Source organism: Pipistrellus hanaki, assembly GCF_964339955.1.
Source record: "Pipistrellus hanaki genome assembly, chromosome: 6".
NCBI lineage: Eukaryota > Metazoa > Chordata > Mammalia > Chiroptera > Vespertilionidae > Pipistrellus > Pipistrellus hanaki.
In genome coordinates, this window is record NC_140508.1 from 15,010,261 (window position 1) to 15,081,814 (window position 71,554).

Below are 71,554 nucleotides of genomic sequence, written 5' to 3' on the forward strand. Positions count from 1 at the left end.
CACACCCCACTGAAGAGCCCGTCTTCTTTCAGGACGTCTTTCTGGTTAGAAACCTGAAAACGGGGTTCCTATCACTTTTACCTGTGTCTGAACTTCCCTCTGGAGCAACACAGGTAAGGCCACGGTCTGACAATCCTTAGAATATTGAAGACAGCTGTTGGACTCCCACCCACCGCAAACCTCTTTCCAGCTCAGCGATACTGTGACTTACAAGGATGAGCAGCCCCAGTTCTTCAAACATTCTATAAATGGACCAAATCAATTTTCACTTTCACCTTCATGCATCTTTAATTCCTTGCCTCTGGCTCTTCAATTCAAATTGTCAGATTATTGTGGAAGGAAGGGGCTAGGGAGAGTCAAGGCAGGCGTGGTGAGGTGCAGGGGAGAGGCCATTTCCGTGTCCAAAGCGTTAGTCCTAATGTGGCTTTTCAGTAATGGAAGCATCTCTCCTGCGTTGTCCTCTCCTGCTTGTGTCACGCACAGAGCTCCACGCCTTTGCCCCGGAGGTTACATCTTGGGAAACCGGTGGGCAGAGAGCTGGCTCGTTTTGTCAATGGTTTGTGTCCAGGAGGTCCCCTGGAGTTGGGGTAGTAATGATCACCCCACTCAGACCAGAGCGGATGCTCAGAAAAGATGGGCACCTCCCCGTCTGAGCGTCCTGCAGGCCCAGCGCTTCTCAGTCAGCCAAGCCTCGCCTCTGGACCCTCTCCTGTCTCTGCCCACTGGGAATTTAAGGTTCTGGGAGGCGAGGAGCAAAATTACCGTGTTTCCCGCAGAGGCCTCTACCGCGTGGGACTACGCAGCGGGCGCGCCTGCTCTGGCCCTGCTGCAGCCCTGGGAAGGCCAGGGGCCAGACCCCATGCTTCCTTCTGTCAGGTCCGTGAGGTGAGAGGGCTCTGAGTGTAATGTGCTAGATCACTTGGAAACCCGATGGGCTGAGCCCCTGAATGGCGCCAGCTCCCAGAGATGGGGAGTCGGAGACTTTAAAGGACTCTAGGTGGGCTTTTTTGGCAGGGAATTCTCTGGGTGGGTCCAGATCCTGGGCAAGTCCAGAGGGAAAAGTTACTGGTCTTAGCAAGTGGAAAGTGGTCTAAGCGAAAGGGAATGTAGGTTGCGAAATGATCCCAGGGGAGCGAGGGGGTATCGATTCGATTATTTGATCAGAGCTAACAGTGAGCACCTACGATCAGGGTGGAGTCCACCCCGTCTTTGCCTGACATTGGCCTCCTTTCCAAATGACCCCCATGAAAGCCAGGGCCTCTCTGGACACCCTGCCACCTGGAGTTCCGCACACACTCAAGACCCCCGTGCTGCGTGGGGGGTGTGTGTGAGGACTTACCTGGCACATGCTGCGGTGACAGCCCCAGGGTGGCCCTCTGTTCTGACCGACCCCGGGGAGGAGAGGGGCTCCCTGGCCAGACCCTAGAACAGCCTGGGCCTCCCCCGGGCTGGTCACCAACAGGGGATGGCAGAGGGCCCGGGGAGGGCTCTGCGTGTCCTGCTGTGGTCTCCTCACAAGGTAAACTGACAGCACTCAATTGTGCCCCCGCCCACCACCCAACCTGGGCAGTGTTTTGTTTAAACTCGAGTAAACAGAGACCTCAGGTCCTTCCTGCAGGTGCTGGGTGGACGGACGTGGCTGATCCTCACTGCGGGGAAGCACAGAGGAGCAGGAACTTCCGGTAACTGGTAAACCTTTATTCTGAGTGGAACACATGAGGTCAGCTTCTGCTGTGTACTATACATTCACGGGGACGACTGTAAACCTGGGGCCGCGCTGTGCCTCACACAGCCCGTGTCTCCCCTAGACAGAGCTGGCACCCAGACCCTGGGGGGCGGAGCCAGTGGAGCCGGAGGGGGAGGAGCCACAAGAGGGCAGTTTCCAGAGGGAGCTCCCGTGTCCTGACCCTGCGGGGCTGCACCCTGCTCACAGCAGCGGTGTGTCCACTGGGGCTCAGAACACAGGGGCCACACAAGCACTCGGCACTGCTTGGCAGAGGCGTCACTCACTCAGCACAACCACACGTATTTCACAGCAGTTCACGCTCACGTTCCGCCTTTCTCGAAGAGCCGGGGCACAGGGGGGCCACGAAGAGGTATTTCCCTCCCAGCCCCTCCCCCTATTCACAGTGTCAACTCCATGGGTTAACCCTGAGCCATCCAGAGACTGAGGGACAGGCCTCTGTATGGCTTCACGCATCCACACCCAAGGAGGAACAAATACATTCAAGTCCAGAGTTCACAAGGCCCTGCCCGGCCCACTGTCCCAGAGGGCATGGGGGTTCCCACCTGGCTCACCCCAAGCAGCAGGGCAGCCTGCAAAACCTTGCCCTGGTTCTGGGGAGAAGGTGGAGGTCTGCCTTGGGGAAGTGGGGGTAGACGGGGGCAGGGCACAAAACAAGACTCCGGGCACAGGCATGGATGTCACAGCTGCCCCACCCTCCAGATGGGGAGCGTGGGGACGGACAGTGGGACCGTATCACCGGGCCCGGCAGGTGCTCCTTCCCCATCTGGTTTGCTGTCCGCCTGGAGCTGAGGCAGGGAGGAGGAGTGCTGGGCCTGGGCTGAGCGCCAGTCCTCGGCCCGTCCAGGGGCAGGGCTGCAGGAGGAGGGTCTCGGCCCAAGCTGTGGCCTCCTCCCAACAGGTCCAGAGTTTCCAAAGGGCTTCCTGTTCTTGCAGAGACGGAGCCACCACCTTGAGGACACCAGGCAGCTCAGCCACTACGAGGCCCTACTCTTCTGTCCATTCAGGGAGTCGATGTAATGAAAAATGGCCCCCAGGGCCCAGCTGGTCTCAACGTTGTTGATTTTCCGAGTCAGCTGGAGAAGACAAAGGGAGGGCAGAGGGGCCCATGCACACGGTTGGAGGGATGGCTTGGGTGGGAGGCAGGAGGCAGCGTCCCGGTCCCGCGGGCTGTGAGGGGCACAGGGCACCAGGAGGCAAGTCCTTACCTTCAGCACTTTGTTTCCAGGGAAGCCGAATTCTCTGAGCAGCAAGCTGATGTAGGTGAGGTCCATGCACAGGAACGGGTTGCTCTGTGGGCGGGTCTCCGCCGTCCGGCACACTGGGGACGAGAGAGAGAGCCGTTCCCGGTTAGGTTCCCGTGGGGGTGGGGGTAGGTGTATGCAGACCCCACTCCGCTCACGCCAGGTGCCCACTCTGCGCCAGGCTCCGTGTGGACCCCCGGTCCTCCTGCTGGTTTAAACAAGCCTGCAGCTCCGAGCAGGACAGCGACCCGCCAAGAGCGCCAAGAGGCAGGGCTGAGGCCAGCCACTCGCCAGGGCTGGGCCGCCCGTCCCGAGGTCATGGGTGGGAGGCCACATCTCTGCCCCCATGACACGGACACCTCTCCCAGGCGCAGACCTGGGCTGAGGAATGAAAACACCAGCAAAACTCGCTCCGAACAACCTACTCTTATTCTCCAGGGCGATGGACAAACCCACCCACAGCCTTCCCAGCATTCTGCCGGGCACCTTTTCCTCCTGAAGAGTCACGGACACCCAGTGTCCACAAGACAAACCCGGAAATGACAAGAAAGCGTAGAAGCCATTTTGGGGAGTGAGGAAGGACTCTCTATGGAGAAACAGAGAAAGGTGAACTCTTCTGAGATGCAATCGGGAATGGCGACGGAAGAGCAGAACGTTTACAAGCCTTCGCTTCACATCCTTTTCGGCGGGGGCGTGAGATGGCGGGGAAAGGGATGGCTCAGGGCTGCAGGGCCAACACCTGTGACACCCCAAGGACACAGGACCAAGCGTCCAGTTTGTGCCGGCACCACAGGAGCCTCAAGGCCACTGAGGCCTGAGGCTGGCGCCTGGGTCCGGGGGAGGCAGGTGCAGTGCGTGCCCAAGGGCTGGGCCTGCTCTTCAGCCCTCACGAGCCAGGCTCTGCTGTGCTGGGGGCCCTGGCTTCTTTTTCAAGATTTGGGGACGATTCTGAATTTACTGGGACACTTTCAGGGGAAATCACTCTTAGGGTTAACCTGAATCACAGCGAGAGGCGCCAGGAAGAGTAAAACCAAGGGAGTCCGTTCCTCACAAGGACTTTTTACGGCTGGGGACACGGGCGGCCCCCTCCCCCACCGCCTGGGGCCACACGGGATGTGGTGAACCGCTGGTCTGGGCCCAGCACGGTGACCCAAGCATACTCTCAGCTCCGCACTCACCCCTCTGAACACCCCTCTGGTTGCCAGTGTCAGGAGCCCACCCCAGGAGTGCTGGTGCCACTGCCTGTCGCAAGCACCGCAGCCCGCGTCTCAGACGGGACGGAGTCCCTGCCTCCAGCTCCAGCCCTTCCCACCCGGGGAAGTGCAGCCACCACTCACCGTACTTGGCCGCGATCTCAAAGTCTCCGACCACGAGGCTGCCTCCCTTCTCTGCATCTGCGGGACAAGACCAAGCGTCCAGTTGGTGCCGGCACCCCAGGAGTCCCGAGGCCACTGAGGCCCGAGGCCGGCACCTGGGGGTCCTGGGGAGGCAGGTGCAGGGCGTGCAGAAGGGCTGGCTGCCAGCCTGGCTGTAAGCAGGGCAGTGGCCCCACGACACTGGCCATGGCTTCTGAGGGGCGTGCGGACAGGCCTGGGGTGGGCAGATGTTCCATGCAGGACCACATGGGGGCGGTCAGCACACCAGGGGTCTTTCAGGGGCCGCCCGAGGAAGCCCACCAGCCCCCACTTTTGAACTTCAAGAAAAGTGAACTGGAAATGTTCCCCAAAGCTATGGCCCTGAGCTCGGCAATGGCACTCTGGCATCCGTTTCCTAGGTGTGAGAAAATTCTGTATAGAGAAAGTGAGGGGCGGGCTGTCAGGCCTTAGAACAAATGGGCAGCCCCAGGCCTCTGGCCACTGCCGGGGACAGAGGCACCTCACTCGTGTCTGGCGTGAGGCAGCTACTCGGTGTGTGGAAAGGAAGTCTCCTGACTTCGTGGGCATCGGCTAAGTCAGCCAACGTCAACACTGAGGGTGCGTCCCCAGGGGTTCTTTCAGAGCCACGTGTGAGCACACGAGGAAGTCAGAAGAGCTTTTCCGAACACCCAGCAGCTCCTGGGTCACCGGGGCAGATGTCGGAACGCCAGGGCAAGGGCAGCCTTCGGTCACAGCGAGGAGTCCCAGACTGACACGGTGATGCTAGTGTGTGTGTGTGTGCGTGTGTGTGTGTGTGTGTGGAGGGAGTGCCCAGCAGGCTGCCAGGGTGGACCCCAGGCACTGCAATGCCCGCAGCTGGCAGCACAGTTAGGAAGTGGGCACCACGTGCCCTTGCTCCAGCTACACGGAGCCCACAGGGTCCCTAAGGCCCTGGTTGGCTATAGGGGGCAGCCCAGGGACCCTTATTCTGTGCCAGAGAGAGGGACCTGGGTCTGAGAGAAGGGTGAGAGAGAAGACCGCCCCCCCCCCCCCCCCCCCGGCTGCCTTCCACAGGGGCCTGACAGTGGGTGGCTGAGTGAGCGTGAAGACTCGGCTGGAGGCCTCAGGATCCCGGGAACCAGACCCTGACATCATTGGTGTCTTCGAAGCTTTTCATTTGCATTAATGCTCTTCTCTTTATCACAGGCCATGCATTCTGAATTTCTCAATTATTTCACTAACAAAATTTCTGGTCACCACCCCATGAAGTGACTTCAAACTCTCCGGAGTTTCCACCCTCAGTCTAAGCACCACCCCTTGGCAAACTCCACATGTCATGGCTGTCCTGACTGCACTCTGGGGTGTGGAGTAGTCGGAGAGACACTAACAGCTCCTTAGGGTCACCAGTGGCGAAGGCTGACCTCTCCCCAGCGCAGCCTGGGGGCTGGCCAGGGACAGACGGCTGCTTCGCTGAGTCACAAAGGGCTCCATCAGCCAGAGACTCAGGAACCAGGCAGGAGGGTGGGTCTGAGTTCGGTGAGCCAGTCCTGCCTCAGAGCAGAAGTGACTGCTCCTGCCCGAAAACAGACCTACTAAGTGGCTGACATAAAGGAGTTATTTATTTAAAAGGGGGCTTATTACCTCTTTTTCGATGACAAGACCCCTGCCCTCCCGTCAGTCCACTTCTTGTGCCCCAAGGTGATTGACAGCACAGCTGCTCCCCGACAGACTCTCTCTGCTCAGGGTCTAACCTTACCAATGAGCTCGTGGTCCAGCCCGCGCACCCCCTCCCCTTACCTATGAGGCCAACATTTGCTGCAAGGTCATAATAGTAGGAAAACGCATAAAAATCCACATCCTTCACTTCTTCTGTCCTGTGCACTTTATTCTGAAGGACTTCGGACACTCTGCGGGCACACAGCTGGTAGAGGTTCACTGCTGGGCAAAGCAAAAAGCAGGGCCAGCAGTCAGTGGGCTCCCAGTACCAAGCACAGTCCCTGAGGCCCTTTCCCAGCGACCTGAGTCTGACCGGGATGGGGAGGTGGGACCAGAAGCCTGCAGACACCACCCCAAGTTGGCACGCACTAGCACCATACCGTCAATAGATAGCACCTCTCGGGGCCACGGCTCTGAGTAAGGGAGGGGAACCGGACTGCAGGACAGGAGCCTCTGCTGGGCCCCATGTGCAGCCACCCTCACAGCCCAAAGGGCCCAAGGGTTTACCCTCCACTCGCCCTCTGCCAGCCCGTGCTGAGTTCTGAACATGCACCGTCTTCCTCCGTCTCACCAGCCACCGTGGAGGTGAGGCCTGCACTCTCCATGTGTCACAGATGAGGAAACTGAGGCCTAACAGGCAGCTTGCCAAGCTCACAGGCTGGCCGTCAACTCCTTGCTTGGAAGAACACAGGCTCTGGAGTTAAGGGATTAAATGCCTACAGCCCATGCCTGGACCCGTTTCCCATCTTCCTTTTCCAAAACCTGTCCCACCACCCAAGGGCAGCCCATTCAGTCCTTTCTGAGGCCCACAGGACACCCCTGGCCCTTCAGACCGGACCAGTCACACTGCTTCCTCCTTGTTCTGTAAACACAGCAGCTGCCTCAGGGCCCCTGCTTTAGATCTGATGGCTCACTCCCAATCTCTTCCTCTTCCGATCTGCTTATCTAAAACTGCAATCTCTCCTCCTATTTTATTTTTCTTCAAAGCACTTTCCCATGTGTTTTACTGCCTGACCCCTCCCACTCCTCCCACTCCTCCAGCCTTGGCTGCCCTGTGCACTAACTGTGTGCCAGTAGCTGCAGCAGGGCCAACAAATGACATGTGCACAGTGGCCGAGTCACAGTGACACGCATACTGAAGTATGGTAACAACCATACTTTGGTAAAAACTGCTGTTTGAATTTTAATCCTGCTATTCTGGCTTTGGCACTCCCTTACTTGCTTAAACAATAGGGTAGTTGCCTCATCTTCCAGATTGAGACCTGGAGGCTAAGGCAGTGTTCCTGTGCCTGTGGACCAGGACCACAGGAGACTGACTCCCACTGACTCAGTAGCTTCAGGAGTAGAAACTGTAGATAACCTGTAGAGCCGAGCTCTGCTCCTGTACTATCTGCTTTCGCAAGATAGGGCCACATTCCAATGCCCAGCAGGATGTGGACATCCGGCGGGCTGTTCCCAGTATTTAGAATTTAGAATTCAGAACAAAGGAAAATTTTTGTGGTTTAGACTTTTAAAGGGACTGCCTACACCTGAACGGTGCGGTCGTGAGTGTGGACTCCACCTGTGTGTGGCGCTCTCATGGCTGTCCTGGCCAGTTCAATAAATCCTTGCCTGCTTTTTTTAATCAATTAGCACCCTCCGCTGGTCTTATTCTGAATCCAGGGTTCAACCCCACAACAATACCCACTGGACATTAAGAAGTGTATCTGGTCTTGTTCCTGGTTTCAGATACAGAGCTCCTAAGCCCCTTTTAAGACTATGAGTGATGGGGGTGGGGGTGAGGAGGGATATCTGCTATTCACAATAAGCTCCTTTTCCCAGGCTACAGGGTGGGGGGTGATTGTCAGAGGATCCTACCGCGTGATAGGAGGTTTGGAACTTCCTAACCCCAACATCCGGGGAGGGTCGAGGGTCTAGGGACTGACTTATCGCCAAAGGCCAATGATATAATCAATTGTTTGGAGGATTGATTGGTGTAGAAAACCCACACATTTGGTGTCAGAAGAGTAGCCACAACTCTGTCACCAAAGGCAGACAAGCCTCCGGATCACAGTCCAGCCTGGGAACAACTTTTCACTGCTTCTTTCAGGTGACACTGCAGTGCACAGAGCGACAGAGACCATGTGGGGGGAGTGGCCAGGCTGGCAAGACCCTGTGGCAGGCCTTCGGGGATGCTGCAGCCTGAGCAAACCTCAGTCCTGGAGGAGGAAGGGGAGAATTCATCGTTCCTTTAGCTCAGAAATGGGCTTGCTGACTGCCCTGGGGATTCACAGGCCTTTCTCCCTGGAGCTTGTTGGGAAACCTGGCCCTTTGGAAGAAAGCATCTGGCAACAGACAAGGAAGCCTTGGGCAGAGACCTTGCATGTAGAGGGACCCCTGGGAGGGCACAAGGACATTTCTTTAAATTGTCAGCTGAGCCCGAGACACTGGCAGAGTTGTGTGCCCCCCACCCCCACCCCAAGAAGGCAGGGGTGAGGGGGGTGTCATTCAGTTCTGACTTCTTATCTTTGTCCAGGTGTCAGCAGGGGCAGGTCTAGATATATAAATCCAGTAATGCTAGGGCCTACTTAAGAATGCAAATAAGCTCCTCTGATCCTAAGTTTTGGTGTTACTTCCTGGGTTTTTGGGATATAAAATAAACCTGCTGTATAGCTCAGGGTGCTCGTTGCCTCTCCATCAGAGAGAATGGCACCCACCTAGCTCCCAGCTTTATAAGTCTATTTCTGCGTCTTCTTTCTTTATTTCTATTATTTCTCAATCCCTGGCCGCCTCCACTTAGAACAGGTTCGTTCATCTCTCTTTCGGTGCAGGACGTGGAAAAGGGAGATCCCCGTCGCATCAGGCCCCCACACTTGCGGAGTTGGTGGATCCCAGTGGGCTGGCAAGGGCCTCCCAGAGTCCTGATGAGGCTCAAAGGGCGCTTCCATTTGAAGGACAAGTACAAGCTTGTCTGTAAAGGAGGTGTGGAGAGTCTCAGAGGTCCTTGGAAGGGGTGGGCTGCATCGTTAACCCTTATCGCCCACGATGAAGGGCAAGTCCACAGTACCTGCCTTCTGTCCTGAAAGTCTGTATGTGACTTCAGCATGTTCCCACTCTCCTTTGAAAGTGGGAGCCAGACACGGACTGACCAACTCCTTTCCATCCTCCACTGAAATAAAGAGAGAGAAGAAAAGCACATTGTCACTGCAAGACCAGGGCACTGCATGGAGCTGAGACATGACTCCACTGAGGGGAGGCCCACGGGACAGAATATTTTAGGCCAGGACCACAGGCACCGAGGGGAGGGGGGGGACAAGAGAGACCTGACTCAGAGGAGTCCAGAGCCTTTATCAGAGAGGCCGGAGCAGAGCCTCCTCTGCCCTGGAGACTAGGCCACTTCCAGCTCACACTCCCCGAGGGACTTCGGGGTTCCAGGCAATAGGACTAGTGCTGCCCAGTGGATTGGCACAGGCCCCTAAGAGAAGGGGAGCAGTTGTTACCCAATTTATGGGTGACCGAAGCAGGGCCAGGATGCTGCTACCCTGCCACAGGTCTGTGCTGCTCCCCCAAAGCTGGGCCCCATAATTAGCCAAGGAAATGTGGTGGCTGGCCTCCAAGGCTGGCCCCGCAATACCACCCCTCGAGGATGTGCGTGCTGGTTTCCCACTGAGAAGTGGGTCCCTGTCCCTGCTACTTTCACCAATAGCAGGTACAGGACACAACAGGACACAATGTCCGGTGACTCAGGCAGTCTTCTTTCCTCTGAGCCACCAGGGAGGCACACAAGCTGCTCTGCTGGGACAGAGGCCACATGGAGGAGTGCCGGGGGGCAGACATGCAGCCCAACCATCCTAAATGCCACCACGTGGGACCCCAGGGACCCCAGGTGTCACCCAGTCGAAGCCTATGGATTCATGAGATATAATAAAATGTATTGAGTGCAACCACTCAGTTTGATGGGTAACCTCCTGTGCAGCAATGGATAACGCAACAGGGAGACTTGTCCACTGAAGTACAACCTACTTGGTGGGTGTCACGCCCCCACTTGTGTGGCCTGTCAAGACCAGTGGCCTCCCAGCTGCTCTACATCAGACATGGATGGCAAACTGGTGCTTGCCTTCTTCTTGTTGGCCAGTGTTTTCCGGCCCCAGAGTGAAGGTCACAGGTGTGTCTGAGACGTGGATGTACTTTTGGTTTGCAACAAAGGGGATTATCATCACAAGGTTTTCACCAGAATTTGAAAGAAATTAATGGAAACGGGATGTTTCAAAAGAAAAATTTTCAGTTGAATATTCCCGTCGTGTCAGACAACCAGGTCCTTAAAGAGGGTAGGAGAACTGGCCTGGGGTTGGGGCTGGGTGAGACGTGGGACCCAGACAGGCAGGGCCAAGGGAGGGGGTGTGGCTGAGAGCATGAGTGGGCTCACACGCACACGTGGGGACTTGAGGCCTGGTCGAGGCCTTTGGGACTCCAGGGTGGACAGGGAGATGCTGGTCCGAGAGCTGTGTCCTGTTCCCAAATCAGGACATAGTGATCCCTAAGATCTCAGAGAATTCACATGTACAGCCGGCCAATGACAGGCTTCTCCTCTGCCAGACCCATCAGGCAGGAAAGCTGGGCGTAAATGTGACTTTAATAACCTGACCAGACAGACTTCGTCTCTAGTCCACCATGACATTGGGAAGAAGAGCCAAGACCATGCTTTATGATGAAGCAAGAGGAGACAGAGGGACGTTCTCACAGGCGAGAAGCACTGTGGATGAGGACAAGTCCCCTAGCCCCATTGCTACAGCCCAGATCACTCCTCCTTGGGGCCCCTCCCATACGGTCCTGAAGAATAAGGTTCTCTTCAAATCCTTGAAACAAGCAGTCGCCAAATTTAAGTGACGACTGTTATTTGGATCCTAAAATCCCACAGCTCAGCATTTTGGAGATGACTTTACTAGCATTTCTTTCTTTGGAAAAATAACTTGGAACGTACACAGGTAAAACACACTAGCTTGAGTCCCATCTGAGTGCCACTGACAAGATCTGAGGCACATCTTTCTACACACGTCCCTTCTGGGCTCGGAGTCCTACCAGCAGGGAGGACAGATGGGAAGCCAGGCCAGGGTGCCAGAAACTGATCATTGTCTCACTAATTGAAAGTTGTGGAAGGCTGGTCGACCTTTAAGGTCTGAAAGGTCAGAGTCAACCACTCTCTAACTAATTGAGACAATGGTAACTGGGGCAACCTCCTCACCAAATAATCATGTAAATCTTTACTGATAAGATAATCTGTCTGTTACTGGAATTACCTAAGGGCAATGAGTGTATCCCAAACCTGAATAACGGGGATAGCAAGGCCAAGCAAGGCGGTAGTCCTCCCACTAGAGGTGGGCTCCCGCCTGGCCCCCAATATTCCCAAATTAATACTTTTCTAGTCTTTTTTCATTTGTGTGCGGCCTTCTCCAAAACCTGAACCCTGAACCTGAACCCTGAACCACATGAAAGGGGTTCCCACATCAGGGGTCAGTGGAGGCACGGGGAGGAGAGGGGGCTCCACTCCCAAAGGACTCCCCATGCCTGCTGAGCCAGGAGGGCTCTCAAGATTCCACTTACCAGGCTTCCCCTCTGTGCCGCCCAGAATCGCCAGCCGAGCCGACATCAATCCGAGCCCCAGGTAGCTGTGGAAAGAAAATCCTGGGTGAGGACTGGCCTGCCATCTTCTACTGGGATCCTAATACATTCACCTGGCCTGGATCGGAAACAAGTGGGAAAGGGAGGAAACTGTGGCTTTTCTGCTTCTTCTAGAAGTCTGCTTCTTCTAGAGTTCAGAGCATCTGACCGGCTAATTAGTTCAACAAATGAAGGTGAGAGGGCAGGGCGGAGTTCTGTAATTGAACCCTAGCCCTCACCCAACCAATCAGGGTTAGCCGAGGCAGTGACATCACCACCAACCGGAGTAAAACCCCTGGACTGGGCGAAATTCGATCTCTCTTCCGCCATGCTGCCGGCGTGAGTGGGACAGAGCCCATGCTAGCATGGAAAAGGCTCTTTTGTTTATTGCACCGGACTCGGCTCCCTGGTGGTCCTTGGGGATCAATCACGAAGTCTGGGCGTAAGAAAGGCCAATTACTTGAGAGGAGCTAGTCTGGGATCAGTGAACGCAACAGCCCTGATCTTTATCATGTACGTGTGTGTTACAGAAAGAACCTACTGAGGGCGCCAACTGCACAAGATGGTCCAGAAAATTCCTGCACAATCCATGGGCCCGTCCCCACCTCTTCAAAGCCTCCTCCAAAGCAGAACAGAATAAGAACGAAAGAAGAAATGCCATTTTACTGCAGGAAAACTGAAAAACGGAGGGAGAAAGCAGGAGGAGGGAGAAGGTCCAGGTGGGTCCACCGCAGGGGGTCCCCGGGACCTGGCGTGTCTGTGACTGAACACTCCGGTCACCCTATGGGCGGGGGTGGGAGGCACGGGGGAGGCCACGCAGCGCTGGCTGAGCTCTGCCTGGATGGTCACCCTCTCCACCCTCACTCCCAGACACACCTGTAGGAATAGAGCTTGTAGGTCCTATTAAAAATCTGCAGTGACGTCAGGTAGCCGGGTGGGGAGGTCCGAAGGGTGTCCTGGGGAAGAACATGAGGATTACTCCCCTTCCTGCTGGCCTTTCTAGAAAACTGTCCCCAACTGCCCCAAATCATGTCAAAGCACAAGGATATTCACAGATGTATTCAATTAAAATAGCTGTTTATTAAGGCAAGTGAAGCTTTTCATTTGGAGCAAGAATAAACACTGCACATTCAAAAAGTAGGTTTTTCCTTCTTAGGAGTAACATTTACTGATTCTGACAAATAGGGCCCAACCAAGACAATGATGAGTAAATTTCATAAGTGTTCTTCTGCTGAAAACTAAAGCTAATACTACTAAAAAATGGTGGATGAGGAGGGGACTGTCAGGGAGGGAAGGAGAAGGCCCACTTCTCAGTCTCTGGCCCAAGTACATACTTTATTACCCCATACATTTCCATTTTTTTTTCCCCCCCAGGGAGAGTTAAATCTAATAAGCAGCGTTAACTGAATGGATTTGGCCCTCAGGAGAGGACATGACGGCCTGGGCCCAGAGCCACCACACATCTGGGCCTCCCCGAGGAGGGAGACTGGGAGGGTGGAACCCCCACAGGGGCTGGTTACCTCAACTCTCGGAAGGAAGGTGATCTGAGTGGACCCTCCGCCCAAATCCAGCATGCCCACACTGTTGCTTCCTGGGGATTTCAAACTGCCTGGAGCACAGGAGGAAAAACCAACCCAGCACCGTCACGTTAGTGAACAGATGAGGACGGTGGGAAAGGAAGGGGAGGTTAGCAGCCAGGCCCTTCAGTGGGAACAAAAACAGAAGCAGCCGTAGCTATCTGACACTCTCCACATAAAGACGCACCCCATGTGTAAGATGCATGAACAATGGCTCCCCTGGCTGTGGCTCTAATGTGGAAAGGAGAGGACAGCACTGACTGTGGCAGGCATGCTCAACTGGCCACACCTGCTGCTCCTGCTCAGAGACACTGTCTTCCCCGATACCCTACAGGCCCCAATCATGCCCACCCCCCCTCCCCGCCTCTCCCCACCCCAGCTTGGAGGCTAGGCTCCTGATCTGTCACTTAACAGGTTCTCCTTTCCCCAAGGGGCCAGGAAACGGCTTTCTTTCCTATATATGTGTCAGCCACACAGGTCTTTCCCATCATTTTACAAAGGGGCAAAACTCCACAGCTACCGAGTTAATCTAAGAAAAGGAACTCCTTGCTGCCTGGTTCCAAAAACAGAGGTTTCTGTCCCCTGTTCTACCTGCTGTCGAGGAATTCGATTGTAAGGTGATCAGCATGTACATCATGTTTAACACTCAAAGTGACCAGCTTTATTCCTGGCTTCCCAGAAGTGAGAGGACAGGGCTCCGGCGGCTGCTGCTGCGGGAGGAGGGTAGTGCGCGCTGGGGAAACCACCGGGACTGCGGAGAGCACCCCTTCCTGGGCACGTACGTCTGTGAACTCAACGCCTGCCCTGCCCTGCCAGGCGGACACCCCCACCCATTCTGACTGCCTACGCTGAGCCAGAACGGGGCAAAACCCCGAGGGGGTATTTTAAAGAGTAGAAAAGAGGCCCCTGCTCTCAAGAACGGGGTCTGAACTGTTAGCCTCCATGATGAAGTGAACGTACCTGTGAGGAAGTTGACGGTGATCCAGGCTGAAATGCCTATGGGAGAGTCACAGAGAGCATTTGAGTCATGCGAGGTGCTGTAGACAACACATGGACGCAGATGCTACTTTCAGGTTTCAGGAGCACAAGCTGACCACTTCCTCACCTCCCTCAGCCTTCAGACGAGCGACAGTGGCTTCTGGCAGACAGTTTTAGGATATAGCACCCTAAAAAACTAGAATACTCTGCCAAGTGTCACATCTCTCTCTCACTCCTTTATCAACTTCCTTGTTTTGGAAGAGGCTGGAAGAGAGCTAAAGGAAAAGTCCCCTTTCCCTCCCCATACAAACAAACTCTTCTTCTTCTTCTTCTTTTTTTTTTTTAAACAAACTCTTAAGGTCATATTTAAAGCCGGGGGCTGGTGAGGAGCCTTACTAAGCATATTTTAGGATTAAAAATGCAACAGTAACATTGGAAACATGGTAGTAATTGGGCATTCTCTTTAAATGCTCTTAACATGGAAAGAATGATTGTTTTCAGAAACTCCATCTGTGCCAGTCAAGACGAGAATCTCATACGGGCTCCAAGAAGACCCTCGGAGATGGTTAAACTGTGGTTTGGGACGGATGGTCACTCTGTCCTGTCCACCCGTGCATCGGACCCGGAGCGAGCTGAGAGCCCCCAGCGACTCTGAGCGCGGCACCTCGCCAGGAGGGCCTCCTCGCACAGGACGCTCTGGAAACTCTACCTTCATCGGTGCCGTTCATGATGGACACACAGTCATCCCCGACGAGGAAAGGTGACGCCTTAAACACTTCTTTCACCTAGATGTAAAGAGAGACACGTCTTTATCCTCTGCAATCTAAATTCACAGTCCCAGTCAAGCTATCTTCTGGCAGGGGGTCTCAAAACACCAGAGGTGTCAGCTGCTGCTGCAGAGCAGCGAAGCTCAGGTTTTGTTTTCAGCTTTTACGATGCTCTGCGGGCGCTTTCCTTGTTAATCTGCTCCCTGGACTGGTGACGCAGATGCTGCCCTGGAGAGCCTGTGCTAAGGCACTCAGGCCTGGAAGGGTTTGGGGGGCACTGACTCTGCTGGGCCCCAAAATGCTGCCCTGCTTTAGGATGGGGGGACGAAGGGGTAGAGCTCAGACCCGGGACCCCCACATGGCCTGGAGATGAGCTGGGAGAGGAGAGGCAAAGCAGTGAGCAGCTCCATTTGAGGATTTCCCTTATCCATGTTTTAGCAAGTACTGACACACAGGAACTTAAATACATCTGGCACACCCCAAATGCAGTGCTGCCCCATCATCCTACGTGAGAGTGTAATTTTGTAAGTGACCTGGACAGATGTGCAGCCACCTGCTGCTCAGCAGCTGGTTTGGAAATAGTAGAGAGGACCAGGGGGACCATTCTGCTTAGAACAGTTTTCCTGATTCGGCTGATGAAAGCAACCTCCAGGCACCTGGTAAAGAGGGGCTCCAGGGCCCCCTGCATGGGGCGTGCAGGGCCTGGGGACACTCCTGGCCATGTGAGAGCCAGGAAGAGGTGAAGGGTCGCTGCAGAAGTCACACCTGAGAATCGGCCTGGGAGCAGGACTGGCTCCCATGAGAACAGCAGGCTGGAGCCGAGATGTCGGGAACTCGGTTTCCACAGCCTCTGCATCACCAAGCTCTTGGGTGACAGCCCTTCAAAAGCACGGTTAATTTTTAAAGCAAAGTTGTCCTTATGATAAAAACAGATTTATTCTAGAAAACACCCGTAGTGTTAAATGTCAGGAGGAAGCAAATGCCATTCACTCTCTAATAAGAATTCAGCGTTTCTCGCTTCAGGAAGCATCCACGGCCTGACTGCCTGCGCACTGGCTGCATGTTTCGTGTGTTCAGTCACCGTGAGCCACCCCCATGGAGGACATGGGCTAGATCACCTTTTGCAGTAAATTCTGAGCCTTTTCTCCCGGCAGCAGACGTAAGCCAGCGGTAGCCTTGAGCACCAACGGGGTGGCCTTCCAGAAATCAAAAGGAATTTCTTGTTTAGCAACATCCAGCAATTCCTGAATACCCGGAGTGCTCTGTGAACGGGTAAAACAGGGTCTGTCAATCTTAGCAACACTTAGTGCTCTGTGAACGGTTAAAACAGCGTCTGTCAACGCTTAGCATACACTCACAGATGCTCCCTCACCCTTTGGTTTTATTAACTTATTAGAGGCCCAGTGCACAAAATTCATGCATGGGTGGGGTCCCCACTGATCAGGGCCAATCAGGTCCTCCACCTCCACACCTCCCCACCGCTTTCTTCTCTCACCACCTGCGTCTGCCACCCCCCAGTCCCGGTTTCCCATCCCAGCTCAGGGCCTGGCCTCAATCAGACAATTGGGACCTGCCAGGCAGGGGAAGGGGAGGGAGAAATGAGGGAGGGCCCAGAAGGTTGGCCACCAGCCCTGAGGAGGAACCCAGCCCTTGGCCCCTTTCCCAGGGGCATCTGCTGCCACCCACTCCCGGTTCCCTGTCCCAGCCCGAGGGCCCGGCCCTGATCTGGCAATCAGGGCTGCTGGCTGGGGAAAGGGACTGGGAGATTGACTAGCAGGCCCAGTTGGGGATGGGAGCCTGGGATCTGGGGGCAGCTCCTGCATTGAGTGTCTGCCCCCTGGTGGTCAGTGCACATCATAGTGACCGGTCCTTCCATTGTAACAGTGGCTTAGGCTTTTATATATATAGATAAATACACAGTTTCTAATTTTCCAAACTGGCATAAAATAGCAATTGAAGTGGTGCTGGTGGGTGGGGCACAAGGACCAGGAAAGCACAGAGAAATGTCCTTGGCAGAAAGTCATGGGATGAGGCCCATGAAAGAGGCTCCTGTTCTACACACCTGGCCACCAAAACCCTCACCTGGTGACCTCCGATGAGTGTGACTCCCTGGACATCATGAGCACATTCTGGGGTGGCTCAGAGTGCTACAACCCAGGAATAATTACACTGAGGGGTCATTTTCACCTGGGGGAACGCTTGATCCAAATATTGGATAAGGCCCTGTGCCTGTGGGGATGGGTCAGGGGAAGACTTTGGTAAAACATTGCTGGCATGTCAACAGGCACAATGCCATGTGGGCAATTTGGCAAGGTGTGGGCAAGAGAAAAACACATCCCTTTTACTAAGAAGTCGCACTCTAAGAATTCATTCAAGAGAGCTCTTTGCACATGTGGGTAATGCAGTGTAGTACAGAATGTGACAAACAGCAGCCCTTCTTTTACTGTTAAGATAAAAAGACTGGCCATTATCGGAATGTCCTTCAGGAGGGACTGGTTCTGTAAATTCAATGTGCACACATAACTGCAATACCATTCAGCCAGAAAAACCAGAGAAGCTCTTCCCATTCTGAGAGAGTAAACAATCTCCAAGATATTGTTAAAGACAAAAGCCAAGTGCACAGCAATGTGAATGCCACTCCATGGCGTACGTAAAAGAAAAAGGAGGGGAGAATACAGATGTATTTGCTATTATCCACATAAATGTGCTCTTGAAGGATATGCAGGAAACCAAAGACGCTGGGAAGTTTATCCCACTTGAATGTGTTGCCTACTGAAATAAGTAAGGTTTTAAAAACCCAGAGCTTATTCTAGATATCTAATTCAACCAGGTTTGACCTACGCTCATGCTAGAATCACTAATTCTTTTTTTAATTTATTTTTAACCAAACTACAGGAAAGCAAGGCTATGACTTCACTGCCTAAGATCAGGAACCACCTGTGGACTAGAATGATCTATTAGCTTTTGATTTGAGACCTGCTTGAACCAAAAAAAGGAACTCACAGCTATATTGGTGACTAGTTTCACGAGAGCCTTCGTGAAAAGACAAGTGTCCCGTATTACTGTAGTTGTAAGTTTTAAGGACTTTAGAAGCATAAATGCTACAAGCTTACAAAAATCACTGACAGCTTAAATTTCTTTTATACTTATTTGTTTTGTGGATTTTGTGTAATACACCTTTAACCTTTTATTTTAGTCAATGTATGTCATCTTCAATAAGAGAACTAAAACAATACGAATATTTTCAGGGGATGCTTTTTGTAAGCTTGTAGCATTTGTGCTTTAAAAAAAATATATATATATTTTATTGATTTTTTTAACAGAGAGGAAGAGAGAGGAATAGAGAGTTAGAAACATCGATGAGAGAGAATCATAGATCAGCTGCCTCTTGCACACCCCCTACTGGGGATGTGCCTGCAACCAAGGTACATGTCCTTGACCGGAATTGAACCCTGGGCCTTTCAGTCCGCAGGCTGACGCTCTATCCACAAAGCCAAACCGGTTTTGGCAGCATTTGTGCTTTTGAAACGCATCAAGACCTCTGGCGACCTGTGTGCGGGTCGTAGGAAGAGCTTGGGATGGCCAAGGCGTGTGTGGGAGAGGGAGAGCTGCGGGCCCTTATGCATTGTACCAGTTTCCTCTATTTTCTTTTCTTTCTTTTTTTTTTTTTAAGGTTTAAAAAAAAAAAAGTTTTTTTATTGATTTTTTACAGAGAGGAAGGGAGAGAGAGCGAGCTAGAAACGTCGATAAGAGAGAAACACCGACCAGCTGCCTCCTGCACACCCCCTACCCGGGATGTGCCCGCAACCAATGTATATGCCCTTGACTGGAATCGAACCCGGCACCCTTCAGTCCACAGACCGACGCTCTACCACTGAGCCAAACCGGTTTCGGCAACAATAGGTTTTTTTTTTTTTCTTCTTCAATATAGTTTATTGATTGTTTTTACAGAGAGGAAGGAAGAGGGATAGAGAGAAACATCGATGAGAGAGAAACATTGATAATCTGCCTCCTGCACACCCTCTACTAGGGATGTGCCTGCAACCAAGGTACATGCCCTTGACTGGAATCAAACCCAGGACCCTTCAGTCTGAAGGCCGATACTCTATCCACTGAGCCAAATCGGGTAGGCCTCCTCTATTTTTTGACCAGATGAAACATATGAAATGTTCCCGGTCAGCACCATCAGAGATGCTATTTTGTGAAGATGGCCTACTGAGCTCAGGGAAGAAAGCTGGCTTTAACAAATCACAGTAAAAAGACAAAGACGAGAGAAAACGGCTACCTTTTCTACGTCGTCAGCGTAAGCGGAAAGGCCTGGCTGGAGTGCTTTGAAGGTTTCATGGGTCAAGGTGGGAGTCTCTAAGGAAAAAACATTTTTTTAAAAAGGTACAGCTATGAACGATTACACAAATATATAAATCTATACAATAGGATTAGCCACACTTTTAAAGGTCAATCTGAAAACAGATGGGTCCCAGAGGGACAGGTCCGTGATTCTCATCTAAATTCTGTCCCTAGTTTGGCTAAACAAGATGAATATTATACCTAACATTTTGGCCAGAACTTTACCTTTAAAAGAAAAAAATAACTTTATTTTAGGTATAATTTGCATACAAAACACACGCACACACACACACACACACACACACACACACACACACAAACTCCATTTAAGGTTAATTCTTGTTAATAAATAGAGGAGCAAGGCAGATGATTTTGCAATTTTTCAAACTGCAGAAATGAAAGTCATTTCCTTGATTCTGGGATGGATGCATTATAGGATTCTAAAAATATGTGCTTTCTTCTTTTTTAAATATTTAGGAGGCTGGACTCCTGTGCATACAGCATGGTGAGCATTTGGAGCATACAGTGGTCAAGGGATGCTAGTCTGAATTCAGACACGGAGACCAAGGAGGAAAAACAAGAAACAAAACGTTTTGTAAGGGTGTCTCTCCAATGATTAAACAACGGAATGTCGGTATTAACTGATTCCATGCGGACATGTGTTGTCTTAAACTCAGCTCCAAAACCATTTTTGGAGGTAGATAGGTCCAGCGCATAAATATGTATTTAACTTGCAACAAGTTTAGAAACAAAGCATAGGAAAAGTAAATAAAATACGCCATGATGGCTTTGGAGGGCTACTCAAGGTGTCTGCATCACCTGCTCAGTTACATGCACAAGATGGCATCAACTCAGAAGGCATTGAAAGTAAGCAAAGAAGCAGAGTAGAGAGGAGAGGACCCCAGCTTGACCAGTGCATCTGTTGAACAGTCAGCAGGAAACATTGGCTAGAGGCTGGAGAGGCAATCCTCAGAGCCAATGGGCACAGGGAGGGGCTGGAAAAGGAGGTCAAAGGGAGGAGGAACAGGGTAAGGAGCTGGGCAGCTTCTCCTATAGGAGAAGCCAGTCAGTGAAGCAAAGCTCACACACAGGCTCTGGCTCCAGCTCCACTCTCACTGCTGAGGCCACGGCCCCCCTGGCTGGCTGAGTCTCTCCAATTATCTGACTGACCTAGACTCCTAGCTCCACGGGCCTGAATCTGGGGTTACTTCCTGCCTTAAGTTCACTAACACAATGTCTGGCCCAAATCATGGTCCCAGCCACTTGACCTGCCTGTGCATGCTGGGAGGGGACAGGCCTCCAACACCCTCTGAGATCTCAGTTGCCCTTAACTGGCAACCAGATGCTCGTACAAGTAAGAATATCCTGGGACTCCTGGGAGATAGAGATTCCTAGGTCCCAACCCATAGTCTGAGTCAGCATCCCTGGGACAGTGCATTTCTGACAAGCTCCCAGATGAGTCTAAGGCAGGGAGTCTAGCCCATACCCTGCGAACCACTGCTTTAAGGGGGGTGGGTCCCATGAGCTCTGCAGGGAGAGACTGGGAGAGAAGGAGAGAAAGCAGCCCGCAGCAGGGCTTTCTGCCTGGGCAGGATACCTCCGGGCTGCCAGGTGAGCTGAAAGATATGCACTCGGGTGCCAGTGCTTCCCGCGTCAAACATGATGCCATAGAAGACCTTGTGACCGCGAGCCGTCGTCCCCGGGGCATCGCGAGTCTGCTGGCCCCGGTGGGCCCCCGAGGCTGCCTCCGTGATGCTGAAGAAGGCCTGGGTGGCGAAGACCCAGTGCCACTTGATGTAGGCGATGTAGATGAACAGGCACACAAACAGTCCCAGGGGGTACGCCACCTTCATCACCTTCAGGTTCCCATTGTTTGGTATTTTTCTCATTTCTTCGTCTGTGAGGACTGTGCTGGCACAACGGGAGAGGCAGGAAAAACACGTTAGGCTGCGAATTTCCGGGACAAGTCAGACATCCCTGTGCTCGGGGACAAAACATGGAACCAAAACCTGGGCTGCAGCAGGCGTGACCCACAGGTTGAGAACCGCTGCTGTAGAGCTTAAGCCCATTGGAAAACACAGATATTTACATTACGATTCATAACAGTAGCAAAATTACAGTTATGAAGTAGCAACGAAAATAATTTTATGGTTGGGGGTCACCACAACATAAAGAACTGTATTAAAAGGGTCATGGCATTAGAAAGGTTGAGGACCACTGTACAGTGCAAGGCACCACGTCTTAACCTGACTTTCAAGGCTCCCGCGCCCTCAGGCAAAACCCACCGTTCTCTGACAGTTATGGAAAAAGGAATGGAAATTCCGAGGGGGAAGGGACAGGGAAGTGCCGGGTTGAAGGCAGGACGTGGGTTTAGGCTGCCCACAGCGGTGTGTGACCGTGGGGAAGTTACCCTCTTGCAAGGGGCTGGCCTCCTCATCTGTAAGGTGGAGCTGCTCACGGGAAAGCTGTCTCGCCCTGCTGTTTCAGGACAGAGATGTGTAATGTGCTCAGAACCGGATACAGAGAACACAGATAGGAATGCCGGCTCTGCAGAAGGGCCGCAGGAGGCAATGTGCCCTGGAACCAGGGACAGGGATGGGTAAGAGTGCTGGAGGCGGGGTGACTGCAGTGTCTGGGGATGGGAAACGTGGGGGCCAGGGCCATCAGTGCAGGAAGCAAGCCTACAGTGGCCTTCAAGCCAACCTCGAGTCTGTCTTGGTGGAACCTTGGTTCTCAAACTTAGTAATTCATTCCAAAAGGCTGTTTGAGAAGCGATTTGTTAGAAAACTGGAACATTTCCCACTATTAGAAATAATGTAAATTGAATGAATTCTTTCCAGACCCCCAAGTGATTCTGTTTTAACCTTTCTTATATATAATACACCTCTAATACAATACTGTTTAATCTATTGTATAAACAGTTATTTTCTTTTTTACTTACTCTGTGTGTGTGTGTGTGTGTGTGTGTGTGTGTGTGTATATATATATATATATATATATATATATATGTTTTAATATATTTTATTGATTTTTTACAGAGAGGAAGAGGGATAGAGAGTTAGAAACATCAACAAGAGAGAATCATCCATCAGCTGCCTCTTGCACACCCCCTACTGGGGATGTGCCCGCAACCAAGGTACATGCCCTTGACTAGAATAGAACCTGGGACTTTTCAGTCCGCAGGCTGATGCTCTATCCACTGAGCCAAACAGATTTCGGCGACAGTTATTTTCTTAAATTTATCCAACCACCCCCTATCAGCCTTAAACGAATCACTTTTAACATTAGGGGTGTCTTTCAGGAAGTCAGCATGCAGCATATTTCCTTTTTCACTTATCACGCCTCCGAAATGCTGTCAATGGCTAACTGCTTTTCTTTTATCCAAATCAACTGTTTTTTTTTAACCTCTTTAATTGCCCATGATCACTGTTTCTTTCACACCCTTAGCAACATTAGCACTCTTGATGGCCTCTTTTTGTTTTAAAATTGTGGTAACTGTCCATTTTGCCAGCAACAAAAGCAGCCATGTATATGGGGAAACTGAAAATAACGCGCACACAAACCCAGGGAAGATACATGCTTAGAAAAAATTCCAAGAACAGCTTAAACCTTTGCGGCCTCCTCCCCCCCCCCCGCCCCCTTTCTGTCCCCCCCCCCCCCCCCCCCCGACTCTATGGCTCAGACACATCCTGCTAATTAGTGAAGGTCTTTCATGGCACAGAGCAAAGACTGGGAAAATTGGCTATTTTTCAAATGCTGAATTTTTCAAAAAGAAAAAAAAAATCACAAGGCATACAAAGACATAGGAAAACATGGCCTACTTAAAGAAATTGGTATAAACCATCCCTAAGGAAAAACAGGCATAGAATGTAATACTAGATACAGACTTTAAAACAGCTCATTAAATATGATGAAAGAGGTAAAGAAAACCCAAAGGAAAAAAAAAAATAGGAAAACAATATATGACAACAAAATGAGAATATCAACATAGAAATACAAATTGTAAGAAGAAATCAAACTCCAGGTCCCTAAACCAAGGGTTCCAGTACCAGGAAGAGAAATCCCCATAACTTCTGGCTGTAAAAACCAGTGGGGACTGAGCTGAGGGAGACAGAGACCTTCTGGAGTCCCAGGAAGTTCCTCTTAAAAGGCCCATGCACAGACTTACGTGGACTCACTCCCTGTGAGCTCCAGTACTGGGGCAGCAGCTTTAAAGGCACCAGAGACATATGAGGAGGAACAAAACTGTCAGGCATCAGGTGGGAGCTGGTGGGGTGGGGGGAGCTTTCTCCAGACAGAAGTGATGGCAGAGGCCACTATTCCTTAGACGAGCCACTCCCCCACAGAACAGGAAGGTGGGTGCCATATCTGAGACTCCATCAACCTGGCTTACACTCTTTGCCCTGCCCTGGTGATCCCTGATACCTCACTTTCAGGCCCACCCAAGCTATTTCCAGTGGCTTCCATACAAGTGGCTTCTATCTTGGTGCATGTTTCAGATTTTCCTAAAATCTCTGGAACAAGCAGCATCTGGTCTCAGTGTGCTCTGTACCACTTGCTAATTGGCTCCAAACCCAGCATTAGCAGCAGCGAGCTTTGGTTCACAGCCTGGCCTTGACTGGGCACTTCCAAGCCCAACACAAGTAGCAACCACCTGCAGATGGCTTTGTAGCTCATGCCTGGTGGCCCCAATCCAAACACAGGTGATGGCCGACCTGGGCCTGCACCTCCTGGGAGGACTGAGAGCCAGCACACCCAGTGGACAGTGTGAGACCACTTCTAAGTACCACCACCCAACCACCTCCACAAGTGACACACTCAAGGGGTGGACTAGGCGGGCAGCAGAGACCTGCTTTGTGGAGGGGGCCCCTGCACAGCTGATTCTCCACAGTGGTTGGAGGTCAGTGGTGCAGCCACTCTTTTCAGAGGATCAGCCTGGAGGTAGTCCCTCCTATTGACATGGCAACAGCAATTAAGGTTCAACTATAAGAGGAGGGTGTACATATTCCATGGTGTGTGTGTGTGTATACCTCAAGTGCCCAGATTGGGTGATTGGGTGATCGAGGAGTCTGTGCCACCAGACTCTACAGGACACCTATTACTTTAGGCCACTCTACCAAGCCTGGGAGACATAGCAGCTCTACCTCATACATAGAAACAAACCTAGGGAGGCTGCCAAAATGAGGAGACAAAGAAATTTATAGCTGTAATTGCTTATATTAAGAGCGAAGAAAGATCTCAAACCAACAATCTAACTTTGCACCTTAGGGAACTAGATAAAGAACAAACTAAACACAAAGCTAGAAGGAGGAAAACAAAAATCAGAGCAGGATAAATAAAATAAGGAATGGGAAAAAACATAGATAAATCCTTGGACCCAAGAGTTGGTTCCTTACAAAGACCAAAATAACACAAAAATTTTAGTTAGATTGACTAAGAAATAAGGAAAGAAGATTCAAATAACTAAAATCAGGAGTAAAAAAAAAATCACTACTACTGATTTTATAGAATAAAAACGGTAATAAGAGATTACTATGAACAACTGGATGCCAATAAATTATTTTTTTAAATTTTATTTTATTGTTTAAAGCAGTGTTTCCCAAACTTCTCTCATGATGAGAATCACCTGGTGGAGTTGTTAAAACACAGATTCCTGAATCCCAACTAAGAAGTGCTAAACTAGAATTTTTGGGAACATATAGGTAAAATTGCATACCTAACTTAGTGCTCTGTATATAAAATCTGTCTTAGAGCACTAGTTAAGTATACAATTTTACCTATATGTTCCCAAAAATTCTAGTTTAGCACTTCTTAGTTGGGATTCAGGAATCTGTGTTTTAACAACTCCACCAGGTGATTCTCATCATGAGAGAAGTTTGGGAAACACTGGTTTAAAGTATTACATATAGTAGTACCTATATCTCATTTTCCCCCCTTTAGACCTTCCCAGACTCCCCTAGCCCCTGTCACATGCTCCCCCTCCCCCCAGTGTCTTGTGTCCATTGTGGATGCCAATAAATCAGATAACCTGGATGAACTGGACAATTTCCTAGAAACACACAAGCTGCCAAGACAAATTATGAAGAAATGAAAGTCTAAAGAGACCTATAGCCAAAACCGGTTTGATAAGAGCGTTGGCCTGCGAACTGAAAGGTCCTGGGTTCGATTCAGGTCAAGGGCATGTACCTTGGTTGTGGGCACATCCCCAGTAGGGGGTGTGCAAGAGGCAGCTGATCAATGATTCCCTCTAACTTTCTCTTCCTCTCTGTAAAAAAATCAATAAAATATACTTAAAAAATAAAAATAAAAATAAAGAGACCTATAACTAGTAAAAACACTGAATCAACATAAAAAAACTTCCTAACAAAGTAAAGCCCTGGACTACATGGCTTCCCTACTGATTCTAACAAACATTTAATAAGGAATTTACAACAACCTTCTCATAATCTTCCCAATAGATAGACAATCTGGCTTGGGTTTGGAGGGGGAGCCGGGTGGAGGAGGGGAAAGGGGGGGAAATGGGGAACATCTGTAATACTCTCAACAATTATAAAAACCCACAAAGTTGAGGCCTCATACTTCCTGATTTCAAGACACACTAGGAAGCTATAGTAATTAACACCTGGTAGTAGTGGTATATATAAGGACAGATATATACCGTAGACCACTGGGATAGAATAAGAGCCCGGAAATAAACCCTAATGTATATGGTCAAATTATCTCCGACAAGGGTACCAAGACTATTCACTGGGCAGAAGATAGTCTCTTTAATAAATGATAATGGGAAAACTAGATATCCACACAGGAAAAAAAAATGAAGTTGGCTCTTTACCTTACATCAAGCATGTCAACCTTGTGGCCTGTGAGGTTGACATGCTTGCCTGACATCACAGAGAGAAGTTAACTCAAAATGAATTAAAGACTTAAATGTAAAACCTAAACCTATAAAACTAGAAGAAATCAGAAAAAAGTTTCATGATATTAAATTTGACAGTGATTTCGTAGATAAAAACCAAAACACAGACAACAAAAGCAAATACAGACGAGTGTGACTACATCACAATTAAAAACCGTTATGCATCAAAAGACACTAAAAACGGAGAAAAAATGCAACCTACAGAATGAGAGAAAATATCTGATAAAGGATTAAGATCTGTAATATATAGAGAACTCCTAAAATTTAACAACAAAAAACAAATCACCCCATTCAAAAGAGGGCCTAAATAAACACCTCTCTGAAGGAAACATACAAACAGCCAATAAGCATATGAAAAGATGCTCAACATCACTAATTATTAGAGATACACAAAACTACAATGACATATCACCTCACACAAATTAGGACAGCCATTATAAATCCCCCCCCCCCCATACACACACAGCAGAAAATAACAAATGTTGGGAACAACATGGAAAAATTGGAAACCTTGGGGAAATTTAAATGTTGCAACCACTAAGAAAAACAGTATGGAGGCTCCTAAAAAAAACTGAAAACAGAATTACTATATGATACAATAATCTTCTTTCTGGGACTATAACCAAAAGAACTGAAAACAGGGTCTTGAGATTATTGCACACCCATGTTCACTGCAGCATTGTTCACAGTAGCCAAGAGGCAGAAACAGCCCAATGGCTACCCATAGATGAATGGATAAAGAAAATGTGGTATATTTATGCAATAGAATATTATTCAGCCTTAAAAAGGGAGGAAACTCTGACATGTGCTACAACATGGATGAACCCTTTAGACACTATGCTAAGGGAAACAAGCCAGTCACACAAACACAAATATTCCACTTATATGAGGTACCTAGAGTAGTCAAATTCATACTGACAGAAAGAATGGTACCAGGGGCTGGGGAAGGCAGGAGATGAATTATTGTTTAACTAGAGGCCTGGTGCATGAAATTCGTGCAAGAGTAAGCCTTCCTTCCCCCAGCTGCTGGCACCCGCTTCCCTCCGGCACCCAACACCCAGGCTTCCCTAGGAGCCCTGGCTTCATCGGGAAGGATGTCAAGTCTAATTAGCATATTACGCTTTTATTATACACTAAGGGTCCAGTGCATGTACTTGTGCACCTTGAAAGGAACTGTGGGCCACGAGGCTGTGGTGGGGCTGGTGCCAACAGTGGGTGCGAGCGGGGCTGGTGCCAGCAACAGGTGTGAGTGCTGGGCAGGACCGCAACACACGGGAGCAAATAATTTTCAGTAACCACCAGAGGCTCACCGAGATGACAGCGACTGGAGTCCTGCCTTGGTCTGGTGCCCCCTCTCACCTGCTCCAATATCCCACCGCAGCTGATGCCTGCCATGTTCCTTGCTCTACTGCCTGCTGCCAATGCCCGCCATGTTCCACACACACCCCCTGGTGGTCAGTGCATGTCATAGCAACCGGTTGTTCTACCGTTAGGTCTATTTGCATATCAGCCTTTTATTATATAGGAGGATGGGTACAGATATTGAATTTGGGTACAAAAAAGCTCTGGAGATATATGGTGGTGATGAGCACACAATGTGAATATATTTAATGCCACTAAGTTATATACTTAAAAATGGTAATGTTATTCACCATTAAAAATGTTATGTATATTATGTCACAATAAAAAAAGTCCTTTAATGGCTGAGGCAAGACTGATAACCTAAATGAGTTCTGTGATGTAGGGCTAAAGGCAGTGGTAGGGGAGGAAAAGGAAGAGGGCTGGGCCTGCCTATTGTGTCAAATTCACACCTTACTCTCTCAACAAAGGCAGCAGGTCATGTCTTGAGATTTTTCCTGCCTCAAATATTGTGTCTTTTAGCATCCTTTTCCTTGGGTCCTTTCTCCACAATGGCATCCTCTTCCTTTTGTTCTTTCTTCACACCTCTGCAGAACCTACTCAAGATGCTTACTGCCACTGTGAACCCTGGCAGCTGGAGGCGCCTCCCTTGGGCTCCTTGGTGCCCTGCACATTTCCCCTCCCCGAACAAACTGTAGGTGGAGTGCCTCTCTTCCTTCTGGTCGAACAGCTCCTCTCTAGCGGCAGGGACCAGGCTACTCATCCCGAATCTCCAACTCTGGCACAAGGCCAGAGTCCAGCAGCTGTCAGCCAGCACTTGCTGGTAATGGAGGCTAGCTGACAGCTTAGCAATTCACCAATTCACCGAGACAGAACAGGAAGTCAGGGCAAGATGGAGGGACAGAAGATGCTCTAGGACCTGGGGGACAGACACCAACAGTAGTAGGCCTTTTAGGAGGGGGCTGCTCCCGGGACACAGAAGTGACCAGGTTTTTTACGTGCTGAGTTTGAAATGGCAGCAGGGCATCAGTCACATATGGAACTGCTCTGTGAGAGATGACAGGATTGGGTCGGGCCTGGGGAGTTATCTGCATGAAGGGGATGTTTGCTGAGATCAGGAGTGAAGAAGTCAGCAACGGAGAAGACCCAGGCATGAGTAGAGGCTGAGACACAATCTGGGGAATGCCCTTTCCTAGGCCTCCTTTTGTTATATAACCTGAAGTTCCCATTGCTAACTGATCATTAAGAAATATTTATAGAAAAAGTTCTGAAGCAGCTATTTCCAAGGATGAACAGTGAGGGCACAAAAGCAATCCCATACAAATGTGAAAGTGTTTTGTAAAATCCATTTACATCCTATCTAATAAAAGGGTAATATGTAAATTAACCATCACTCCATCATAAAGATGGCGGCACCCATAGCCACAAGATGGCGGCGTCTAGTCCTCTCAGCCCTGCCGGTGTCCCCCAGTCCGGGTGGGGGTGGGGGGAAGGAGAGAGGTAGTATCTGAGAGTGGGCAGTGTGAGCAGCCTGACGAAATGCTTGCTTCGTTGCCATGGCAACAAGGCAGGCATTCTGCACTCAGCCACGAATGGGCCTCTGAGCTGTGGAGAGCCTCTGGGTAGCGGGTGCAGAGTGGCCAGGCCCCAGAGTGAGCTACTTGTGCACAGATTCATGCGCAGGGCTCCTAGTGTTCTATGTTAGCCTAAGAGCTATGTGGTTCTCAACCTTCCTAATGCCTCGACCCTTTAATACAGTTCCTTGTGTAGTGGTGATCCCCAACCATAAAATTATTTTCGTTGCTACTTCATAACTGTAATTTTGCTACTGTTATGAATCATAATGTAAATATCTATGTTTTCCGATGGTCTTAGGCTCTACCCACAGTTTGAGAACCACTAGCAGGGTCGCCTAAGACCCTCGGAAAACACAAATATTTACATTATGATTCATAACAGTAGCAAAATTACAGTGATGAAGTAGCAACGAAAATAATTTTACGGTTGGGGGTCACCACAACATGAGGAACTGTATTAAAGAGTCGCCGCATTAGAAAGGTTGAGAACCACTGTTCTATATGATCAGATTAACAAGTGATATATTTTGAGGAAAAAGTTGCCCTTTATTAAATTTGTCTACCTGTTAAAAAAAAAACCCTTTACATATATGCTATCTTATTATCAGAGGCCTACAAGGCTGGCACTTATATCACACAACATAACCTGGGATCACAGGTTAACACATGGTGAGGCACAGACAAAACTTCCTGGCTTCCAATAAATGTGCTTCATCACTTCCCTTTCCCTATTAATACAAGACTATGTTAGACAACCAAAAAACACACATGAAATTACATACACATAATTATTTAAGTTACACACTGTAAGTCCAGGGTGACTCAAACACAGTCCAGATAGAATGTAGTAGGAACAAAGCACCAAGAACAGCCTGGCCCATAGGCACCAGCAAGCCCCTGAGGCCAAACCCAAAAGCCAATTTCATTCCCCTGGGCTAAGGTATTTGTCCAGAGCCGAGACACCTGCAGGAGAGACAAATCGCATTTCCGTGGCTACCGCTAGTACTGCAGTGCAAACGTGATGATCAGGCCTCCCCAGAGGTGCACGGAGGAAAGTAATTGAACTTTAGCTTTGTTCTGTGAAGGACAGTTTAGAAAGTAAGGAACATGGAGTAGGCTGGCCGATGGGGTAAGGTGCACAAAAGCAAACAGAAAGTGTTCTGAGCGAACCTTGCACCCAGCTGGTTCCTGCCAGGGGGCACCCTGTCAGGGCAGGCTGGGTCAGAACCTGGGTGTGGAGCAGAGGTGCCTGCCCCAGGCCTGGCTTGGTGTCTGGGGACAGCAGATGGGCTCTCAGAAATACAAGGTCTCTGATTTGGATGGTGGCCACCTAATCTGTTGGCCTGCCCTTTCAAGGTTTTCAGTAAAAGTACACTAAAACAGCCATGTGCACAAATGACTGCCACATATACTGAAAACGTATCCAAAATCAGAGTATGCTAGCAAACCACTACTTATTCACCTGGTAGGTTTAAAGGGATCTGTCTCCCCTTTTCTGCAAAAAAAACAACAACAACACACACACACACACACACACACAAAAAAAAAAAACCCCTGTACATGAACCAGCCCTGTCAATACCACCTGTTGTTTCCTTTTCACAGGACACAGTGGGAGGGAGGCACTTCCAGATCTCTTTCCTGGACTGTCCACGCCTCTGGTTCTTCACGTAAGGCTCAAGGAGGGAGACGGGCACACACCATATTAGCCAAATGACACTTCTGAGGGCAGAAGTGGGGGAGAACAAAAACCAATTTCTGGACTTGTATCACTATGCTTGCGGGACTTTTCATGAACCTTGTTCATGCCATGGTAACGCCAACAGGAGGTGTCCAGAGGGTGGAGGTGTGTGGGTGCCTGGAGGGCACTCTCCTGCCTAGGTTACTTCCGGGTGACTGGTTCCCCTGGGCGGACACCGGGAATGCAGGGCTGTGTCCACAATAATCTACAGAGCTATTCTGGCTTTTCTACAATCCTTAAAACCATTCTGTGGCTCCTTGCTGCACTTAATCTAAAAATCACCCGTCCTTCCAAGGTCCCCTGCCCATCTCTCTCCCTCCTCGCCCGCACTCTCCTGGCTGCTCACTGCTGTCCACTGAGCAGAGTCCAGCCCGGTGTCCAGCTCCGTCCACCTCTGGAGCGCTAGCTCTAGGCTCACGGGTCAGCTCAGGCAGAACCACTCTTACCACCTCATAAGCTCATCTGGTCAGAGGCCATTGTCCTCACACCCTCAGTATTGTATGAATGGCATAATCTCACGGGTTCCCTGCGTTTCCCAACTGGGCTGTGAGGCCCAGGAGGGCAGGGGCCTGCCTGTCCTCCCCCTAATTTAAATGTGTCTACCCATGAAACAAATAGCTTTCCATGTGCCGTATCCATGACCAGAAGCCCACAAGGGTGCTGCACCTGCACAGGGCTGGGAGGAGGGACGGCAAACGCTGGCTGGCTGAATGAATGAATGAATGAATGCATGCAGCAGGGTTGCTAGAACTGACTGCGCCCCTCAGGGGTCCCCGAAGTTCAGAGTCCAGGGAGAACTGCGGGAGCTGGGGCGGGAAGGCGGCAGGAGGGACGACCAGTGCGCGAGGATACTCCCAGGCCACCTCCAGGCGCTGCCGCTGGAGGACCCCGGAGGCCCCCGGTCCGCCACCCCTCCGCCCCGGTCCGCCACCCCTCCGCCCCCGCTCCAGGGCGCAGCGCACCGGCGCGCCCGCCCGGAGGCCCATGTGCTGCCAGCTGCCCGCAGCCCCGCAGCCCAGCCGGCCCGCACCCACCCCCGGTTCCCGGCTTACCCTACAAGGGCCCCTCTGCCCACCCGCAGAGGGAGGTGACGTTCCCGGGGAGGGGGCGGAGAGGTGACAGAGGGTGCCTCAGCCTTCCCACCCCGGCGGCCGGCGTCACTTCGCCTTCCACACACGAGTGTCAGCGAACCCGCCGGGCCAGGGCCCCGCCCACTTTCACGCCACGTTCCTGCTGGGCGGGGCGTAGCGGGACACGTGCGCATGCGCGGAGCAGAGGCGGGGCATCGCAGTCCCCGCCGCGCAGGCGCAGTGGTCTTTCCCACGTGGGTTGATGTGAAGGTTCTTTGCAGCCCTGAGCCTGGATGGTGTCCCCGCAGAACTGGGGTCTCGGACCCTTTGGGGCGCTACCCCCTCCCCCCCCCCACATCGCCCCAAGCCCATGAGCTGCTCTTCCCGTCGGGTTCAGCTTCTGATCCAGCTTCCTCGTTTGACACTATCACAGTAATATATATATATATATATATATATATATATATATATATATATATATGCGTTTTCTACATTTTTACTAGTAGAGTCTTTCCAAACCCTTGGATTATTGACAATCCAAATTGTCACAAAAAATTCTATCTCATATACAGTTTTAATTTATATTTATTATAATATTTTGAAATGCCTGTTCAATGGCATTGTGATGGCCCTGCTTCTGTCTCCTGGACACATCTCAGGCCATATTTCACTGTTAGAGTTTCTAGAATCTTTCACTTTGGTTGACACAGGCTTTTGCTTGTGCTGTTTATGTTTGGAAAGCTCTTCCCCCAGGTCTTTCCTTAGTGAATTGCTATGGTCGGAATGTTTGTGTCCCCCAAAATTCATACGTTGAAATCCTGCCAGGCAAAGTGGGTGAGGCCTCTGGAAGATGAATTGAGTTAATGTCCTGATCAAAGAGGATGTAGAGCGATCCCCTGCCCTTTCTGCATATGAGGGTGCAGTGAGACGACATGGCTCTGAGGAAGATGGCTCTTACTGAATCTGCTGGCACCTTGATCTTAAACTTCCTAGCCTCCAAGACTATAAGAAACAAATATTTGTTATTTATAAGCCACCCAGTCTATGGTATTTTTTATTATAGCAGCTCAAATGGACTGAGATATATATTCTTTCTCATTTTAAAAAAAATATATTTTTATTGATTTCAGAGAGGAAGGGAGAGAGAGAGAAAGAGAAAGAGAGAAACATCAATGATGACAGATAATCATTAATCGGCCACCTCATGCATGTCCACACTGGGGACTGAGCCTGCAACCTGGGCATGTGCTTTGACTGGGAATCGGACTGTGATCTCCTGGTTCATAGGTTGACACTCAACCACTAAGCCATGCCAGCTGTGCTCTTTCTCATTTTTTAAGACTTAGCTCAAATAGCTCCTCTTCAAACCACTTTATTTAGAGTGGCCTCCCCAGTCCTATATAGTTTCACCCTATTTGTTATTTCCTTCATGCACTTATCACACCTTTCGCTACATAATTTGTTGATTTGTGTATTTTTATATGCTTTATTCCACTACTGAAAGATAAGCTCCGTGAAAACAAGGAAGTGACTTGTCCTGACAGTTGTTGCATGCCCAGTACCTAGCACTTGGTCAATGCATTGTAAGTGCCCATATGCCCTTGGCCCACTTTTGACTTCAGCTCTCCAGGGGTGGTGAAGAATTCCCATAAATGCTGCCACCTCACATAACTCTTAGCTCTCTCTTCAGGTTAGGGCTTACCTTAGAACTTTCTTGGGCAGCCCTGGCAGCACGCACAGCCTAGAAGTTCAACCCGTACCTAATTGGGGATGAATGCCTCAGCCTTCCATACCTCATAGGAGCAGGACTGAGACTTGGTTGCCCTAAGGAGCTCAAACATGCCCAACCCCTGTGATGGCTTTCCTTTCTTTGTGGGCCCCCTCTCCAAAACAAACTACTGGTATTGAAGCTCTTGTCTCAGAATGTCTTTGGAAAAACCCAAACTAAGACAATACTCAGTAAATATGTGTTGAAAGATGGATGGATTCATTATGGTGCTTCTCCAGGTTTTATTAGTCAGCTAGAAGCAGCACGTCAGTCTTCCAAGTAGAAGGTGATGGAATCCAATTGGCACCTACCCTGAAAGTGCTCCAGAAAATGTATGCAAGTGCTCTGACAGCAGGAAGGAGTCACTAGCCTGTTTTTGGGAGTGAGAAAGTTGCAGAAGAGGTAGAGTTGCCCCAGTTTACCCAATGTAAGTAAGGATAGAGTGGAGGGAGCCCACTATTTTGTACAGATACCTGATCAGATTTGTCATCAACTCTCACCAATCTAGGAGGAGAGCTACAAATCTCTCTGTTACATGAAGTAAGATAGTGTAAATATCAGAGGTTCCAAACTTCATTTGTATTTCAGATCCAGGCCAGGAAAGCAATAAAACCAGCTGCATTAGACAATAATTCCCTGCCCTGGCACAGACCAATCAATCAGTGGAAACCTAGAACCTGAAAGGAAAGCTGCTGAGTATTCCATTGAGATCTTCTCCTGAAATCTCCTAAGATTTTTACCGTTAAAACCCTTAGGATAAAGGACCCAGTGCGCTCTCAAGAGAACCCTGAGCCTTTCCCTTCCCCTTCTCCTGCAAGCCCAGACATGTTACCATTGCCTCTATAAACTTGTTTCCTCGGCCTATTTTTCAAAGGTTTGGAGTGGGCCAAGGTCACACACATATGATATGAGGCCATAATGTATAAAAAAAGATTTTATTCTGACCACCTGGGCACAGGTGGTTTGAGAATGAGAAAGGCATCAACGAAGAGAGCAGGGAGAGATATATTTTTATTAATTTTTGCTGGCTGCAAGCCGCTCTGCTCACATAAGGGTCTGGTTTGTCCTTGGTTCCTCCCATGCAGGTGTCTTCTGGTTATCTGAGCTATGCTGTGCTCAAGGCTGCAAGCTTTCTGCAAGATATCCGCTATGCACAATAAGTTTTCCTTTGCCCCATTTCTTTCTCTTTAACCCTTTCAACTTCTTCTACAAATTACTTCTTCTGTCTCTGTGATTTTATAAATAGATGTTCTCTTATATTGTAATTTGAGCCTTGGCTCTGAATTACTTCCTAGCCAGAACTCAAGTACCAAGAACCAAGGTTGCTGAACCAGGCCCAGTCAGACCCCACAAGTCTAACATCTGGTGTCATTTCAGCTGCTGACATGTTTTCTTTATTTTTTTACTATATATTTTTAATTTTTGTTGAATTCACTGAGATGCCATAAGTTAATAAAGTTATATAGGTTTTAGGTTTACAGTACTATAATGCATCATCTGTGTATTATGTTGTTTTCACCACCCCAAGTCAAGTCTCCTTCCATCATCATTTATCCCCCTATACTGTCTTCTACTCTCCTCCCCCGTCACCTCCCTTTCCCTCTCATAATTACCATACTGTTGTTGGTGTCTATTAGTTATTTTTTTCTTTTGCTTAATCTCTTCATCTTTCTCACCCAGCCCTTTCTTTGTGTCTATGAATCTGTTTCCATTTTGTTTATTAGTTAATTTTGTTCATTATATTTCATATATAAGTGAGATCATATGGTACTTGTCTTTCTCTGACTGGATTGCTTCCATTTACACAATGGAATACAACTCAGCTATAAAAAAAGAAAAAAGAAAAATTTACCTTTTGAGACAGATGGGGTCTGGAGAGTATTGTGCTAAGTGAAATAATCTAACTATGTCAATGAAGTGTTAAAATCCTCTACTGTGACTGTATTACTTTCAATCACTCCACTTTTGTCCATCAAGATTTGCTTTATATCAATATATTTTGGTGCTCTTAAGTTGGGTGCATAAATGTTTACAAGGGTTATATACTCTTATTGTTCCCTTTATCATTATGTAGTGTCCTTTTTTGTCTCTTACTATAGCCAATGTTTAAAAATATATACATATATATTTATTTATTGACAGAATTAAAAATGTTCCCCATTTTCCTCCACTTTGCCCCCATCCACTCAGCCCCTACCCCAACCCAGACCTTCATCACACTATTGTCTGTGTTTATGGGCTATGCATATCTATATATACTATAAAAGCTAAGTGACCAACTGTATGACCATACGACTGACTGAACCACCTACCAGTACATATAACATGCACTGGCTATCTATCTATCTATCTATCTATCTATCTATCTATGCAAAGTGTCCCCTTGGGAGTTTGACCGGGAGACTGGGAGTTTGATTGCTTGCTATGACATGCACTGACCACCAGGAAGGCCCCAGCTGGCAGCTGACAGCCAGGGAAGGGAGGCCCTGGCCAGCAGCCGTAAGGCTCTGTTCAGCTCTGATTGCTGGCCAAGCCTAGGGACCTACCCATGCATAGATTTCATGCACTGGGCCTCTAATTTAAAAATAAATGTTGACTTGTACATGTACGATACATATAAAGCTCTCGCTGATGCCAATTGCACGTGTGTTTTAATTTTATAATACTATATTATATGTACTATTTTGACATTTAATTATTTGTAGTAGCATAATTACCACATGAATCTTCTAATTAATTTCCTTTCAATGTGCACGAATTGGCCACTAGTAAATATATAAGTTCTTTGGTTAATCTCTTCTTGCATACCCCTTGCCCCCTTGTCTCTGAGATCTGTCAGTCTGTTTCATGTATCCATGCCTCTGGACCTATTCTGTTAATCAGTTTATTTTAATTTTTTTTATTTTTATTGATTTTGTACAGAGAGGAAGGGAGAGAGATAGAGAGTTAGAAACATCAATGAGAGAGAGTCATCGATCAGCTGCCTCTTGCACACCCCCTCCTGGGGATATGCCCGCAACCAAGGTACATGCCCTTGACCGGAATCGAACCCGGGACCCTTCAGTCCCCAAACCGACGCTCTATCCATTGAGCCAAACCGGTCTCGGCAATCAGTTTATTTTAAATAAATAATTAGATTTTATATATTATTGAGATCATTTGGCATTTGCCTTTCTCTGGCTTATTTCACTTAGCATATTAATCTCCAGATTCATCCATGTTGTCTTAAAGAGTAAAAGATTCTTATTTTTTATAGTCACATAGTATTCTGAAAATGTACCACAGCTTTTTTACCCCTTCATCTTCTGATGGGCACTCGGGGATCCATGACTCTGGACCTAATTTGTTTATCAGTTTATTTTGATCATTAGATTCCACATATAATTGAGATAATGTGATATTTGTCTTTCTCTGACTGGCTTATTTTGCTTAGCATAGTAATCTCCAGGTCCATCATGCTGTTGCAAAGGATAAAAGAAAGATCCTTCTTTTTATGGCCACATGGTATTCCACCGTGTAAATGTACCACATTTTTTTTAATCCTCTATTTACTGATGGGCACTTGGGATGTTTTCAGATGTTAGCTATTGTAAACAATGCTGCTATGAACATAGTGGTGCATGTATTTTTTTCTGATTGGTATTTCAGGACTCTTAGCATATATTTCCAGACATTAGGTCACTGGGTCAAATGGTAGCTCCATTTTTTATTTTTGAGGAAACTGCATACTGTTTTTCACAGTTACTGTATGTGGGAACGCTAACCAGAGTACACTAGATGTTAAAGGGTTAAAGGCCCATTTGCCACACACTGCCTTTACTTCCGCAGCTCCTCTGAGTTTAGTGTGCTTTTCTCTTGTAGTTGTAGAATTTTCACTCAGCCAGCCTACTTGTGGTTCTGGATGATGTCTGTTTTGTCTTTTAGTTGTAGTTTTGAAGTTGTTGTACAAGGCAGCAGTTCAGGTGTTTACCTATACTGCCATCTTGGTTTCTCATTGTCATTTTAATTTCCATCTCTCTGATGATTAGTGATGTTGAACATTTTTTCATGTCTCTTGGCCATCTGTACGTCCTCTTTGGAGAAGTGTCTATTCAAGTCCAATTTTTTAAATTGGATTTTTCTCTCTTGTTGAGTTATACGAGTTCTTTATATATTCTTGAAATTAACCCCTTATCAGGTGTATCATTGGCAAATATGTTCTCCTATAAAGTTCCCGTTTCATTTAAAAAATATATTTTTATTCATTTCAGAGAGGAAGGGGAAAGGAGAGGTAAATAGAAACATCAATGATAAGAGATAGATTCCACTGGGGATTGAACCTGCAACCCAGGCTTGTTCCCTGACTAGGAATCCTGCTTCATAGGTTGACTCTCAACCACTGAGCCATGCCAGCAGGGATTTATGAATTGTTTATTTTTTTGAATTTTCCATTAATATTTTCATACCTTAATTAACTGGATAATTGAAATTGGGAAGTGGGGGACTAGTAAATCTAGATAGTCTTTCAGCCTCCCAGTTTCTCTTCCTAGGTATCTATTACCAGCTTGTTTGTATTCGCCAGAGGTATTTTTATATACATAAGCATATATGCATATTTATATATTTGTTCCTAATATTTTTCAATCACAATGGAATGGCTCAACTTCAACCACATTTTTTTCCCAATAATTTTTGAATTTACATTTCTGGGAATATGTTTGGTGTCAGTTTGTAGAAAGGACATCGGGTGGCAGTATACTACCAGATGATGGAGGCTAGGAGGGCCTTTGCAAAAACTAAATAGCAACTGCTCTTGGTTTTCCTGTACTGGGAAGCAATACTCATATCTGATAAAATAGACTTTAAAACGGGCATAACAAGAGACAAAAAGGTCACTACATAATAATAAAAGAATTGATCCTGCAAGAAGATATAACCCTGCTAAGCATATATGCACCTAATGTAGGAACACCTAGAATATGAAAAAAATTCTGGTGGACTTTAAGGGAGAGATCAATAGCAATACAGATATACTAGGGAACTTTAACACAACACAGTCAACAAAATATTTCCAGACAAAATATCCACAAGGAAACAACGACTTAAATGACACACTAGACCAGATGGATTTAATTGATATCTACAAAACATTTCATTTCAAAGAAGCAGAATATACATTCTTCTCAAGTGCACATGGAACATTCTCAAAAAAAGACATGTTAGGACACAAAAGAAGTCTCAATAAGTTAAGAAGATTAAAATCATATCAAGTATCTTCTCTGACCAGAACAGCATGAAACTAGAAATAAACCATGACAAATAATAATAATAATAATAATAATAACAACAATAATAACAACAACAACAACAACAATAATAATAATAATAAAAATTCAAACATGTGGAGGCTAAATAGCATGTTATTAAACAATGAATTAACAATGACATCAAGGAAGAGATCCAAAATTAGCAGGAATCAAGCGAAAATGAACACACAACCATCCCAAATCTCTTGGACACAGTGAAAACAGTCCTGAGAGGGAAGATCACAGCTTATCAGGCTTACCTCAAGAAGCAAGAATAATCTCTACACCTAAAAGAACTGGGAAAAGAACATTAGGAAAAGCCCAGAGTAAATAGAAAGAAGGAAGTAATAAAGATCAGAGCAGAAATAAATGACATAGAAACAACAAAAAATACAAAAGATCAATGAAACCGGTTTGGTTCAGCTAGATAGAGCGTGGGCCTGCAGACTGAAAGGTTCCAGGCTCGATTCCAATCAAGGGCATGTACCTTGGTTGCAGGCACATCCCCAGTAGGGGGTGTGCAAGAGACAGCTGATGGATGATTCTCTCTCATTGATGTTTCTAACTCTTATCCCTTTCTCTTCCTCTTGTAAAAAAATCAATGAAATATCTATATAAAAAAGAAGAATATACTTATCTTTGTTTAAAAAAAATCAATAAAACCAAAAACTGATTCTTTGAAAGGATTAACAAGATTGATGAACCTTTAACCTTACACATCAAGAAACTATGAGAGTGGACCACAATCAATGTAATCAGAGGTGAAAGAGGAGAAGTAACAACAGACATCCCAGAAATACAAATGATTGTAAGAAAATATTATGAACAACAATATGCCAACAAAATAGACAACTGAGGCCCTAGCCAGTTTGGTTCTGTGATAGTCAGGCCTCAGACGGAAGGTACCCAGGTTCTATCTGGCCAACGGCAGGTACCTTGGTTGCAGGCTAGATCCCAGGTCCTGGCTGTGGTACCTGCAGGAGGCAACCAATTGATATGTCTCTCTCACATTGATGTTTCTCTCTTTCTCTTTCCCCGTCTTGTCCCTGCTTCCTCTGTCTCTGAAAATCAATGGAAAAATATCCTCGGGTGAGAATTAACAACAACAACAAAAATAGACAACTTGAGCAAAATGGAAAAATTCCTTGAAACATACAGTCTTCCAAAACTGAATTGGGAAGAAGCAGACCACCTGAATAGACCAAAACAACTAGTGATATAGAAGCAGTAATAAAAAAAATTCCTACTAACAAAAGTTCTGGACCAGGTGGCCTCACAGGCCAATTTTTCCAAACATTCAAAGAAGAACTAACAGCTATCATACTCATACTATTCCAAAAAAATGCCAGAGAAGGGAAGACTTCCAAGCTTTTTTTATGAGGCCAACATTATTTTAATACCCAATCCAGATAAAGACACAGCAAAGAAAGAAATTTATAGACCAATATCCCTGATGAATATAAATGCTAAAATTCTCAACAAAATATTAGCAAATCATATACTGGCAATGCATTTAAAAAAATCATACACCTTAATCAAGTGGGATTTATTCTGGGGATGCAAGGTTTGTACAATATCCACAAATCTCAGATATCTCTTATAGCAATATTTTTGCCGATAATCTCCTAAGGACAAGGGAAACAAAGAAAAAGATAAACAAGTGGGACTCCATCAAGCTAACAAGCTTTTGCACAGCAAAAGAAACCTTCAACAAAATGACAAATGGAGCCGAAACCGGTTTGGCTCAGTGGAGAGAGCGTTGGCCTGTGGACTTAAAGGTCCAGGGTTCGATTCCCGTCAAGAGCATGTACCTGGGTTGCGGCACATCCCCAGTAGGGGGCGTGCAAGAGGCAGCTGATTGATGATTCTCTCTCATTGATGTTTCTAACTCTCTATCCCTCTCCTTTCCTCTCTGTAAAAAAATCAATAAAATATGTTCAAAAAAATATCAAAATTAAAGAAGAGCTTAAAAAAAAAAAAAGACAAATGGAACCCACTGCATGGGAGAACATCTCATAAAGGGTTAATTTCCAAATATATAGAAACTTATACAACTCCACACTAGGAAGACAAAATGGGTGAAGGACCTGAGTAGACGTTTCTCCAAAGAAGACATACAGATGGATAATAGACATGAAAAAATGCTCAAGGTCATGAATCATCAGAGAGATGCAAATTAAAACCTCACACCTGCCAAAATGGCTGCCTTTAATAAACCAACAAACAGCAAGTGCTGGTGAGGAGGTGTGGAAAAGAGAACCCGAGTACACTGCTGGTGGGAATGAAGTCTGGTTTCAGCCACTGTGGAAAACAATATAGAGTTTCCTAAAAAATTTAAAAATAAAACTGACTCCTGACTCAGCAATTCCACTTCTGGGAATCTGGCAATGGATTTTTAGATATGACATTGAAAGCACAGGTTCTCAATTCCTTGCTCACTCTCTTCTCCTTCAGGTGCCCATATGAAGCAAATGTTGCTATGCTTCATATTATTCCAAATGCTCTTAAACTATTCTCATTTAGAAAAGAATTCTTTTTTTGCTGCTCTTATTGGGTATTTTTTGCTACCTTGTCTTCCACATCACTGATTCAATCTTCTGCTTTATCTAACTCACTGTTGATTTTTTTTTTTAGTGTATTCTTTATTTCAGATATTGTATTATTCATTTCTGAGTGGTTCTTTTTTATGGGTTCTATGTCCTTTTTTAATGGTTATTGTCTACTTAAGTACTAACTACATTTATTCATTTTTCCCTATGTCTTTTCTCATCCTTGTTACTATTTTTTTTTTTTTTTTTTAACTCTGTATCTGGTATATTGCTTACCTACATTTCTTTTAGTTATTTTTCTGGGGATTTTTTTTTTAATTTGGGGCATTTTTCTTTGTCTTCTCATCTTGGCTGCCTCTCTATATTTGTTTCTGTGTATTGGGCAGATCTTCTATGTCTCTCATGTGAATAGAGGGCTTTGCATAGGAATGGTCTCTACAGTCAGGAGCAAGGGAAGAATGGTTCCCTCTCTAGAGACAAACAACTCAGTGAGTCTCTGATTCTGGCCGAGACCTCCTCAGCAGTTCTCGCTCAACAGGTCATGCCCACAGGGAGTCCAGAGGGTGGGACTAATGGAGCTCCAAAGTGTGTGTGTGTGTGTGTGTGTGTGTGTGTGTGTGTGTGTGTCGGGGGGAGGGGGGAGTGCTGGTCAGGCTTGTGTTAAGTCAGAGGAATAGTCCTGAGCCATACAACTCAGTCTCTGAAACACCCTCTCTCCCCTGAGTCTGCCCAGAGCTTTACACCAGGGACTCAGGCACTGACTCCTCCACAGGGTGTGAGTTCACTCCTCAGGCTGGGGTGGCAGGGAGTGGGGAGGGTGTGACTATTGCATTCCCACTCCCCCTCTTCCTTAATGCATATGGAAGAAAGATGACATCTGTGGGCAGTGTGGGAGAGGGACTCAGTACAACTCAGTACAACAGGGTCCCTTCAAATCTTTCCTGAGAGCCTCACAACCCAGTCTTTTCTCACATGACTCTAGTTTGCTCAGATCCACCCCTCCTCAACTGAGGCCGCGGTGAATGTCTGTGAATGAGAATTTGTGTGCTAGCCCTTTAACATAGCACCTGGGTTTCTAGCTGACTCCCATCTGTCTCTGGTGGACAGAATCCCCATTGATTCTCACAGCCACATGTTGTGTGGGCTCCTCTTCCTGGTTCTGGTGCTCTGGGCTGGGAAGATCATTGCAGCTGGGATATCCCTCTAGATTCTCAGCCACAGCAAGTTGGTGTGGGGGCAGCTCTTTCTTCTGCATCCCTGCCCTTCCTACCAGTCTGGATATGGCTTCTCCTATAAGTCCTTGGTTATAAGACTTCTCTTCCTCTACTCTTCAGTTGGTTAGTCAGGTTGAGTGGTCTTTATTTTAGTTGTAATTCCACTTTGGTCTCGGGAGGAGGTGAATATAACTTCTACCTACTCTGCTGCCAACTTGCATCAGTTATTTTATAAATGCCTCTCAGTTTGGTTCTTCTGATATTTCCTTATGATTAGATTCAGATTGTGTATTTTTGTCACAAATTCCACAGAAGTGGTGATGTGCCGTTTCTGTGTATCCTATCAGAGAGCGCAGAGTGTGGGCTTGTCTAAATCACTGGTGATGTCAACTTTCCTCCTTAGTGAAGGTGCTGTCTGCCTGCTTTCTTCAATATCTAGTTGCTATATATCCTTGTGAAATTAATAAGTACCTTATAAGGATATACTTTAACCCTATGTAAATATCCCTGCACTCCTCAAACTTGCACTCATTTTTGTATCTATTGGTAATTTTTGCCTGAAAAAATTGGGACTCATATAAATTACTAATTTTTTTTTTTTGGGGGGGGGGTAGGTGTTAAATTTCTGATTCAGAAGATTCAAAGAGCCATATGTTCTCTAAAAAGGTGTATGGTCAATCATTTGTGAATTGAAGTGCCCCATAAGAACCTCAACAGGTTTAGTTTTCCCTGTTTACGGTGAAAAAAAAAAAATGTCATCTTGTACTCAGGGGCTTAGTGAGAGCTAATTATTTAAAATTTGCACTCTGCTTTCTTATTATAGAGGAGCACATGGATGATTTGGTGTTTTTATTTATTTATTTTATTATTTTAAAAATATATTTTATTGATTTTTTACAGAAACATCGATGGGAGAGGATCATCGATCAACTGCTTCTTGCACAACCCCTTCTGGGGATGTGCCCACAACCAAGGTACATGCCCCTCACCGGAATCGAACCTGGGACCCCTCCGTCCACAGACCGACGCTCTATCCACTGAGCCAAACCAGTTTCGGCAGGTGTTTTTATTTTTAAAGAATAGTAAGTTCATTCTCTGTACCTCACAAAAGTTGAAAGAATTTTAAATCACTTTTACTTATTGAAGTTCCAGGAATTTTTTTTTAATTGATTGATTATGGTATCACATAATTGTCCTCATCCATCCATTCCCATCCCAAACCCCTCCCCACATATGCTCCCACCCCGCTGTTGTCCATGGCCACTGGTTAGGCTTATATGCATGCCCATAAGTCCTTTGGTTGATCTCTCCCCCGTACCCTCACACTCCCCTAACTTCCCTCTGAGGTCTGAGAGGTTCCAGGAATATTAAGATATAGATAGCAAAGATGGTTTGTGACTATGGTGGAAAAATAAATAAACATTGTTGCCTAGGGGTTGGAAATGGGGATGAACTGGGAGTGGGACTGGATTGACTGAAAGGGGACAGATAAATTTTTAAGGTGATAGAATGTTGTGTATCTTGAGAGAGGTTTGGCCATGGGTACACAAGTTTGTCCACACTCATTGAACAGTGCACTTCAGAGTCAAAAGTCAAATTATGTTTGTTTTACCTAAAAATCCCCACAAACTTATTGACCTGTGGTTCCTGATGTGCATGCTGATATATTTAAGGGAAGGAAAGGTGTTGATTGCCAACCCAGATGGATTGATAGGTGGACCAAGGGATTGACTTGTGATGAGGCAGGTGTATTATATTTTTAAATATAAAATTTTTTAAATAATTATAGAATGTGCTCAGTAGCTGCATGGGGTTCACTTTCAACTTTTTCGGTATATTTAAAAATTTTCATAATAAAATGTTGGGAAAAATGGGTTACCAAAACATTATGTGCATTTCAGTTGTTTGTCTTTAACAAGTAAATACCTTTCAGACACCAAAAAATACAGTGCAATAAAGTTGTCCCATTCACAAGATAACTGTTAAGTTTATTGAAAATATTAATTTATAAGTGTCAAAAGGTATGGTCTCATAGTGGAATACAAATTAAGAGTTGTCAGAAGGACTTTTTAATTTTTAAATTCTGACAGTATAAGTCTGAATTACACTCTATTTTGTACAGTTGTATGCAAACTCTGGCAATCTCTCGGAAGTCTGATTCTGTAAGGCCTGAGATGACATGGCCCTTGTCCCCAGTCCACTCCCACCCCACCTGTCTGATGTCAATGAGTTCATTGTAAACAGCCTCTTCACCATGTTGTGCAGAGGGAAAGCAACAACAGGACAGTTTGTACACAAGGGATCCCTGCCTAGCCCCCCACCCCAGACCCCCCTACTCTGCCTGTGAATAACAAAGCTTTAACATTTACTAAGTGGGCGGTGACAGGTCCTTTCCAGCTCTTGCTATTTGGTCTTCAATTGATAATTAGGCACCTGAAAAACGAGCCAATCTGTTTCATGGAGGGGAAGATGCTTCAGCCAAGGCAATTAGCATCTTGGTTCTGGTTGCCTTGGGAATTTAACTCTGTCCCATGGCCCATTTAACATCTCCAAATATTGTTGTGTCCTGAAGAGGGAAGTCATGATTGTTAAATGAAGGAAAGCCCTGGGGACCCATATGCTGAGGATTCCCTGTGTGGAGGGTTGGCTACGGACACAAGGGCTGGCGGTTTCTGTCCAGCCCCCATGCCCCCTCCATTCTTCTCTGAGGACTCAGCAGCTGGCTCCTGGAAGCACAGGCCCTAACCACCCGGAGAGGGAGTGGCAGCTGCCCCCAGATAGTTGCACAGCTGAGTGGGTCTTTTGTCTCCTTAGAAGACATTGCAACTGCCGGTCACCAGTTGGCCTTCTCCCAAAGGGGGTGGCCGTGGAGCTGGGCAGCCTGTCTGTGCAGCATATTGTTGAGGGGCAATGAATTTGCAAACAGGTTGCCATAAGTTAGTTGTCCATGGTGCATGGAGTCACTGCAAGGCCCGGGAATGACAGAGGCCAGGGAAGGCTCCAGGAGAGGAGGATTAACCAGACAACTTAACTAGGGAGAATTGAGGAATCACAGAATCTAGGGGGATGGTGAGACATCTACATCTTTTCTCTTCTCTCTCAGGAACCATCGAAGCCAGTGATATGGAGTCCTCTTTTAAAAGAAATTCCAAGATGGCCTGTGTTAAACAACTGTTGCCAGGAGAAAACTCTTTGAAGCATGCTTATTTAAAAATCTGCCTTCCTCAATGATACCTACAGTTTTTAGTGTATAAATCTTCAAGTTTGGTAAAATGTATATGGTTATGTAACCATTACCACAATCATCATATAGAAGAGTTCCATCATCCAAACTGAATCTCTGATCTTTTCTTTGTGATCAACCCTTTCTCCCACCCCCTGCACCAACCATGAACTGTTTTGTCCATATAAGTTTGTCCTATAAATAAAATTCTAGAGTATAAAAAAAAATCTGCTTTCCTTTCTCAGATGGCTATCTATAACAGTTGGTTTTCCATTTTAAGAGGCTTCAGAGATGTGAAAAATGATCGCTAATGAAGATGACAATGGCAACAATTATAGATACTTATCACAGGCCTGGCCTCATGCTGAGAGCCTAATCTATCTCATTTCATCCCCAAGGCAGCCCAGTAAAGTTGATGTTATTATTCACACTTTAGAGATGAAGAATTCGAGAGCCTTTAGGGTTAGGACTAAGTAACCAGCACACTGGCAAAGGGACTGAGACCCAGAGTGGCCCACTCCTGGGCCTGGGCTGTGAGCCCTACTCCCTCCCAGTGTTGTGATGTAACCCCCATCTTACAAAGGACACCTCAAAAAAGTAGAATTATGGAATTATTTATTAAATAACTGGCGGGTGACAAGGGGCTAAAGCTCCAAATCTCACAGCCTCGGACAGCTTGCCACCTCTGGCTTATATTGGCAGAATATCACAAAAATATCTATTACATCTCTGGGTCTGGAATTGAAACTGAGCAAGTTAGTTATCTAAAGTATCTACGAATCACTGAATCGACAGAAACACATTATCCGGGACCACCAGGACAAGTTAGAATAATTGTGCTGTCCAGATTCTGGGACAACTGAGTCAACAGGAATGCACTATCTGTAGCTACCGAGGCAATTTAGGATCATTGAACTGTCTTGGGTCCCGGGAATGTGCTTCAAGTGCTCCAATGCCCAGTGAGATCACAATCAATGGGATATTCAAACCATCATCAACGGAGTACTGGGATAATAATGTTTAAATGAGTACAGAACCCAAAACAGCAAGGTTAAAATAAAATATTAAACAGCAATTTTCACCCAAGTATGGTAACTACCACACTTCACCAGCCTCCTGGCTGCAGCCTTCTCCATTCTCTGCAGGCGTTGGCTTCCCCCCATTGTTCCTCTTCCCCCCGCTGCTACCCTATTTCCTTCAGGGCTCAGAGCTGCGGTCCAGAGCCCTGTCTTGAGCGTCCTCTGTGGGACGGTGCTCAGGTCATGGGAGGATGGGGCAGTATTGCTGTCGACCACAGGAATTAGTGCAGTCTACTCACGCCACCCAAATCTGATGTCCTGTGACCTGAGCAAAGAGCCAGTGAGGGCCGGGAAGAGTTCTCCAAATTCCACATGACACATATTCCACGTGGACTGTCACAGCACAATTCTGAGAGCCAAACAGAGGTGGTGGAGGAAGCTGTTCCACCAGATTTGGCCTCAGGAGTCTTGCCAAGAAGAGTGAGATGAAACAGAGAAGGCTGGGATAATGAAGTGGGAAGCGATGGCCTGGGTCAAAGCTTAGGAGACAAGGCAGAGGTTGGGACAGAGGCCTAAGAGAGCAAGTCCTTAGAGGGTTCTGCTTGGGCAGAGAGGTGGGGGGCTTGGTGATGAGTGAAAGTGTGGGTGGAAGCATGCCCCCAAAGAAGGGGCTTGACACTGGCTGGTTGGGCAGGTTCACCTGTTGCATCGTCTGCCATATTGTGGAAATATTCCCACCTCCAGTTAGTTGTGAGGGGAATCCTGGATATGATACTTAGTCTCACAAACCAGTGCTCATAGCTCTGCCCTGGCAGATGTCAATCACTGGGCTTTTCAATGGCTGGGGCAACGCAGATCGGCACCTCAGACTTAGGATACATTGGGGCAGTTTTCAAGAGGCAGGTGATAGATCCTCCCTTCCTCCAGTTAATGGACAGACGTAAACCCCACCTGCGGCCAGACATTCCTGAGCTCTGAACCACCAATCAGCATCTGCCAAATATCCTAAGCCCCCATTCCTAAGTCCCTAGGTCCCTAATTACTAATCAGCGTGTGCTGAGTGCCCTAAGCCCCATCCCCTATCCTTAAAGGTGCTTGTACCCTGGTCCTCGCTCTCTTTCACCCCTCTCTGTGGAAGTAGCCGGCAGGGGTACTCTTCCCTCCAATAAAGCCTGTGTGTGTCCTGCCATCCTGGTCTCCGGCTACCTTCTCTATTTAATCTATCAGCAGGAATCACAGAGTGACCTGTTAGCTCCCATAGAACAATGTCAGCACTCTCAGCTCCTTGTCAAATACACAATTCACTGAGGTCACTTGACAGAAACCAAAATTACCCATGACCACAACCCTCCTGTTGGTTCGAGGAGGTAAATTTTTGTGGTAGGTTGGGGAATTTTTGGAATGGGACAACAAAGGGGATGAGGAAGGAGTCCCACCCACGTGGTCCAAGTGAAAAAAAAAGAAGAAACCATTTCTCTGAGGACCCCAGGGTGTGCCAAAGCCCCCTCACCCCTGTGCCTGAGATGCTGTTGGTCCCTGGAAGGGGTTAAGCTGAGACACTTCTGGCGGACGAAGCCAGGGGCCCTGCCCATGGTGAGGAGGTTTAGCATGGCCAAACAGAGGATGTACCCATCCATCACACATTTTGGATGTTGGGCATCAGCTTTGATGTCGCCCACCCACTGTGTCCTCAGCTGCCACGCTGCGTCCAAATGCATGTGAATGGAACAACTCCACAAATAAATTTTCTCTGGAGAAAATAAAGCAAAGGCTCTTGGTAGTGTGGAGCCACAGGGATAGGTGTGTTGCATGGAAGAACTGAGCAAAGTCTGCAGGTAAACTGAGAGATGCAGGACAGAGGTGTAAAGAGACCATTCCCCTTCTTCGTGGCTTTCTGAATCTGAAGATATACAGAAGATGTCGGGGTCTCTGGCACTTGTCTTGCCCATGATGCTAGATGTCAGTTGGACAGGAGGTAGAAAGATGCATTCGGTGCTGGGAGCAGCATGTATCTGACAGGCCAATTGGTACCCGGCAGTAACTAACTTTCCCAACAGCTGAGGGTAGCATAGGGGTTAAGCATTTGGGCTTTGAGTCAGGCTGTGCTGGGTTCAAACAATGGCTCAGTCACTGCAAACCCAAGTCAAGGATTTGGTGCAAAAAGTTTGCCACCTGCTCCTGTGCTGCACTGTGAGGGGCTAGCGAAGTGAGAGGAGGAAGGGAAGCAGCCAAGGTGACTTTTGTGGGCACTTGGGCTGGAGCCTGCTGGGGACCTCTGGGAGCCTGCGGAAACCAGCCTGGTCAGCAGGAAGCTGGGTCTTTATCTGAGAACAATAGTCTGGGATTGGCAGAGGGCTGCTCCCTGGCCCTTCTGTCTGCCTCCTCTTGGGCTTGGTCAGGCCACGGGCAATGAACGCTTGACAAGAGCCTCGCAGATGCTGGGAGAATGGAGGACGTGCTCCGGACCCTCCCTCTTTCACTGCCCATTCTCTTGGCCCTTCCTCTCCCTCCCCTGCCATTTCACTTTGCCCAGGAGTACGAAACTGAGAGCCATCCTTAGCCCTGCTCTGGCATGGCCTCCACTTCCTGCCTGGGGTTCCCTGGACATGGGTGTGCAGTGCCTGGAGCTGACACACAGGCCCTTCTTCCTGGGGGTCACACTACACAAAGCCCCTTCAAAAGCACTGCATGGACAGGGTGATCAATTCAGTAATGCACCCTGGCATCAGCATTCCCTCCCCCGCAGGCTTGGGCCCCTGTTCCCTGGGATCTGTGCCTAAACAAGGCCTGCAGGCCAACCTGTGCCAGGCTTTGTCCTCTGGGGTCAGCTGTCTGCCTCGAGGCTAGACTGAGGAGCCCTGTCGTATAGGTGTACGGGACAGCGTGGGTATGGAAGAAAGCGCCATGGGAGGACCAAGTGGTTTAACCACGTTAACACTGGGCTGCAAGGACTGGTGAGCATGGTCAGACCCGTCAGCTGTGTCCGCTCCCACGTCCCGGTGTCCCGAAGCAGAGAGGACAGTCCTGAGCACTGCTGCAGGAGGGCACTGGCTCCCAAAGCACAGAGAAAGCTCAGGAAAGAGTCACCCCTCTTTTTACTCATTGTCCTGGAATTCAGAGCAACAGCGTGACACAGCACGCACATCTCTGGCAGCGGCTCTCTGAGGGACTCCTGGGGCAAGGCCAGGGAGGACTCACGTCACTTGTTACATTGATAAGACGAAGAGCTTCACACACGTACAACACCGTTCACTAACCTACACACTTTATTTGGATTTCACCAGTTTTCCCATTGTCATTTTTGTTTGTTTGTTTCAGAATCTGATCTAGAATACCACATGGCATTTAGTCATTGGGTCTCCTTCACCTTCTATTTGTGATAGTTCCTCAGTCTTGTTTTTCACGACTTAGAACTTTTGAATAGTATGTTTACTAATTAAAAAAAAAATGAAGCTGATTGGCCACCAGGTTGGTTGTTATGTTTATGGGACTGTGCGGACACAGCGATGGTTTTGGTCATTCTGGTACACGAGACCCGGCCTCACAGCCGGCAGGGACACCTGCAGTTCTCGCAGTGGTGAGCAATTATCAAAGGCCTTCAAAACCTGCTTGACGGTCATTGATTTTCTTGGTGTGTCTGCTCCCCTGAACTTCTGTTGCTGCTGTGGGAAGGGGCCTTTGTGAAAACAGCAGAAGGAAGCATTTGGAGGTGATTGCCCTGAATGCTGTGTTTCTGCAGAAACGGCATCGTCACTCCCCCCAGGCCCAGTGCAGTGACACGGCTTTGTCCTCTTGGCACCGGCCTGGGGTGGCTCAGCACCTCCTCAGGGAGCGCCTTCCTGGCTCATGCTCCCTCCAGCAGATGTCACACTCTGCCGGTGGTGGCTCCAGGCCAACCTGGGCTGGCTGTGAAGGTTCCTTTTGGCTCTCCCCCACTTTTTCCCTGCACAGGGCCCACCCATGAGTCTACACATGTGCCCTGTGTAGATGTAGCCCCCTGGCACTTACTAAAACAAACTCCTTGGATTGCAAATGCCAAGTGCTCTGGACAAGTCCCTCAGGACATGTATATGCCCTTTGGAGATTCCCCGGAAAGGCCGGGGAAGTCTAAGGGAGGGAGAAAGGAGGAGGACGGTCAGTTAGCAAGGGCCCGCTGTGAGCACGCAAGTGCAATTCAGAGGCCAGGCCCTTCCTGGTTTTCCTTGGGTGTGTGGGCTGAGAAGGTTTCTCACACAACAGGAGAAGCTCCCGGTGCTGCGATCTTTTCACTTAAACGCAAGTTTTCTTCATGGAATATCTTGGGCTCATATTTCCTTTCTTTGCATCTGAAATAGATTTCTCCATTTCCTTTTGGAGGAAGTATCGCTATCAATGCTAATGGTGATCTAATTTTCTTTCCTTTTTATTTTATGTCCTATTAGTGCCATTTTTTGTCCCGTTGACCAAACAAGTTATTTGTTTGTCTTTAAAGTTTAATTTTCCTAGGGTATCTCTTGGCATTGGTCATTCTGGGTTGATATTCTCAGGTGCACAGTGTGCTCTGCCAATATGTAGCTCCTCATCTTTTTCTATGTTTCAGGAACGTTTTCTGAAATTACAGATTTCAGAATTTGTTCTTTTCTTTTACTTTCCCCCCCTTCAGGTCAGCTCTATATGCTGACCCTGTTTTTGCTTGCTTGTTACTTTTAGAAAAATCTTTTTAATGTCTTCATGTCCTTATGGTTTAATAAACATTCCTATTTCTCTTAAGACATTAATTGTTGTGTTATTTGCTCTCATGCTCCATACTAGAGGCCCAGTGCACGAAAAATTCATGCATTAGTGGGGGGTCTGGTTCCTCAGCCCAGCCTGCACCCTCTTGCAGTCTGGGAGCCTGCAAGGGGTGTGTGACTGACAGCTTAGGCCCACTCCCTAAGCTGCAGCCTGGCCTCCCTCTGCGTGAGGCTACCAGTGGGCTGATCAGGGCATTGCACCAGCAGTTAGTGGCTTATCCCTCCTCCCATTGCCATCTCCTCCCTCTGCCTGTGGGCACACGCCTTGGCTGCCGCCTACTTGCTGGCCCCGCCCTCTGCTGACCAGTAGTTCTGCCATTCAGTCAATTTGCATATTATGCTTTTATTATATAGGACTAGAGGCTCCATGCACGAAATTTGTGCAAGGGGGTTGGCCCTTGAAGCCTTCATCTGGAAGGTCATCAGGAAGGTCATTTGGCTGTCTGGTCTAATTAGCATATTACGCTTTTATTATTATAGATGGCTTAGCCTTCATTTCTCAGATTTTTTTTTTTTTAAATTTTGAATTCTTTCTTAAATCCTCTTAAAAAAATTTTTTTTTAAATTGATTTCAGAGAGGAAGGGAGAGGGAGAGAGAGATGGAAACATCAATGATGAGAGAGAGTCATTGATTGGCTGCCTCCTGCACTGGAATGAAGCCTGCAACCCAGGCATGTGCCCTGACCAGGAATTGAACCCTGACCTCTTGCTTCTTTGGTCGATGCTCAATCACTGAGCCATGCCGGCTGAGCTTGAGTACTCTTTTTTCTGGGTTTCTCCAGTTTCCTTCACATCTTTCCCCACCACCCTCGCGGTGGCTGACACCGGGTATGGGTTGTGGCCATGGGGGCTGGGGGCATAAGTTTGTTGTAAGTTTGTCCATGTGTTTTTGGTTTTGCTATCTTGTCGTCATATTATTTTTGTGTAGAATTTAAAGAGATTCAAAATCTTTGCCATGCTGCTATCTTCCCCATAAAACCTTGTTGACATTAGCAGTGTTCCTAAAAGGCATTCCCATGCTAGGATGGCTGCAGTAACTTAGCTATGACCGGGAGTGACTGTGAATCGCATAAACACATCATCAATGCAACTTCCCCCAATGCCTCTGACCATCCAGCACAGGCCTGTGAGAGAGGCAAGCTGGAATGGTCTCTAATGCCTATTGATTACAATAGTCGACTATTGCAAATTTTACAAAAATACATGACCCTGAGAACATAGTGCTATGGCTCCTCTTGAGGCCTTGGAAAGGGCAAATGTTCGCCATTTGGGTAAAGATTAAGTAAACCAGAATGTACCCATTATCTTTTTAAATTAAAAATATTTTTTTCATAATAATAAGTGTGCATTGTAGAAAATTTAGATAAAATAAGAAAATAAAAACATCATATTTCTACCACCCAGAGATGATCACTGTTTAATACATTTAGATATGTCCTTTTAGATTTTGAAATCTTTTGACAACAGTTAAAACAGCACATAAATGATACAAAGTGAAAAGAACTCAGTACAGGTTATATCTACAATGATACTGAGATGTAAAGTTATATATACATTAATGTGTGTTAAAATAAAATATACAAAAAAATGTTAACAGGTTTATAGGATTAGGATGATTATGATTTTCTTTTCTTTTTAAAAAAAATATATTTTATTGATTTTTCACAGAGAGGAAGAGAGAGGGATAGAGAGTTAGAAACATCGATGAGAGAGAATCATCGATCAGCCTCCTCTTGCACACCCCCTACTGGGGATGTGCCCGCAACCAAGGTACATGCCCTCGACCGGAATCGAACCCGGGACCTTTCAGTCCGCAGGCCGACGCTCTATCTGAGCCAAACCGGTCCCGGCGATTATGATTTTCTTATTTTCTGTATTCCCTACAACAAACATGCAGAATTTTATAACCAGAAAAAAACGAATCATATTTATTTATTTATTTATTGTCTTTAAACTAGAATTTACTGGTATACAATAAATCTGTCATAGATAAAGTGGCACATCTTTGCAGCTTCTATTGCACCAAGTATTGAAGATTAAAAACACAAAGGAAAGAAACATTTGGTTTTGAAAACACTGCAAATAGCCAAGTACAGTACTTTGGTAAATATAACATAAAAGGGTTGGAATGAACACAATGTGTGGAAAGAATACACCTAGAGGAATGGACTGTGGGTGAATCATATTTAAAAGTAATTATAGTTATTTCAAAAGTGAGGTGTGATATTGAGTGTATGTGAATTCGAATAAACAGCTTATTTTGTGTCCAATGATTATGTAGTTGCGTTATGTTGCTTGGGGTTTTCCTCCCTCAAAAAAACAAAAACATCAAATCAGATTGTGATTTCGTTTTCTGACATTAACAAGTGGGCATTACAGGAGCATGTATGTCACATGGTTAATTCATTGGCAGAAGGATTATGCCATCAGGGGAATACATTTGAAATTCTCAAGGTACTTTGCTCCAGTAATCAGGACTTAATTTATCTGTAAGCTGAAAGAGGGGATTGAATTCTTTAACAATGGCCAGAAAATGCTTTTAGGAGGATTTCCTTCCTATTAAAACAATTCTTAAAGTTGCAGTAAAGACTGTGAGCTGCCCATGCCGGTGAAGACTGCAGAGGGCTTGATAAGACAGTTTCCTTCAAGGCCACAGAAAATATATCACAGGATAGAAAATAGAGGAAAAATCACTGGGAAGAGGAAAATGTAGAGCAAGGGGCAGTCAATGCTACTGATGACATATTGGCAAGTTTTCTTGGCCTGGATACTTTTGAAGTCTTTGATTTCCCAAGCAAATGTCACTTGGTGATAAGACTTCACCACTGGCCACCAGAGTGACCCCTAAACAATTTGCAAAATCTAAGCCTTAAATTTAAATCAGATTCATACAACCCGGCTGGTGTGGTTCAGTGGTTGAGCATCAGCCCAGGCACCAAGAGGTCCCTGGCTTGATTCCCAGTCAGGGCACATAACCAGGCTGTGGCTATATCTCCAGTAGGGGGCGAGCAGGAGGCAGCCAAATGATGTTTCTCTCTCATTGATGTTTCCATCTCTCCCTTTCCCTTCCTCTCTCTTTAAAATCAATAAACATATGTTTTAAAAAATTAGATGCATGCAAGTTAATTGTATTTCAACAATTTGATTTAAGTGCAAGTTCTATGTTTGAAATATAAGCGTTTCCTTAGTTTTTTAGTGATGTAAGTTGGAAGGGCTTGTACTTACCAGGTGGTCCAGCTCCTGAAGGCTTGGAGGCTTCCAAGGAGAACACCCTAGGATTCCCCGCCTCCCCTCCCCGCTTTCTTTGGAAGTCCCTGAAATATCAGGATGTTCCTCTTGGCTCATGCCATTTTACACTTTTGGATCATGATGGTGAAATTGCTATCCCCATTCTACTGCCCAAAGAAGAGGACCCCACTTCTCAGGAAAAATGGATGCCTCCTCTCCTGGCCAAGGAAGCCAGTAGAAGCCACAGCCCAGCACTAGCAGCTTAGCTAGGGGTCCTCTGCACTTCCCTCCTCTGCTTCTGGGAGGCTGAGGGGATCAGGAACCTTTCTGCTTTCTTTAGGTGACTATTACCAAGATCTGGATCCACATCCACTCACAGGAGAGAGAATCTACTCATGATTCCATGTTCAGAACTCAAAGGTGCATCTTTTAAAAAATTGTTGACACTTACAGGTGTCCCCCATTTCCCCGTTTACCCATCTCCACTCATCCCACACTTCTTTACCCCTCCCACCCTCTATAATCACCACACCACTGTCTGTGTCACCTTCTTTCTTTTTTCTTTCTTTTTTAAAAATATATATATTTTATTGATTTTTACAGAGAGGAAGGGAGAGGGATAGAGAGTTAGAAACATCGATGAGAGAGAATCATCAATCAGCTGCCTCCTGCACACTCCCTACTGGGGATGTGCCCACAACCAAGGTACATGCCCTTGACCAGAATCAAACCTGGGACCCTTCAGTCCACAGGCCGACGCTCTATCCACTGAGCCAAACCGGTCTCAGCTGTGTCACCTTCTTTCATCCAATCCCTCCCATGCTCCTCCACTCTGACCTCTATCAGTTCATTTCCTGCATCGGTGCTTCTGGCTCTATTTTGTTCACCAGTTTATTTTGTTCATTATATTCTACATAATAAGAGAGATCATATGGTATTTGTCTTTCTTGGTCTGGTTTATTTCACTTAGTATAATAGTCTCCAGTTTCATCCATGCTGTTGCAAAAAGTAAGCCTTTCTTCTCAAAGGGGCTCTTGTCCTACCACTACCGGAGCTCCTGGTCTACATTGGAGCATCCCTGCATGTTTTGAAGATAAGGGCAGACCCTGCCCTCCATGGACTGGTCCACCCAGTCCCAGGGCCCAGGCAGGCCTGCAGAGACCCTGCTCCTAGGGCCCTGCTCCAGGCTGAGAATCCCTACAGCTCCAGGATATTTTATTGATTTTTTACAGAGTGGAAGGGAGATGGATAGAGAGAAACATCAACCAGCTGCCTCCTGCACACCCCCTACTAGGGATGTGCCCGCAACCACGGTACATGCCCTTGACCGGAATCGAACCTGGGACCTTTCAGTCTGCTGGATGATGCTCTATCCACTGAGCCAAACCGGTTTCGGCTCACTGTCTTATCTCACTTCCGCATGCCTGGTGCCAGCAGGTCTTTCTCACTCTCTAGTTGTAAACCTCCCCCTGGGAATGAGAAAAGAGGCAAGTGACCGTGATTCATGCTCTGCTCTGGTCTACACAGGAGGGCCATGAAATTCCCAGACTGCCTTGCCCCTGCGAAAAGGAAGATCACAAGAGGGTTAAACACTTTATTTAGATGGCTTTGCTGGTTCTGGAGAATTAGTGGAAGATAAGCTAAAAGTTCCTTTATAAGAGTATTAAAGGATAATTATGATGGAGTAAGTGCAGAGGGTCAAAAGGCATTATGATGAACAGACTTATAGCACAGAGTCGGGAAAATAGGCTAAAATACATTCAGTAATGCAGTACCAAACATTTCCCCCACAAAATCCACTAGATGTGAAAATCCATGTCTCTCTCTCTCAGCCTTTTTAAAATTTTAATTAAAAGATTAGTAATCCAATCTCTGGTTAGGTCATCTGTGAACTTAGAATTACAAGTTGATCCCGGGAATTTAGAATTTGAGGCAGATCCAAATAGGTGACCTTTTAATAGCAACAAAATAAGAAAAAAGACTTTGTAGAAAATCTTTTAAATCAGATTAGACAGAAAGTGGATAAATCTGATTACAGACCTACTAAAGACAGTATTTGGGCAATATTTGGTCTAAAACAATAGTATTAATTCTTTAACAATTATTATCTAGAAAAAAGTAAATAATTAATGGGAACACAATATTAATCCACAGTGTGGCACATAACACAGGAGGAAGAATTGAAGCCATGGACACTGCTCGATCTAAGGTCAGTGGAAGGTGTCCAAGTTCCTCAAATTTTGGGTTAGATTTTACCATATTTGGCCTTTTTAGAATATAACAGCTTTCTTTTAAATATATGTTTTTATTGTTAATAGTGTTACAGATGTCCCCCATTTTCCCTTGATTTGCTCCCTCCACCCAACCTCTGCCCCACCCCAGGCCTTTACCACACTATTGTCTGTGTCCATGGCTATGCATATATGCATATAAATTCTTCAGTTAATCTCATCCCATCCCCCTCCCCCCCTTCCCTCTGAGATCTGTCAGTCTGTTGCATGCTTTTATGTCTCTGGATCTATTTTGTTCGTCATTTATTTTGTTCATTATATTCCACATATAAGTGAGATTATGTGATATTTGTCTTTCTCTGACTGCCTTATTTCTCTTAACATAATACTCTCCAGGCCCATCAGTGCTGTTGCAAAGGGTAAGAGATTCTTCTTTTTCTTTTTTTACAGCTGCATAGTATTCCAGTGTGTAAATGTACCACAGCTTTTTTTTTTTTTTTTTAAATATATATTTTATTGATTTTTTTTACAGAGAAGAGGAGAGAGGGATAGAGAGCTAGAAACTTCAATGAGAGAGAAACATCGACCAGCTGCCTCCTGCACACCCCCCACCAGGGATGTGCCCGCAACCAATGTACATGCCCTTGACCGGAATCGAACCCGGGACCCTTCAGTCCGCAGACCGACGCTCTACCACTGAGCCAAACCGGTTTCGGCAACCACAGCTTTTTTAAATCCATTCCTTTACTGATCTGTTTCCAGATCTTAATGATTGTAAATAACACTGCTATGAATATAGGGGTACATATATTCTTTCAATGTGATGTTTCTGGATTCTTAGGATATATTCCTCACAGTGGAATTGCTGGGTCAAACAACATTTCCACTTTTAATTTTTGAGTAAACTCCGAACTGTTTTTCATAGTGGCTACACCAGTCTTCATTCCCACCAGCAGTGTGCTAGTATTCCCTTTATTCCACAAGTGTCTGAAATTTTACTGCCTATGTTTTCTTCTAGGAGTTTTATAGACTTGAATCTTTTAAAAAAATATTTTATTGTTGTTGTTTTTTTCATTTTTTTTTTTTCAGAGAGGAAGAGAGGGATAGAGAGCTAGAAACATCGATGAGAGAGAATCATCCATCAGCTGCCTCCTGCACTCCCCCCACTGGGGATGTGCCCACAACCAAGGCACATGCCCTTGACCAAGAATCGAACCTGGGACCTTTCAGTCCGCAGGCCGATGCTCTACCACTGAGCCAAACTGGTTTCGGCATCACTTTAAAAAAATTTTTTTTTTTTTAGCTTCTTTTTTAAAAAATATTTTATTGACTTTTTTTTTAGAGAGAGAAAGGCAGAGGGAGAGAGAGAAACATTGATGTGAGAGAGCTAAACATCGATCATCAGCTGCCTTCTGCATGCCCCCCACCAAGGATTGAACCCACAATCTGGGCATCTGCCCCTTCTGGAATTGTCAAACCAGCGACTTGGGCCTTTTCTGATCTGCTCCCTGAGCACCAGCCCCCCGTTTACTGTCTCTCTGAATTTTTGTTGACCTTCCCTGTCTACTGTTATCTTCCATCCCATTCACCTTTGTGGGTTTATATTCACTACAGCTGGAAAGGGCATGCAGTTCACCCCTGGAGGAGCCACAGTAGCAGAACAATGTGGGCTTCTTGGCACGTGGGTAACTAGTTCAGGAAGAAGGAACACGTTGTAGATGAGATGTGTGTGTGTGTGTGTGTGTGTGTGTGTGTATGTGTGTGTGTATGTGTGTATGTGTGTGTATGGGTGGTGGGGATGGGTGGGTGCAAGCCTTGCAGCGAAGGAGAGACCTCTACAGAACTATTTAATCATTGGCTAGCAGGGCACATCTGTCACCACTGCTCCATAGGGAGGGCAGGCTTGCAGCCCTGCTATAAAGCAATATGTTCTGGGCCTTTTAATCACTTGAAAAATACCTATTTTGCAGAGGATTCTTTTAGTATTTATTGCAAATCCTTCTATTTTATTACAGAAATTCCAGGCTAATCCTTCAGTGAGGGCAACTTTCTATTAACACACAGCTGTTAAGTGGGGGGAAAAGGAGAGAAACCAAGCCAGTCTCCAAATAATCACGTGTTGATCCTGTGAACACAACACTGTCAGGCAGAGGAAAGCTTTTAGAGTTTTGAGTAACGCTCTTTTGAAAGGCAAAATACATTGCAACCTACACAATTTTATTAAATAATATTTCCTCAAATAAATTTAAATAGAAAGAAAGAGCCCAGCCGGTGTGGCTCAGTGGTTGAGCATCAATCTAAGGACCAGGAGGTCACAGTTGGATTCCTGGGGCATACGCTGGGGTTTCGGGCTTGATCCTCAGTGGGGGGCATGCAGGAAGCAGCTGATTAATGATTCTCTATCATCATTGATGTTTCTATCTCTCTCCTTCTCCCTTCCTCTCTGAAATAAATAAAAAATATTTTTAAAAAAGAAAGGGAAACAGAATTCCAGGGCCTGATTTCACAAGGATAACCAGCGGCATTCAGAATATCCTCTTTTAAGGATGGGATGTGACCCTGGGCCCACCCCTTTTCTACATGTATTTCTCTTCTCTTCCTTGTCTCTTGCTTCCTCTTTTTCTCCGAAGAGAAGTTTAATCACATACTCACCACTGGTCAGCACCTGGGACACGGTGGGAATGACCCTCTCACCTCCTCTCCTGTGAGATGCTGCATGCAGGGGGGCTGGGAGAATATTTCAAATGCAGGAGAAGGATGCTCTGTAGTGCCTCCCTTTTAATTCTCTGAAGCTTTCCTAACATGCCATAAACACAGGTCTTTTCTCTTTGTATTATTTTTTTTGTGCAGGTTTATTTATTAAAAGGCAGGTTTATTGAGGTAAAATTGAAAAGCAGTAAGACCCATACTTCTTTTTAAAAAAATATATTTTATTGAAATTTTACAGAGAGGAAGGGAGAGGGATAGAGAGCTAGAAACTTCGATGAGAGAGAAACATTGACCAGCTGCCTCCCACACCGCCCCCCCCCCCCACAGGGGATGTGCCCACAACCAATGTACATGCCCTTGACCGGAATCGAACCCGGGACCCCCCAGTCCGCAGACCAATGCTCCACCACTGAGTCAAACCGGTTTCGGCAAGACCCATACTTCTTAATGCGCAGTTTTGTGAGTTACAGTCCTGAGGTTTCTTATTCAGAAGCTACTTGATTTCGGTGGGTTTCTCACAAGCAGAGTTTGAGAGCAGGACTCAGTACCTGCCGTTTGTAGAGGGAGAGCTAACAGGAGAAAGAGTGCTGAGGAGGGATGCACAGGGGAAGTGGCAGAGTGAGGGCACGGAGCACCAGGTGTCCCACAGTGAGTACCATTTCCAGGAAGCGGCCACTCCTGGGGCGCAACTGGGGCCACTCAACCCCAGCACTTGGGAACAGTGTGACTCTGCCAGCCTCGGTGGCTCACTGGGGAAGAGTGCCCTGTGCGCTCACAGCCCACAGTGCTCAGAGCAGCACAGGAACGGCAGCATCAGGCCACTGCAAGGCATCTGGGAGGGTCCCACCCATTCAATTACACTTCCTTAGAGTTAGTGTATTTAACATTCACAAAAACCAAACCTGGGACATACTAGGCTGCTAAGAGGCATGCCAGTTCTACATCCCCAGAATTATCAGTTACAGGAAAAAGCTTGTAGAGGGCATGGGCTGGGCCTCTGCTACACATTTTGATGTCAGGGCAAAGCAGGTGAAAGATCTCACTGTCAACTCTGAGCAACATTCTATCTGCACATAAAAAGAATATCCCTGTTAGAAAGGATACACACACACACACACACACTCACTCACACTCACACACACACACACACACACACACACACACACACACAGAATGGCCAGAACAACCAGTTGATCAGTTGCTATGACATGCACTAACCATCAGGGGGCAGAAGCTCAATGCAGGAGCTGCCCCCTGGTGGTCAGTGTGCTTCCACAGCCAACTTCCTGTGGCTCCTCCCCGCAGCTGGCCTCCATCGGCCCCTGGTGCTAAACCATTCCTAGAGACCTGTTTCTGGGTCACGGTTTCATATGTAGCAGAGCAGCTCACTTGCTGTGATCTATTGAAAGTCAGCCCTTGACACAGGGGTTTGTCTCACTCCCATCCTCTCCCTTTCCCAGAGAGGGAAGGAGGAGCGGGGGAGGTGGGGAACTGTGCAGTGGCTCAGGTGTCCATTCCTTCTGTGGGCCCTTGGCCCTGGCTGGGACAGGGAACCAGGGATGGAGGGCGGCAGACACGGCCCCTTTCCCAGGGGTCTGAGGGCTGGCTCCCTCATTGGAGCCAGTGACCAACTTCCTGCAGTACCTCCCCCACCCCCCACATGAATTTGTGCACCGGGCCTCTAACACACACATACATAAAGATATAGATATAGATATAGATATAGATATAGAATTTATCTAAGCTTATAGGGATAGGTTGTTGGATAGTGGAAATCCCAAAATATAAATGGAAATAAAAATATATTTTAACTTGGATACAAGTATCCTGCTGTCACTAATGAGCCATTTCTCTGCCTGGTCACTCATGGGGAAGTGAACACACTGCAAATCAAGCACTTAGCAGCTATCATTAATGCCTGTGAAATGAGCCCAGATTGTAGTGCTTTCTTATTTTCAGAACATACACTGTATGCATGGTCAAGATAAATATCTTTAAAAAAACAACAACAACACACACACACACACACACACACACCACAATCTATAAATCAATTCCCTGGATTTGAGAAAACTGGCTTTGAGTAGAATTAATTCCTCTTTCTCAGATGTGGAGAAGCTGTGCTTAATCTCTCACAAATGTAAGAATAAAGTCAATTCCTGTGGGTGTCTGTGAGTGTATTCTATCTCTTTGTCCATAGTTCATGGATTTAATTTTTAAACATTTAAGGTAACATATAAAATGGAAATAGCTGAAATAAGTGAATTTTTGTCAGAGCTGCCAGAAACATTTCTAAAGTGTACATTTCCCAATTTTACTTCATTTTTATATTTTTTTCCTTAAAGTTCCCATAACAGATCTTACTGCATGGTACTAACCAAGATGCCTATAAGTAAAAGAATAATAGGTATAATTAGCAATCATTTATAAATCTAAGTAAGTTCCTTTAGGTTACACTTTGTTGAAAATGAAAAAATTAAAGCATATAATGTTAGGATAAAAAATAATTTTGCATACCAGGTAGTTTCTTTTTTAAAAAATAAATCTTTATTGTTCAGATTATTACAATTGTTTCTCCTTCTCTCTGCCCCCCTTCCCCCAATAGCTCCCCTCCACCTGGTCCCCACTCTACCCTCTGCCCTTACCTCTTCCCCCCTCCCAGCTGTCCTCATCCATAGGTATATGATTTTTGTCCAGTCTCTTCCCATACCCCCCACACAGACATCAGGTAGTTTCTTACTATTTGATTTAACATATTAAAATAGTACCTGATTAAGTTGTCAGATAAGAAATGATAAAGTAAAAACAAGATTTGGGGAATGTAATCAGGACAAATGAGTAATATTGTTATGAAAAACCTGCTTCTAAAAGGATTGATTGAGTGATTTGGAAAATGAGTTAGAAGAAAAATGACCAATCAGAGTAGCAAAAAAACATTTTTTTAAGGAATTTAAAAAGTAAGAATAATTTAAAGAACCTTTGGGACAACATGAAGTGTAACATTATTCACATCATGAAGGTATGAGAATAAGAAAGTAAAAATTGATAAACTATTTGAAAAATAATGACTGAAAACTTTCCTAACCTGATGAAGGAAAAAGACAAAAGTCCAGAAAGCACAGAATCCCAAATATGATGAACCCAAAGAGGCTCAAAATAAGATACCTCATAATTAAAGTGGCAAAAGTTAAAGACAAAAATACAATCTTACAAGTAGCAAAAGAAAGAAAGTTTCTACAAGGAAACTCCCATAAGACTGTAAGCTGATTTCTCAACAGAAACATTTAAGGCCAGAAGGCATTGGCACAAAATGTTCAGAGAGAGGAAAAGCAAGGACATATAACCAAGACTACGTTACTCAGGAAGATTATCATTTAATATTGAAGGAGAAATAAAGAGCTCCCCAGACAACAAAAAGCTAAAGTTCATTACCACCAAATCAATATTACAAGAAATGTTCAATGGTCTGATTTTAAAAATGAAAGAAAAAGAAGAGAAACATAGTTATAAAGAATAAAATGATAGTAAATACATACATATCAATAATCAACTTAAATGTTAATGGCATAAATGCTCCTATAAGAAGACATAGGGTAGCCCTGGCTGGCATGCTCAGTGGTTAGAGCAGTGGCCTATGCACAGAAGGATCATGGGTTTGATTCCTAGTCAATGGTGTATACTTGGATTGCAGCTTCCATCCCCATCCACAGTTGGGCTCATGTGGGAGGCAACCAATTGATGTGTCTCTCACATTGACTTCTCTCTCTCTCTCTCTCTCTCTCTCTCTCTCTCTCTCTCTCCACTTTTCTCCTCCCTTCCACTCTCTGGAAAAAAAAAAATTAGTAGAAAAATATGCTCATTCTTGGAGTGAGGATTAAGAAAAAGAGGCATAGGGTAGCTGAATGGATAAGAAAACAAGACTAATGTATATACTTTCTACAAGAGACCCACCTCAAACAAGAAACACACAGAGATAAAAATAAAGGGATAGAATAAGATATTCTGAGGAAGTGGAAATGGCAAAAAAGAAAAAGAAAAAAAAAAGATGTGATAGCAATACTTATATCAGACAAAATAAACTTAAAAGAACATACTATATTAACAGGCAAAGAAGAACTCTACGTAATGTTAAAGGGATCAACCCAACAACAGGATATAACCATTGTAAACATTTATGGACCCAACATAGGAGCACTTAAATATAATAAGCAAATGTTGATGGACATATAGGGAGGGATTGACAGTAACGCAGTCATAGTATGGAATTTTAACACCCATTGGCATTAATGGATAGATCTTCCAGAAGGAAACAGTGGCCATAAATGACACACTAGATCAGATACATTAAATTGATATCTTCAGTGCATTTCACCCCAAAGCAGCAGAAAACACATATTCTTTTCAAGTGCACGTGGAACGTTTTCTAGGAGAGACCTCTGTTAGATCACAAAACAAGTCCCAATAAAATTAAGATGATTGAAATCATATCAAGCATATTCTCTTACCCAGATATGAAATTACACCTACATGGTCAACGAATATTTGACAGATAAAATAAAAACGTAAAACGGGGTAACAACAAACTATTTAGTAAATGGTGTTGGGTAAATTGACCCGTTAAGGGGCAGGGAGGGAGGGGGAGAAACCAGACCACTTTCTTACATTATACACAAGTATGAACTCAGCCCTGACTGGTTTGGCTCAGTGGATAGAGCGTCGACCTGTGGACTCGAGAGTTCCAGGTTCGATTCCAGTCAAGGGCGTGTACTTTGGTTGCGGGCACATCCCCAGTGGGCGGTGTGCAGGAGGCAGCTAATCGATGTTTCTCTCTCATCGATGTTTCTAGCTCTCTATCCCTCTCCTTTCCTCTCTGTAAAAAATCAATAAAATATATTTAAAAAAAAGTATGAACTTAAATGGATTAAAGACTTGGATGTTAGATTAAAACCTTAAAAATCCATGAAGAAAACCTAAGCAGTAAAATCTCTCTCTCTCTCTCTTCATATATATATATATATATATATATATATATATATATATATATATATATTTGACACATCTCCTTGGGGAAGGGAAACAACAACAACAACAACAAAAATTTAAAGAAACGAGAAGACGTGGGGAGGGGGGTACTGGAGGCCTGATGGGCATGTAGGCACAGTGGTTAGGACATGAGATGTGGACAGGGCAAAACAAGAGTCTGCTACAAGGATCCTTAAAGGGGACACAAAAGCAACTGGGAAGGACAGACAGAGAGGCGGGAGGGAGATCAGAAGAGGCAGGGAGCCAGGGGATGTTTGTGTGGACAATCACAAGGCGATGCATTTTAAGCACCGTGCAACCGTGCATCCCACTTCCATTGTGTCTGTACTTTTATCCTGCCAGCCTGCCAGCGGCAACTCCAAAAAGCCTAACCTGGGCTCTGTGGAGCCACTCACACCCCATCCAGGGTCCATTTAGGGGCGCCCAAGCCAGACCAGCCTGGAACTCGGCTGTGTGTGTGTGTGTGTGTGTGTGTGTGTGTGTGTGGCTGGGGAAGTGGAGCTCACATTTGTGGTTGGCCACAAAGGGGGCGTGGAAACCTTCCCTGGAAAATAATGATCGGAGAAACTACTGATTAGTCACATCCCGGATAATCCTGGGCTAGAGGCTGGAGAGGGCTCTGAGATGTCTGTGCTGCCCTCTAACCTACTAAGGAGTCCCCCAAACGATGCCCTCCCTCCCCCTTAGACTGGCACCTGCCCGGCGCCCGGACGCGCACACCCCAGGCCGGCTCACTCTCCTTGCCAAGTCTCCTGAAGAACTACAAGTGTTTCCCCAGCTTTGGGGAACTCTGCACGAAACCCTTAGCTGCTGAGCTGTTCTCAGGGGTTGGGGCTCTGAGCGGATTCCCTGAGTCGCGCTGGGGAGGACCGTGGATCTCCAGCAGCAGCCAGGGGCGGGTCAGCAGGGCGGGGGTGGTGGTGGTGGTAGGAAAAGCAATTTTCTCGGGGGAGGGCGCAGTGAAAATGCTGCGCAGAGGAAGGGGTGCCAGGGTTCAGCTCTCCCCAATCCCACCCCCATGTCCCTCGGGCCCCTCCCCGCAGGTGGGGCCGCAGGAGGCGTTAGGGACGCTTCTATCCTGGAATTGCCGGGTCCCCAGGCCCCCAGCCCTGCCTCCTTCTCAGGCCTCTTGCTTCTCTCGCCGGGTGTCTCTCTCCGTGTCCAGGGTGAGCGCATTCACCAGCCTCAGGTCATCTCCTTTGGAAATGCGCGTTGTAGGATCCCTCCGCAGTGCTCCTGGCACTCCCTGTGCGCCGCCACCGTGCGGGGCGCCCGAAGGTGGGGCCCTCCGGTGACCCCCGCCTCCCCGGGCAGAGGCCGGGGAGGGAGACTCTCGGACCCCGGCCCGGCCCGAAGCCGAAAGTGACGCCAGCGTCCAAGCCGCCCGCCCCGCCCCGGAGCAATTCCAAGGGCAATTACCCCGAAGGAAAGTTATTGTTTTGCTAATCCCGGAGACAGCTTTCGAGGGGGAGATTTGGGTCTTCCTTTAATTCCTGAGAGTTAATGCTCAGCCTTTAGTAATTAATTATCTCTACCGGAGGCCCCGCTGGAGGGCGCGGCCGGAGGGAGGCCCACCTCGCGGGCCCGGCTCCGCGGGGAGCGCAGGAGCCCTCTGTCCCGCCGGACCCGCAGAGTGGCCACCTCCTCGGGGTGACACCTCCTCGCGGGGTGACTGCTCGGACCTCAGGGTGGGACTGAGGAGAGGCTGCTTCCCGGTTCCTGGTTTGGGAAGGGTGGGCTCAGGGCTCCAATTTCCGGCGTGTCCGCAAGGACTGGCTTCCCCACGTGCTGTGTTTGGCGCCAACTTGAACATGAAAACCAGGCTTTCTTGGTTTGATCATAAACTGACAGTAATAATGTGTCAGCCTCCGAGAAAAGCTCTCTGTTCCAATGCACAATCCCTATTTTCCAATGAACTCCCCACTACCCCCAGTGAGGGCTGCAAGAAGGAATGCTGGCACATACTCATACTAAAGAAGTCTTCATGCCGAAGCCGGTGTGGCTCAGTGGATAGAGCGTCGGCCTGCGGACTGAAGGGTCCCAGGTTCCACTCCAGTCAAGGGCATGGACCTTGGTTGCGGGCACATCCCTGGTGGGGGTGTGCAGGAGGCAGCTGGTCGATGATTCTCTCTCATCGATGTTTCTAGCTCTCTATCCCTCTCCCCTTCCTCTCTGTGAAAAATCAATAAAATATATTTAAAAAATAAAAAAGTTTTCATTGCTTATCTGCAATGTCAGGTTCACGGGCCTCCAGTCATGCAGTTTGCTAAACCTGCCACCTGCTAGCGGGTCACTCCACTCCTGCCTGTCTCTGTCTCTCCTTCTCCCCAGTTCCCAGCAGCTTTGCGTCCCCGGGAGCACCAGGGGGTGGATGTGCCCGGAGGCAGAGTGGGCAGGGGTTACATGAACGCTGGGGGTTTTCGGGGGAGGGGGGTGGGGGGGGGAAGAGGGGAGACTTTCTTGGTGCCCGCGGTGCCGGGGAGCGCGGGCGGGGGTCGTGCCCGCCGCCTCCGGGGGAGCGTGGCTGTGAACGGAGCCCGAGGTCTCCGTGTACGCTGGCTGGCGGGAGCGAGGCTTCGGGGGCCGCTGCGACCCCAGCCTCCACCCAGAGGATCCGGAAGGAAAGGGAATTCCATGCGCACTGAAACCTTCGGCTTTTAGAGGGACGGGCAGATAGCGGGGTCCCTGTCTCCTCCCACCGTAAACGGGGGTGATGGTGGTGGTGGTGGTGGTGGTGTTGGGGGGGGGGACAGGGGGACAGCTGGGAGGAGGTGGGAGCAGTGGGGGCTGCAGCTGCGAGGGCGGCGCCCGGAGGGCGGGGAGCTGCTGGCGTCCCAGCTCGCGGGGTCCCGCGCCGGGCTGATGGGAGCCCCCCTGGCCGTCCGCGCCCGACGGGGGCCCCGCTATATAAAGCGCCCTCCCAGCCGAGCTCCTTTCGCTATGGTGACCGGCCGAGGGCCCGACCTCCGCGACCGACACCCCATGACGGGCCGCGACGCGCTCTCCGAGGGGCGCGCTCCGGGCGCCCCCGCCGGCCCGCGCCCCCGGCCCCGCGGCTTCGCCATCACCGACCTGCTGGGCCTGGAGGCCGAGCCGCCGTCTGCGGCCGGGCCCGGGCCGGCGTCGGGCTGCGGGGGCCCGGCAGCAGCACCCCGGCCCAGCCCCGGGCTCGGCGGCCCCCGCCTGGCGCTCGGGCCGCTCCCGCTGGGGCTCGGCCTCCTCTGCGGCCTCGGCGCGCAGCCCCCCGCGGCCGCCCGGGCGCCCCGCCTGCTCCTCGCCGCCGACGTGCCGCGCCCGGACCCCGCGCCGGCCCCGCCGCCGGCCCGCCGCCGCCCGCCGTCCCCGCGGGGCCGCCAGAAGCGCAGCGACAGCGTCTCCACGTCGGGTAACGGGGCCATCCCATCCCCTCCTGACCCTGTTCCCTCGGGTTCCGGCCGCGCAGGAGTAACGCAGCATCATCCCACCCCCAGTGTCCTAGATTAAGGTGACCAGATCCTCCCGCTTTTGGTGGGACAGTTCTGATTTTTAACAATTTTTCCCGCGTCCCGCGGAGTTTTAAAAAAGTCCCAATTGTTGGAAAGAATCTTTCCAATCTTTCAAAAAAATCGGGATTTTTTTTTTTTTAAAAACGCCGTGGGATGTGGGAAAAATTGTTGAAAATCGAGACTGTCCCGCCCAAAGCGGGACGATCTGTTCACCTTATCCTAGATCTAAGGGAGGTCGGGACCCCAGGTCCCCGCCGGGTCCAGGGGAGGCGCATCCCCGCACCCTCACCCGCACCTGCTCTTGCCTCTTCTTAAATCCCTGCCTATCCCCGGATTCTGGTGAACACCACTGCCGCCGGGTTTCGGGCCGTCCTGGGGGTCTGGAGTGCCCGGCATTGGTCTGGCTCTGCCCAGCGCCTTTCCCCACCGCCCCGTGCGAATTTCGACCCTGAGAACCAAGGAGGTTTGGAAGGCCTGAGCCTGCCTTCCCACCAGCAACACAGAACCCGGTAGCCCGGGGCGCTCACACCTTTGCAGAATTAGTTGAGGTCCGTGAAGAGCGCTGGGCCTGGAGCCGCGGGCCTGTCTACCTCCCCGGGCGCGCCCCCCCCCCCCCCCCCCCCCCCCCCCCCCCCCCCCCCCCCCCCCCCGGCTTCCCTCCTGTGCGGCCCTTCCTCTTCCCTACTCTTGAGAAAGGAAGCAACCTGGTCGATTTCATTGTAGTTAGGCTTAGTATTTTGTTCTGAGCCCACCTGTTTCCTCAAAGACATCAATGTGGATTATAGGGAAAGAGAAGGAAGCAATAACATTCTTTAAAGGACAAGGGCCAAGAAACAAACGTTTAAGGTGTTAGGGGAAATTCCATAAGAAAACTGGAGTGAGAGAAACGAGGCAGTAGAATCTAGAGCTGAGCGTCCAGGCAGCCAAGGCAAAAAGAGTACATTGGGCCCTAACTGGTTTGGCTCAGTCAAGGGTCCCAAGTTCGATTCCAGTCAAGGGCATGTACCTTGGTTGCGGTCACATCCCCAGGGGGAGTGTGCAGGAGGCAGCTGATAGATGTTCCTAACTCTCTATCCCTTTCCCTTCCTCTCGGTAAAAAAAAATCAATAAAATATATTTAGGGAAAAAAAAAGAGTACATTGGGTCTCCACTGTTAAAAGGAAGGCAGTGGCAAGTGAGCTTTTGCTCAACTCCAAAAGGACTTTATTTCATGAGTCTATAAAATAAATTGAACCCTCAATTAGTGCTCCCATTCCCTCCCCCCAAAAATGCAGAAACCGTCTACATAGGATGGGATCTTTCTCTGTGGGCACTGATAAAATGAAAAGCAAAATGCAACCAAATCTTAGTCTGTGAAGGAATTTCTGGAAGAAATTCCAAGAGCAATGCTACCCAATAGATATATGTGACTGAGAGTGTGAAGAAAACTTATCTTTTTAAAAAGCTTTTTAATTGATTTTTTTTTAGAGAGAGGAAGGGAGAGGGAAACATCCACATAGAACAAAGCATCAATTGGCTGCCTCCTGCACGCCCCCTACTGGGGCCACAGCCCAGGTGTGTGCCCTGATTGGGAATCAAGCCAACAACTGGTTCAGTGCATTGTACAACACCCAACCAACTGAGCCACACAATAAAAAGGAAGAATAAACAGGTGAAATTAATTTAAATACTATATTTAATCCAATACACATAAAATAAATGTATATATAATGAATCTAAAAGCTATTAATATTTTACTTTTGGGGTAGTAAGTCTTCTAAATCAACAGAATATATTACATTTACTAGCAGGTCTCAGTTTGGACCAGCCACATTTCATATGTTCATTTATGTGTGTTAATACAGCATGGGTATTATAATCTAAGCATACAGTTTTCTGGTAAGTGAATTGATGTTGGAGTAAAATTAATATTATTTTTCCTTTAATTTATTTTTCATACTTTGAGGCAAAAATGCTTTTTAACAATAAATCTTACAATAGTTTGATATTCTAACCTTCCTTTTTATACAGATCTTTTAATATACAGGCTATCAAGAGATAAAGCGTAGTAGTGTTCTTAATATTTTTCAAGTGCACCTAAGACTTATCTAGACATATTTACCAAGAATGAGTTTCTGGACCCCACCTCCAGAGATTCAGAACTGGTACAGCAGGGCAAGGAGTGCAGTTTAAAAATATATATTTTTATTGATTTCAGAGAGGGAGAGGGAGAGAGATATAGAAACATTAATGATGAGAGAGAAGCATGATTGGCTGCCTCCTGCCCTCCCCCTACTGGGGATCGAGCCTGCAACCCAGGCATGTGCCCTTGACCGGAATCAGACTTGGACCTCTTCAGTCCAAAGGCTGATGCTCTATCCATTTAGCCAAACCTGCTAGGGCAGGGGTGCAGCTTCGACAAGAGTTCTGATGTCACAAACTTCAGCCCACCTTTGAGAAATATTGGTGTGCTGATTAAGATAAGGAAGTTGGAAGCAGAAGGAAGTGGATGAATTTGAGAGCTGAGTGGGGATAGAAAATTTGATTAGTTGCCAAGTAGCCTTGGCTTCACACAATCTAGGGTTTGAATCCCAGCGTCACCATTTATTACCTGTGTGATCATGGACAGATAACTCAATCTCTCCATGCCTCAGTTTCCTCATCTGTAGGAATAGGATACTAACAGCAGCTATATCGGACTTCTCTAATTTTATGAAGAAGAATGGCAATAATGCAGGAATAATGCTGAACATGGATTGTAGTGAGTGCTAAAAATGCTAGCTTGTATTAAGCTAAATATTACTCACATTTTGCAACAAGTTCATAGTTTTAAAATGCAGAAAATAAAGTGAAGAAGATGCTCACTGTTATAAAGTCCTCTCTTTCTCCTTATGCCAACAGACGAGGAAAGCCTACCTGAAAACAGGAGTGACCTGCAGGTGTCGCCCAGCCCTGGCAAGAGGAAGAAGAGGCGGCACAGGTACAGGGCCAGGCCATCCTCTCTGACCCTCTCCCCGGGACA

General features: G+C 47.3%; 2 protein-coding genes across 5 annotated transcripts in view; one reads left to right on the top strand and one right to left on the bottom strand.

Moving 5' to 3' along the window:
- Nucleotides 1–1,677: 1,677 nt before the first annotated feature.
- On the bottom strand, nucleotides 1,678–32,163 carry ENTPD6 (ectonucleoside triphosphate diphosphohydrolase 6). 4 transcript variants are annotated; one of them, XM_084887105.1, is made up of 14 exons: nucleotides 32,010–32,163; nucleotides 20,963–21,276; nucleotides 19,304–19,380; nucleotides 16,137–16,280; nucleotides 14,961–15,036; nucleotides 14,234–14,269; nucleotides 13,217–13,305; nucleotides 12,573–12,652; nucleotides 11,640–11,704; nucleotides 9,106–9,207; nucleotides 6,141–6,278; nucleotides 4,326–4,382; nucleotides 2,953–3,065; nucleotides 1,678–2,820 (listed from the first exon to the last, which is right to left on the bottom strand). In XM_084887105.1, exons 2-14 carry the CDS (start codon nucleotides 21,252–21,254, stop codon nucleotides 2,722–2,724), a joined length of 1,368 nt encoding a protein of 455 aa, XP_084743231.1. In that variant the 5' UTR covers nucleotides 21,255–21,276; nucleotides 32,010–32,163; the 3' UTR covers nucleotides 1,678–2,721. The 4 variants fall into 4 exon arrangements, with proteins under 4 accessions (XP_084743231.1, XP_084743230.1, XP_084743232.1 ...); XM_084887104.1 differs by having other exon boundaries at nucleotides 6,141–6,281; XM_084887106.1 differs by having other exon boundaries at nucleotides 6,141–6,281; nucleotides 20,963–21,271; nucleotides 32,010–32,157.
- A 35,887-nt stretch (nucleotides 32,164–68,050) lies between these two features.
- VSX1 (visual system homeobox 1) overlaps nucleotides 68,051–71,554 on the top strand; it is a gene marked incomplete at both ends in the record, with an annotated part of 6,650 nt that continues 3,146 nt past the window's right edge. The window contains 2 exons of the mRNA XM_084888270.1: nucleotides 68,051–68,453; nucleotides 71,434–71,512. Coding sequence (XP_084744396.1) covers nucleotides 68,051–68,453; nucleotides 71,434–71,512 — 482 coding nt within the window. The remainder of the gene's footprint in view (nucleotides 68,454–71,433; nucleotides 71,513–71,554) is intronic.

Excerpts from the sequence above, each read along its gene's own strand:
- ENTPD6 (XM_084887104.1), bottom strand. The coding sequence starts at position 21,254 with ATGAGAAAAATACCAAACAATGGGAACCTGAAGGTGATGAAGGTGGCG. Across the intron at positions 15,037-16,136 it reads CTCAGAATTTACTGCAAAAG|GTGAAAGAAGTGTTTAAGGC; the intron begins GTGATCTAGCCC and ends CTTTACATCTAG. Across the intron at positions 4,383-6,140 it reads AGCAAATGTTGGCCTCATAG|ATGCAGAGAAGGGAGGCAGC; the intron begins GTAAGGGGAGGG and ends CTTGTCCCGCAG.